Below are 72,089 nucleotides of genomic sequence, written 5' to 3'. Positions count from 1 at the left end.
TCTTTTTTTGGACCTCTCCTTTTGGTTCATTGGCCTTTTTAGGGCTACTATAGCTTTTAGGGCTTGCACCTCTGGCTCTTTAGCTACTTTCTTTGAAGTCAAATCCAAGGCTTTCTGCTTATTGGTAGCCTTGGATGTGCCATCCTCAGCTTAGAGCCTTGTGATTACATTAAGGGGGACTATGTGAATGAGCCCTCCTTATACACTTGTTATAGGTTAAGGCTCATCAAAGTAGATGCTTCTACCCCATAGGGGCAATTGTCACTCTATTGGGACAATCCTTGTAAGCATGATCAAAATTGCACCCATAGCATATGCTCTTATAAGGAATTATGTTGGTGTTAAGCATGGTATTTATTTTGTTTTATATTCATATATATACATGTATATGTTTATATATATATATATATATATATATATATATATATATATATATATATATATATATATATATATATATATATATATATCACACACACACATATACACTTACATACATACATATATATATATATTTGTTTATTTTTTGTTTTGTTTTGGATAGATACATACATGCATATGCACATATATGTGCATATGTTCTTTTTTTTAAAATAAATATATAATAGGGAGAGAGAATCTCAAACATCACACCTTGAAGAATGTCCACATATCCCCGACATGAGATCAACCTAGGAAACGCAAGAATATAACAGAGGTCCGATGACCAAGCACCCTCTGAGAGACCTCCTCGAATGGGAGAACCAACAGTTATGAATACCCCTCACTAGGGAAACCCAGTTGTGGAGTATCTGAAAAACATGAGATACGATCACCCAAAAAGAACGGACATCGAAGTCCAGGTTCCGATACCCTACACCCGCAAAAGCCTAAACACAAAAAAGGGTGATCTAGCTCAGGAAATTGCATCAATGCCTAGAGACATTGCATGTCTTTCTCTCTTTTACACTAATCAAGGACTCTAATTAACCATTAATCCCTAATTAATTCATATAATTGAGCACATCATTGGATAAAGCAAGGGAATGCTAATCTTTGTGCATCAACAATTGTGTAAATTAATCTAAAATATGGGATTAAGTAGACTCTTAATTATGGTCTCCTCTTTTAAGGTAAATTTAAGCAAAGAGAGTCAAATCTCTCCAATTGATGAAAAAATTGATGTGATTAGGTGTTTTGATGCATCTAGATGCTCTCACAAAATACTCAAAAACACCAATTTTGACTACTCATATGATCCATCTAGACCCCAATTAACACATTTTCTAAATTTTTAGCTTTTTAAACAAGATTAATCACCCTTAATGATAAAAACCAATACATTAAGAGAAATTAATCAAATTCAAGGGTTTTTTTTATAGTTTTCAAAATTTTTTTGAAAGATTAAGCTACTCCTAATGCTTGCTAACACTCTAATCCAAAAAAATTCAACAAAAAACACACAATTAAACTAGAATTAATGATCTTAGTTCTATGTTTAACACTAAAGAGAGCTAACATTCACTAAAAATTGCATTGTTCCAGACCCTTCAGCTAGAGATATAGCATTATTCTTAATAATAACATTGATGGATTCCTATAACGGCTACCATGAACTATATTGGTCCTTTTTGATGGTCATTTATGGGGATGTCCCACTATGTAAAATCCATGAACAGTCAAAACAACTGGAGCCTGAGCAGATGAGCATACCTCTCCTATGGTGACCCAAAGTTCTAGATCAGTTTGGGCATTGTGGCAGACTCCTTTCCCTTCCATGAAGTCTTCATAGTGCCATTCTTCTCATTAGCCTGCTTTTTTCTACAATCTTTATTACGACATGAACCTTCTTGTCACAATAGTAGCACATACCAAAAAACTTTATCTTCTTGGGCTTCTTCTTCTTGTCTTCACAAGTAGCCCCACCTTTGCCTTTTGCATCGGCCGTAAATGCGGAGTCACCACCATCACGGGTCTTAAGCTGCATCTCCTCCTGAAATAGCATAGCACTAAATTATTCAAAAAAGAAAGAGGTGGTACTCTAACCTGGGTGTTTAGTTCCATAACCAAGCCATCGTACTTCTGCATAGTAGAATTTGGACGTATCTCTGAGCCATGTTCCCATGGGATTGTACATAGTCTTCTCAGGGGTATCATAAATTAATAACGTATTTGTGGGATTATATGGTTGTTGGATATCCACATAGCGCTTCATAAGTAAGGGTACCCCAAGTTTGTTGTTGGGATGTAAACACGTGGGTCAATGTAACAGTGCCTTTGGTCATATACGAAATACAATTCTGTTTTCTCAATCTTGGATTCTCTCAACACAAGCGTGACAAGAGGCCTTAAATTATGCGTCATCATTGAGGACCATATGGCCAATCTAAAGTGCTTAGTTACAAAGTTGATAAATTGATACAGTTTGGGACTTCCATGTCCTGGATGTCCCTAGCTTTGCTAGGTTGATGCCTCAGTGGTAGAAATGTGAGCTATAGCCCTTCTTCTACTCTACATTTTGGTAACTGCTTTAAGAGGCACCGTATGGATGAAGCCATCTTGTACACTTAGAAAGTTAATGCTCGTGCTAGGATAAGCCTCATATTCCTTACCCATTGTGCTTGTTCTTAGTGATAGTGCTTGTAAATATGGTCTATTCCACACTCTGCGCATAAGGGAGTTAAGGTGGAGGTACTCACAGGAGTACTTGCCATCCCTTTTTTTAACCAGACACTTAGCTATTCGATGAGGTCCTGCACAATGATAGCATTGCATAGGTGGTCTTTTGGCCATGTTATGCAAGTCTTGTCCCTACAGGGTTGGGGTTGCTTAGGTACACTAGGTACATCTGTTCTCCCCCCATCACATAGTGACTTAGGATCTGGGAGGGTAGACTGTTTGACTTGAAGGGCTCAAAGGTGGTACTGTTAGTGGTTTCCCCCTCATCACCTTCTTTGAAGATCTTTGTCAAGGTTACCTAGTGAATAGGGGATATTCAAGGTAATGGCGGCTATGGTGGTAGTACCGGGGTGGTAAGGGCACTTTAGGTACCCTGCAAATTCCTCTCGAACCCGCTTCATGGACTGGTTAAGGTGCATTGTGTAGTGCTAGTGCTAGCAAGTCCAATGGTTATCTAGGGTTTGGTGGCAAGGCTTGGGATAGGGCTCATGCTTGCGTGGCTCTTTGGTGGTAACAATTGGTGGTCTCATGACTGCCCCACCTTTTAGTAGTAAGCGCAATAAAGAGTGGGTCGGGGTCTTAAATGTGGACACTCCGTGCTGGTATGGTTAGCTTAACAAATTAGGCACCACACTAATTCCCTCTTTGGGTAAAGATGAGGTTGCCTACCTTGATCCCAACCTTGGCCTGTTCTCTAGTGCTAGGTCATTTGCTGTTAAGGCTACTACCAGCTGTTCCACCTGTTATCCCTGAAGAGGAGTCTTTCCCTTTCCCTTTAGATCTTGTGCTAGTAGTTTTGAAGGATGCCTTAGATGTGCCCTCATGTAGTTCTCGGGAACAATTTCCCTTGAAATTATCCTCAAAGTCCATTGCACTCCTACAACATTGCTCAAAGGAGGTGTGGGCTAGAGTGTATAGGGAGTTGTGCAAGGGTACATCTTCAAGGCCCTCTAGGAACCTCAAAGTCCATGTCACTCCTCCTACAACATTGCTCAAAGCAGGTGTGGGCTAGAGTGTATAGGGAGTTGTGCAAGGGTACATCTTCAAGACCCTCTAGGAATCCCCCAATCAACCTTTCGTCCGAGAACTTGTCTCTCTCATCACAGAGAATGGAGATACCTCACCCGGTTGATATAGTCCCGAATGGATTCTCCATCCTTCTGTCTTACATTGTGTAACTGTTCAATTGGGCTCCATCGAGTTCCTTGTCGTCGTGAGTATCCCACTTTGAAAGCCTCTTTCAAGGCTTCAAAGGTGGCTTTTGTCTTCTACCTTCAGTTATCAAAACCACTATCCCGCTTTTCCATCTAGGTGAGGCTAAAGGCACTCATCACCTTAACTTCAGTGATTGAAACCACTGTCGCGCTTTTCATCTACCAAAGGCACTCACCTTAACTTGGTCGTCTACATGGCCAAATGCCTCACAAATCTGATTGAATATTTCTAGATGCAGTATGGGATCTCCAGTTCCATCAAAGTTGGTGATAAGTTTAGAGATGTGGGCAGGTTTATTTCTCTCTTGTCTCTAGGCCCCTGCGTTGGCTGAACCGGTGCTGGTGGTGTTATTCCTGCAGCTACCCCCTCCCTGTTTCCATGGTTATCCTCAACATTTCCAGAGTCAATCCTACCATGGTTGGGGTTGGTGTAGGTTGGGGTATGATAGGTGGGGGATCTTGGTTGGGCGCATAGTATACCATCGGTGGTCCTTACCTTAATGGTGGACCAGTTTATACTTCATAAGGTCCCATGTTGTATCCGCCGAGATACATTCTGCGAGGCGGGTATTGCTAGTACATAGGTGTTGCATGTTGATAGAATTGTTCAGGGTGACCTCTCTCTCTTTAATAGGAGGTTTTTGGACCCTGCGCCAAGTGGGTTCATGTCCTAGGTTTGGTGTAGACCTATGGTCTTGGTATGAGTCAGCCATTCCAGTGGGTTGGAATGGTCCCCAAATTGTTGGATTAGTCTAGATCAAGTTACTCTCACTGTGTCCTATCTCAAGTCTATGGTCTAGTGGTGGTGTGGCCTCTCTCTCTAGCTGACGTTCCATGCCCCTATCCCTCTGGGATGTGGATCCTCTGATTGTGCATTTCCCAAGATAAAGTTTATGAGTCTTACAACAGCAAGACTTCTTTGTGAATGCGTAGGGTATTCAAAGTCTTGCTTGAGGGTCGGTGGTTTTTCCATGCACTGGGCTGCCAACCCTCTTGCCTCTAGGTCAAGGGTAGTGTGTCATGTGCTAGGATGTTCTTCTCTTTTACTGGTGCTGTCAAAGGACTAACACCGTTTGACTCCATGCTGTGTTGACCAAAGGGTTTGATCTCATGAGAGATTGAGCATAGGAAGGTTTTGCATCATCAAACAAAGGGTTGTTTCACACCAATTTCCTTGAACGTAGGTGCATGAATGTGGAGAGTGATAGTGCTGGATCTCCCTCTGAACTTTTTTTTTTTAAGGTACGACCATACGCAAGATAAGGTGGCCATTCTCTTAGAGAAGGTACTGGCATTCTCTTAGAGATGGTATGGGCGTATGCAGCTCAAGGAGTAGGCATATGCTTAGGAAGGAATGAACGTGCACTTATTAGGGTACGAGCATTCACTTAGGAAGGTACAGGCATACGCTTGAGAAGGACTGGGCATGACTTAGTAAATGGTATGGGCGTACTCTCAAGAAGAAATGGGCATACACTTTGCTCTGAGGCTGGCAGATCTCCTAAATCCGTAGGAACGACATGTCTCCTAACAACCGCCCTCTAATATTCTCTTGACTGTATAGCTATACCCTGTTTGTACCCCTCTTAAATGCTCTTTATGCTCCTTTTAATGCACTTTGCTCTGAGGCTGGCAGATCTCCTAAATGCGTAGGAACGACATGTCTCCTAACAACCGCCCTCTAATATTCTCTTGACTGTATAGCTATATCCTGTTTGTACCCCTCTTAAATGCTCTTTATGCTCCTTTTAATGCACTTTTTTTCCCTTTTAATGCTCACTTATCTCATTCATGAGGCACATTTGGAAAGATTTGGCCAAGAGGATTGAATAGTTGTGGCTAAGAGGCGTACAACTATGGGTTTAATAAGTGAACGACCATTCACTTCTTAGAGAGGCTGGCAGCTCCCTCTTAGATCTCTGTGATTTTAGGCTTTTCTTATGTTTTTTTATGGTTTTCTTTTTGTGAATGGCTTGAGATAAATCCTAAGCTATCCAACGATGCCTAGAATGCTTGACTAAACCTACTATCCTAAGATTAATTACAAGATTAAGCTACTTCCATAGTTTTTAGCTAATTTTGAAGGAAACAAAATTACCGAACTTCAAGAGCAAGATTAGGCACTTACTTGTAGCTCTCGCTTTTAATGAAGACTCCCAAGCTCCTTATTCTCCATTGAACTCCATTTGTTGAAGGAAAATAAGATCAAATCAAACAAAAAAGCATAATAAAATACACTCCTACCGATGGATTTGCATTCCAAATGGGCAAATTGTCATGAGAATATATTTTAAGTCCTCTAGAAAAATATTATTTATCCCCTCTTGAGTAATTTGGGGACGCCTAGATTACTCTTGCGTCATGCCGGCTAGGTTAATATCGTGGGTGATACCACTATAAATATTAATACGTGCGGTATATGACGTATGTTTGAGGCCACCTATGATTATTTCAGTTAGGTTTGTATGGCAGGGTGATTCCTGGGGTAATTACGCCTGGTAGTCATGAGTTGGTGATGATTTGTGCCTGTTTAATATTTATGGGATTAATTTAATAATTAATTGGGCTTATATTTTCAAGTGATGAAGACTATGGGAATTGAAGAGTTTACTTTGAAAGAAATGTCTTGGATCATCACATTTCATTTTTGGCAAGCATAGTAGCTTGTAACCTTATCAAATGATTTTTCCATTTTGAACTTTAGGAAAGATACATTTATTTTTGTGGAATTTATTAAAGCCTATGGCTTTACCCTAGTCCCAATTTGACACTCTATTTTTGTTAAAGAAGAGTGCCGTGCTCTCTAAAAAGCACATCTTGTATTTTGGGGGCTATGGCCTAATTTTGGTAAAAAGGAAAGCTAATAAAGAAATACTCTTGTGTGGGGAGAGGCCACGCACAAGAGGGGGGAAGATTGCACCCAATATGGTCTTTTTGGAGCTAAGTATTTTTGTTTAAGTGTTTAATTTTTCAATTGATTTGATTTAGTTGAAGCTTACAAGCAATGGTTTTTATGATTGAATTAATTCTCTACTTTTCCACAATCAATTCCTAGAATAAGATTCCGGTTGCAGTGGTATCAGAGCTTGGGCTAGGAGATTTGAGAAGGTAGGAAAGGGCTTCAACTTCTCAAAAATCAAGAAAGTGCAGGAATTTATCCAGTGGACAGAAGGGTGTTTTGCAGGTCTTTACCCAAAGGTCAAAGATTCAAAACTAGATCTACTCTCAAACCCACTCACCACCCTGCAAAACCATCCCTCTCTATCAAAAAGTGGTTTTTTCAAATACTCAGTGAAATCAAAATCTGACCGTATGGATGAAATCCTCATAGCCAAAAACCTCACGGGTATCTCTCAGAAATCAAAAAGCTTCAAGTATGAGCAAACCTATAATGGATGGAGCAGATTAAGCATGTAAAAAGCTATTAAATAAATCTCCAAAAGAATTTCAAGAGGAAGGCGCACGGCGGCAGCCTGCCGGCGCAAAAACGCGTGGAGAGGAGAAATTTAAAAAAAAACAAGTAGCTCAAAGCTAATTACTCCATAAGCTAATCTCTCTCTTAATCCTAATTTCACTTTTCCCAATCCCTATGCAAGTCCCATCACTTTTTGAACCTCTACTTTTCCCTATTTTCAAATTTGAGAAGAAATTCAAAGGTTTCCAATTCTGAAAATTTCTGGGTGCAGAAAAGTGATTTACAGGTTTTAAAAAGCTTCAAAATTGCCTAGAAAAGGCCAAAAATTTCCGAAATCGCTTCTGAAAAATTTTGAAAATTTCAAAAAAAAATTTACAGAGATTGGGTAAGGTTTACAGGACTGTTTCAGCAGGTTTCAAAGTGCAGAAAAATTATTTCATCAACAATTCGACTAGCCCAAGACTCTTGAATCACGCGGAATCGTTCGAGATTTGTTTGAGGCGACGAGAATTCAATTCAGCCATTGAACAACGTCTTGTTCAGCTTCAACCAAGATCGAATTGCAGGAGAAAAACAAGATAAGTACTCATTTTTGCTTTATTTATTTACATCAAATAAAGTAAAATTTTATTTATCTACATCATTTGCACAAGCACTATGGCAGATTTGCCTATCTCGCCATCAATTCAAGAGCAACTCCTTTCTTTACAACATCAAATTGTAGAAGAAAGAGAGAAGCATATTGAATTGGAGAGACAGCTCTCGAATTGTAGACGCAAGCGTGACTCTTCGCTATCTTTTGATGACGAAGAAGACACTATTCAAAGGGCTGTAAATGCTACATTGCAAGCACAAAGGTCACAAAAAGAATCCAAGATTAGTCGGAAAGCTTTCACATTTCAAAATTATGATGGAAAGAAGGATGCTAGGGTCATTTTAGCTTGGCTTAGTCAACTAGATGACTATTTTTCTGGAGAAAATTTTTCAGAGAATGATAAGATTAAATGTGCAGTCAATCATTTGGTAGACAGTGCAGCTTTATGGTGGAGTGTAATAAAGCAAGGTCGTGACAAGCCAGATTCTTGGAAAAGATTTCAACGGCTGGTTAAAAAGCACTTTTTATCCTCACAATTCAAGTCCAAAGTTAGGCACCAATGGGATACTTTGCATCAATTGGAAAAGGAAACTATGTCACAGTATGTAGAAAAGTTCTGGAATACTTTATTATAGGTGCAGGTTGTGGATAGAGTTAGTGAGAAGGATCAAAAAAGGAAGTTCATATATCGGGCCTTAGATCTACCATTAGGGCCGATGTGAATATGTTTCGACCTCATTCACTATCTTCTGCAATATCTTTGGCAACTAATTCAGAACGTAAAAATGGTTTTCCTAAAGAGATTAAAGCACATGAGGGTACTTTTTTTAAACCATTTACTAAATCTTTTTATGCTTCAAAGAAGATGTATAAACCAGGTTATGACAAAGGCAAGGACGAGGCTAAAGGCAACATGAGTATCAATAAGAAAGTCAATGGTGGCAAACCGAAGACATCTCCTATCAAATGTTTCAAGTGCCACAAAGAAGGTCACATAGCACCGAATTGTCCGGAGCGTACCAAGAATTCAACACCAGCAGCAGCAGCTCGAGTCAACATGATTGAAGAAGACGACAATGAAGAAGAATCATTCAAGCAAGAGGGTAATTCCGATCCAGATTACTCAGAACAAGAAGGTAAACCTCATGTTCATTCTTTGCTTAAAATAAAAGGAACGATAAATGGACATGAAGTTCTTATTTTGCATGATGATGGTAGTACACATGATTTCATTTCTGAAAAGGTACTTAAAGCATTAAATCTTCATTCTTTACCTACGCACTATAAAGTCAAAGCAGCATTTACTGGAACAAAGTATAATTGCATGCAAGAGGTGAAAGATTTGGATTTATGCATCAAACCTTTAACAAAAAAGAGGGATTTCTTAGTTGCACCTTTACAAGGGGTAGATATAATTTTGGGTATGCCTTGGAGACACAAATACAATCCTATTATAGACTATGACACTCATAGCATTTCTCTAAGGAAGGACAATGAAAATATTATCCTCCAGTGTCAAGTCAAAGGAGAAATGAGTCCTTTGTTGAGTCACACTCAAGCAAAGAGAGCTCTAAGAAAAAGAGACAAGACTTATATGGTATGGGTTAACCAGCTTGATGCTGAGTTGGACACATCCAAAAGACCAAAGTTTGATCTTTTTATCTCCAAATTTAGTGACTGTTTCATGGAAGATCTGCCTCCAGGATTACCTAAGTCTAGGCCTGAGGATCATAGTATTGACTTATTGCATGGAAATTCCCCACCTTGTAAAGCTCCCTATAGAGTCAACAATTTAGAGCAAAGAGAAATCCAAAGCCAAATAGAAGACTTGCTAGAGAGAGGCCTTATTCGACCTAGTAGTTCACCTTTTGGAGCTCTAGTACGTCTTGTTAAGAAGAAGAACGGAACTTACCGAATGTGTGTAGACTATCGTGCATTGAATAAGATTACTGTCAAGAACAGATATCCTATTCCTAGGGTAGATGATCTTCTTGATAAGCTTAGAGGATCAAAGGTCTTTAGCAAGATTGACCTAAAGTCTGGGTATCATCAAGTTCGTATGACTCAATCTGACATTTTCAAGACAGTTTTTAGAACCCAAATTGGTCATTATGAGTTTTTGGTTATGCCATTTGGTTTGACCAATGCTCCAGCTACTTTCAGCCGTATGATGAATCGTATATTCCTTAAGTTTCAAAGTTTTGTTATAGTGTTCTTTGATGACATTCTTGTTTTTAGCAAGGATCGACAAGAGCATGAACAACACTTGGAACAAGTGTTCAATCTTTTGAGAGAAAATGAATTGTATGTCAATCCTGAAAAGAGTTCTTTCTTTCAAGAAGAGATTGAATACTTAGGTCATATAGTGTCGGCTGAAGGAATTCGTGTAGATCCTAAGAAAATTGAGCGTATTGCTTCTTGGCCTACGCCTAGAAACATACATGATCTTAGATCTTTTCTTGGCTTATGTAGTTATTATAGGAAGTTTGTCAAGAATTTTGCTTGTATTGCTCATCCTTTGACTGAACTCCTTAAGAAAGCTACAAATTTCAATTGGACTGAAAAGCAAGATAAATCTTTTGCAACACTCAAGAATGCTTTAACACAAGCACCAGTTCTTACACTACCTGATTTTCAAAGACCATTCTTTATAGTAGTGATTGATGCTAGTGGCAAAGGATTTGGAGCTGTTCTTATGCAAGACAACCATCCTATTGCATATCAAAGTAGAAAGCTTAAGCCTGCAGAGCAAAATTATAGCACTTATGACAAGGAATTAGCAGCAGTAGTCCATGCTTTGAAAATCTGGAAGCATTACCTAATGGGCTCTGAATTTCTTATCAAGACAGACCAACAAAGCATTAGGCATTTGCTTACGCAACCTCTTATTTCAGATAGGCATATCAAATGGGTAGCATTCATTCAAAGTTTCCAACCTATGATTCAATATCAACCTGGAAAAGAAAATGTTGTGGCCGATGCTTTGAGTCGAAGACCAAATATCAACAACATTTCTATAATTGAAAGTGAACCATTTATCCTCATGAAAGAAACTTGCAAAGTTGATCCAGATTTTTCTCAAATATGGATCAAATTGCGTGAAAACAATTGGACACCTCAAGGAAGTTATTCTCATAATGATGGCTATCTTTTCTTTGAGAAAAGATTGTGTGTTACTCAACCTTACAGACAACTTGTCTTGGAAGAGATGCACCAACCACCATTTGTGGGACATAGAGGAGTATCCGCAACACTTCAAGTAGTTTCTCGAGAATTCTATTGGCCCCATTTGAAGAATGATGTAGCTAAGTTTGTAGCTGAATGTAACATTTGTCAAACAATTAAAAGCTATAAAGGCAAAGCTTTAGGAAGCTTATGCCTCTACCTATTCCTGATAGACCATGGGAACAAGTGTCTATGGACTTCATTACTGGCTTCCCTACTACTTCCAGTCACCATGACATGATTTGGACAATAGTGGACAGATTTAGTAAGCAAGCCTATTTCGTTCCATGTAAAAAGACACTAACTTCTCAGCAAGCCGCGAACATATTTGTTAAGCAAATTTTCGTTCATCATGGTCTACCCAAAGTGATAGTTTCTGATAGAGATTCTAAATTTTGTAGTCACTTTTGGGTTGCTCTTTTCTCAAACTTGGGCACTAAGTTAGATTTTTCCACGGTCCGGAATCGAATGGACAAACCGAAGTTACAAATAGCACTATCTTAGATATGCTTAGAGCCTATGTTTCCTAGCAACCTAGTGCATGGGATAAGTACATACACCTACTCCAATTTGCTTATAATAATACTCCTCATACTGCTACTGGTGGTCGAGCACCATTTGAGATTATCTATGGAAGAGCATTGCCTATTCCGGCTACTAGACTCTCTCATAAGATTGAAGCAACCGACCAATATGTTAGAGACTTTGATCGCATTCTATCTGAAGTGCGTGATTGTATTGCAAAAGCTCAAGAGAAGTATACATCTCAAGCAAATAGGAAGCGCAAAGATTTTTCATTTCAAGAAGGTGATTATGTACTCTTGAGAATTGAAAAGCGTCGATTAAAGAGTGTGGAAAAATTCCCTACAGTGAAGCTAGCGCCTAGATATTATGGGCCATTTAAAATCCTCAAAAAGATTAATGATGTGGCCTATAGACTAGAGCTTCCATCTAATTGGAATATCCACAATTCTTTTCATATCCATCTCTTGAAACCTTTTCGAGGAACACTTCCTACTCACCCAACATATGAGGAACCACCTCTTATTGAAGGAGAGGAAGAAGTACTAGTTCCTGATGCTATCATTGACCAAGAGATAACAACAACAAGGACAGGTAATCAATACTTCAAGTATCTTTTGACTTTTAAGAATCATCCACAAGAAGATGCTAAATGGATGCCTGAGAAATTTTTCCGAGTTTACCCTGAAATTCTTCATTCTTTTCAAACCCAGCAAATCCACAATTGAGGACAATTGCAAACTCAAGCAAGAGGGATGTCATGAGAATATATTTTAAGTCCTCTAGAAAAATATTATTTATCCCCTCTTGAGTAATTTGGGGACGCCTAGATTACTCTTGCGTCATGCCGGCTAGGTTAATATCGTGGGTGATACCACTATAAATATTAATACGTGCGGTATATGACGTATGTTTGAGGCCACCTATGATTATTTCAGTTAGGTTTGTATGGCAGGGTGATTCCTGGGGTACTTACGCCTGGTAGTCATGAGTTGGTGATGATTTGTGTCTGTTTAATATTTGTGGGATTAATTTAATAATTAATTGGGCTTATATTTTCAGGTGATGAAGACTATGGGAATTGAAGAGTTTACTTTGAAAGAAATGTCTTGGATCATCACATTTCATTTTTGGCAAGCATAGTAGCTTGTAACCTTATCAAATGATTTTTCCATTTTGAACTTTAGGAAAGATACATTTATTTTTGTGGAATTTATTAAAGCCTATGGCTTTACCCTAGTCCCAATTTGACACTCTATTTTTGTTAAAGAAGAGTGCCGTGCTCTCTAAAAAGCACATCTTGTATTTTGGGGGCTATGGCCTAATTTTGGTAAAAAGGAAAGCTAATAAAGAAATACTCTTGTGTGGGGAGAGGCCACGCACAAGAGGGGGGAAGATTGCACCCAATATGGTCTTTTTGGAGCTAAGTATTTTTGTTTAAGTGTTTAATTTTTCAATTGATTTGATTTAGTTGGAGCTTACAAGCAATGGTTTTTATGATTGAATTAATTCTCTACTTTTCCACAATCAATTCCTAGAATAAGATTCCAGATGTCATGAGAATATATTTTAAGTCCTTTAGAAAAATATTATTTATCCCCTCTTGAGTAATTTGGGGATACCTAGATTACTCTTACGTCATGCCGGCTAGGTTAATATCATGGGTGATACCACTATAAATATTAATACGTGCGGTATATGACGTATGTTTGAGGCCACCTATGATTATTTCAGTTAGGTTTGTATGGCAAGGTGATTCATGGGGTACTTACGCCTGGTAGTCATGAGTTGGTGATAATTTGTGCCTGTTTAATATTTGTGGGATTAATTTAATAATTAATTGGGCTTATATTTTCAGGTGATGAAGACTATGGGAATTGAAGAGTTTACTTTGGAAGAAATGTCTTGGATCATCACATTTCATTTTTGGCAAGCATAGTAGCTTGTAACCTTATCAAATGATTTTTCCATTTTGAACTTTAGGAAAGATACATTTATTTTTGTGGAATTTATTAAAGCCTATGGCTTTACCCTAGTCCCAATTTGACACTCTATTTTTGTTAAAGAAGAGTGCCGTGCTCTCTAAAAAGCACATCTTGTATTTTGGGGGCTATGGCCTAATTTTGGTAAAAAGGAAAGCTAATAAAGAAATACTCTTGTGTGGGGAGAGGCCACGCACAAGAGGGGGGAAGATTGCACCCAATATGGTCTTTTTGGAGCTAAGTATTTTTGTTTAAGTGTTTAATTTTTCAATTGATTTGATTTAGTTGAAGCTTACAAGCAATGGTTTTTATGATTGAATTAATTCTCTACTTTTCCACAATCAATTCCTAGAATAAGATTCCGGTTGCACAAATCAAGACTCTGGTAAGTTATAGAATGTGGACAATCCTAAACTAAATGCATTCCCCGGTAGCAGTGCAAAAGATGTTCACCAAATTGAACATGCTACCTTGCATAAAGAGAGGGAGAGAAGAAGAGAAAGAAGACATGAAAGGGTCAATTCAGGGATTAGCACTTAGCCAACCCTAGTGAGGGTTAACTCCCCTATCTAAGGCTACTAGGGGCTCACTCCGCCACACCACTTGTGTCACTCAAGTGGAGCTTCCACAAGCTAGGTAGTGAGCAAAGAGAAAGGGAGCTATGGAGAGCTCAACCTCTACTCTGTGCATTCATGTGTGCAATAGTGATATGAGGCAGAAGACAAGAAGAGGGAGAAGAAGAAGCAAGACAAGAAGCCATCATCACCTACATGTACACACCAACAATCAAGTAAGCAAGCATAAACCACAAGGAGAGAGAGAGAGAGAGAGAGAGAGAGAGAGAGAGACAGACAGACAGACATAAGGAAAACTCAAATGTGATAATGGAATTGTCCCTTTTCATATTTCATAAGTCACTTATATACATGAGCTCTCTTTTTACAATGGTTGGTCGGCATTTAAAAATTGGGGGCCAAAACTGATTTCCTAGCTCTACGTACACCTAGGCTTATTCTTATGGCTAGCATTACATGAGTCGTAAGCTCAGTCATCCCATACATCTTTTACATGAAGCGCTTAATGTGGCTACATCAAAATGAGTTAGAGGAAGTGTGACCACGCTTAGAATAATGTTAAATAGTGTGGTTAACAATTATGCTAGTGACTCATGAAATTCCATCTTTAAGCCATAAATTCTATTTTCAAATGGAAATTTTCTTGATTTTTGGCCTTAGAGCCAAATATTAATTCCATGCTCATTTTTTCATGGTTTTTGAATTGATGTGATGAATAAGGTTAGTGCCCAAATGCAATCCAATTATTGGCAGTGCATGTTCATCTTTTTTAGCCCAATCCTTAGTTAGATTAGCAAGTGCATTTTCCTTAATTAATTTCCATGGCTTCTTGTGCATGAGAAGATACGTCATTTGTGTGACGACCCAGGCATGAAATCCTTCCCCAATAAACTTCTCAACTGATGAAATTTTTACGGATGCCATTTGCAAAGGCCTTACTAAATTGAGCTTTTAAGCTTCAATATTGCAGTGTCTAGTTGCATAAATTTTGGCCAAAAGTAGTGAAATGTGATCAACTACTTCCGGCCTATAATCTAATAGATTTTGATGCTCATGCAAGGTTAATATGTCCCAAAGAATTCAATGTTAGCCTTAAATTTTTGCTAATGATCCCTTAATGATGGTGTTTAAGGCTAAAAACAATGATTAAAAATCGCAAAGCTTGGCGGATTAAATTGAGCATGTGTGACTAGGCATCGAAGCACAAGATTATTGCCCTTAATGAGGATCAATATCCCAAGTAGAAGAATCAACTTGAAACCACAAAAAATTGATAGATTTGTGCCATTTTGCAGCATCTGCACTTCCATGTCTCCCAGCTCATGTGGTGCACCAAATACCTTGAGGCTTGGGTTGCGTAGTCCTTGTATTAGTTGCTAACGAGCCCTAGAAGGGCTTGAGCCAATGTGGACTACACGCAGCGAATGGAATGAAAATACAACTGTCGATAGAAAATTACAAAATTCAAGCAACTTGTATGAAATTAAACAAAACCCTTGGAGTTATAGATTAGCAATGAAGTTAGCAAGATGTCTTTAGGGATTTGTCAATGGTGAAGAGGGTGTGGAGAATCAAGTAAGGAAAATTTTGGCCACAAGTGGGAGCTATGGGGATAAGATCCTAAAATTTGATATTAGGGTCAATAAACATGAGATTAGTGGTGAGAAAGGATTAATGTGAGCTAAGGCTAAGCTAATGGAGAAGCTCATGAGGAGAGGGGTGGCTCTGATACCATGTCAAAATATTGAACATGAATCCTCAAGCATGCATAGCTATGGTGTGCTTAACCCTAATTATTATAATTAAAGAACACTAATCCTATGGTGGGTGTAGCCTAATTAACCAATATAATGATGATCCTAATGGCTTAATCAAGCTTGACTCAAGCAGCACAATTAGGTTACAAGATAGAAACTTGACTCATAGAGAGAGGCTTGAGAGCTGCTTATTTTCATTGCTCGAAAATTCCCCCTTTTTATATGATGAGGGTACACCTCTTACAAATGTGCTCATGTGGGATATTGTCCAAGTGTGATGTGGCTACATGCTCCTAGTCTACTCATACCTTGCCCTCAATGGCATCACAAATTTCAACAGTAATAAGGCCCAATGTCGTGCTTTTCAAGTGGCTCAACCACATCACTTGTTCATCCTCAATTAGGTTCCAAAGCCTCTTGTGCATGGGTAAGTACATGGTGTTACTTTGCCATGTAAAAAACCTATCACCATCAAACCTTGTGATAACTTCTATATGTTCCATGTCTTACCTCGAGCCTTGATTTTAGTGCTCTTTTACAATTTTCTTGTATCTAATGCAAAGGAAAACTAGATAGGCAATGCAAATGATGAGCTTGAGCTTGAAAGAACTTCAAAATACTGATAAAAAAATAGAGATTAGATCTCAATTTAAGGTGGTAATTAAGCCAAGCCTAATGATATGTAGAAAATGCAAATGTGCACAATGAGAGAGACTTAGTGAGAGTTTAAGTGTAAATGAGGATGTCTAAAAGCAAAAAAATACCCAAAGATTCCAATTTTGAAGCTCAATTACTTCAATTTTCACTAATTATATCTTGATGATAGTGATAATAGGCTAAAACAAAGCTTAGTGAAACAAAAAAGTGAAGACCAAAATTGAGCTTACTAAGATGAATTTTGATTGTCCAACTTTTCCTTCATAGGGTTGAGTTCCTCAAGCTCAAAAATCTAGCTCCATATCAACAAAAAATGTGAATTTTTGTAGAAAAATGACTAGTGTTTTGCTCTTCCAACATCAATTTTGAGCCAAATGCTTCCAAATTTGAAGTGTGGGTATCTCTCACAATATGTCCAAGGCACACCTAAGAGGGATTCTCCCAATAATGAGGAGAGAAGGAGAATGCACTGATTTAACAACATTAGGGAGGCAAGGCAAAATCTATGATGATTTTGGAATAATTAGTGGTGCTCTTTTTACTGCTCGAGGTTTGCCTAGGATAGGAGAGGATGTGGTTAAGAGGGCTTTGCAATTTATGGATTGGATTGGCAATGCCAAGCTCCACAAACTTGGGAGTGGAGAAGGTTCAATAATGAGGTGATTATTAGAAGCTAATGAATTAGGATTAGTGAGATAAAAGATGAGGGATTGATGCTAAGCTAAGCATAACCCTAGCTCTAATATTATGTCAAAGTGCTAGCTTATGCACATAGCTATAGTGGGTGTGTGTGAGTAGCATCACATGAAGAAAATGGTAATTAGCTTGACTCAAGTTAATTAGGTTGCAAGATAAATTAGCTTGCACTCATAGAGAAACTTGAGAAATGTACTTGATTCATTTACTTGAAATGGTATCTTTATATAGGACTTGGGCACAACTTTTGGGCTCTTGCTTTACATGTATATGGGATAATTCTAGGCTTTGCCACATGGCTTGATGCTAGGCTTGCTCTAACCTCTCAACTTGTGCACTATGGCACCACATTACAGAGAGAGAGAGAGAGAGAGAGAGAGAGAGAGAGAGAGAGAGAGAGAGAGAGAGAGAGAGAGTGAAGGAGAAAAGGTTTTTTTTTTAATAAAAAAGCCAAGCTCCTACATCCCAAGTGGTGAGCTCGTCACCACTTGGGATGGGGGAGCTTGGGTTTTTTGCATTTTTTAGATTTTTCTTTTCCTTTGATTTTTTTTCTAATAGGAGAGAGAGAGAGAGAGAGAGAGAGAGAGAGAGAGAGAGAAGAGAGAGAGAGAGAGAGAGAGAGAGAGAGAGAGAGAGAGAGAGAGAGAGAGAGAGAGAGAGAGAAAGGAGTTTTTTTAATGAATAAAAAAGCCAAGCACCCACATCCCAACCAAGTGGCAGGCTTGCCACTTGGGGGATGAAGGAGCTTGGGGTTTTTTTCCTTTTTTTTTTAACAACAATGAGTGTGTGTGTGTGTGTGTGTGTGTGTGTGTGTGTGTGTGAGAGAGAGAGAGAGAGAGAGAGAGAGAGAGAGAGAGAGAGAGAGAGAGAGAGAAAACAAAGAGAGAGAGACTAGTTGTGTTCTTGTATGAATTCTATGGGTACTACTACCTCCATACCATAGACCATGCTAAAAGGTGTGAGGCCAATTGTGTTCTATAGGCTATCTAGAAGGCCCACAATGCAAAGAGCAATTCCTTGTCCCAGTCAATCTGGTTCTCATTTTTTATCTTGTTCAAAATTCCTTTCAGGATCCTATTGGTTGACTTGGCCTAGCCACCATCCATTTGCCTAAGGATAGTATACTGTGGACTTTTTGTGCATGACCATATGTTGCTCGATCAATTTCTTGATCACGTCATTGAGGAAATGGGCACCTTGATAACTTACCATCTCAATTGGAAATCTAAACCTTTTCATGAAACGACCCCACATAGGAACTTAGCAACTGAATCTGCCTTGCAATCCCTTCATGGCCTTTGGCTCCAAACCATTTGTTGCAATAATCCGTTGCTACCAAGATGTATTTGTTCATGTTTTTTAGGTTATAGGTTTGAATGGTCCTACAAAGTCTAAGCCCCATGTTTGGATGGTTCTAGAGGTAATATGGGTTGATGAGGCATCTTGTCTACTACATTGGGTTATCCCACTCTTTAGCATGTCATATATCTTTGCAAATCTATGGGCATCCTTAAGGATAGTGGGCCACCACAATCTCAGCTTGGAACACCTTCATTTTTGTTGTCTCTGAAGGAGCGACCACTTATACTTGATGTACGTCTGCCAAGATTGCTTGTTCATATACCCATTTTGTGCAGCCACCCTGCTATGCTCATGAATGACTTGCTCGTTAAGACTAGCTTTTTCTTGTGATCTCTATCCCATGTTTGCTTATGATGAATGACTTGCTTGTTGTTCATATGCCCATTTCATACAATTGCCCTATTATGCTCATGAATGACTTGGTTCTTAAGAATAGCTTTTCCTTGTAATCTCTATCCATGTTTTCTGAAAAGAGAGATTTGTCAAGAATTGCAACATCTCTTGTCCTGATCTACCAAGAATAGATGTGCATCTAGAAAATCATCTTCTACTCCCATAGGGGGCTTCTCTAGATTTCAATATGGATATAAGGTTTACCATTGCATGATCCTTTCCTGGTGGTTGCTTACCAACCTTTTTGTGCTTCATGCATTAATGCACTCCCAATGGCCACATCTGATGCATCTATAAATACATGAAAGATTAGCTCGTAGTTGGGTTACTATGTGCAAGATAGTCAAGTTGCTGTAGGAACGGTGTAGATGTCAGCATCTTCCTAAAATCATCAACGACCACCCTCATGAATGTGGTGAGGTATTCATTAAATATTTCATGCATCATCCATTGGAAAGTTGCTTGTGCATTCCTGACATCAAAAGTCATCACATTTGATGCAAATGACCCCCATTCTATGATGAATGTAGTTTTCTCCTAATCCTCCAAAGCCATCCAAAGCCATCCAAACTTGATCATACCCACTAAATCCATCCAAGAAGGAGTACATGTCTTGCTATATACTGAATCTAGGAGTGAATCTGTAAATGGCAACAAAAAGAGATCTGCATTTGTAGTTGCATTTAGTTTTTTGTAATCAATATAGACTCTCAGCTTCCCATTCTTCTTTGGTACTATTGCAATGGGTGATAGCTATTTTCCTTTGTCAATGGGATAAATGAACCCTACCTTTAGCAACTTGTCCATTTCTTCCTTCACTTGTTGTCTTACATAATTTGGGTATTCATTTATTTTGCTTGATGCACTATATCTTCCTTGAGGTTAATCTTGTGCCGATATAATCTTGGATCAATGCCCTTCATATATGTGTTGTCCCATGAAAACAAATCCTTGTATGTTGTAAGTAGTTGTGTCAGTTCATCTTTCAATTTCTATCCTAGCTTGGATCAATGCCCTTTGTATCTGTGTAGGCCAAGGCAAACACATCCTTATCTGTTGTAAGTAGTTGTGTAAGTTCATCGTTCAGTTCTTGCCCTAGCTCTGCACTCTAACAATCTTAAGCCTATTCGCATCACCTAGATTGATTTCAATGAGCTCATCTTCCTGAACTGTCAATTAATGTTTTTTGCCTTCCTTTTCTTCTTTTAGGATTTTCAGCTTGGCTTCTTCTTTCTCTCATTAATAGGTCCTCTCTTCTTGAACTTTTGTCCTCATTTTGCTTCCATCCTTTGTGCTACTGGCTAGAGTCTCAATACCTCACGTTTATTTTTTTGAATTATCCTATCCATGTCAACCTTAAATAGTGACGTGATAGATCTATAGTTTCCCTCAGGAGCGGCTCTTCTCTTCATCAACCTCCACACTTTCCAAGTAGTTTTAATCCTTTAGTATGGAGCGTTCTAGTTGTTGGGTTCAGTCTATCCTTGGCTTTGATAGATCCTCATCTTCTTTTTGCCTTTCTAGATGGTGATTCAGTATGTTCCTAGTTATGCTTAATCATTCCACTCCTTAGCCAAGGTCTTTCCAACAACATTAGGTAAGCTTTACATATTTCTTCCATTTTGAGCACCACAAACACCATAGGGACACATACTTGCTATTTCTATTTCTTCTCCTCTCATAATTCCCACTAGTTATACTCTCCTTTGATCTACCATCTTAACCTAGAATGGGGATAGCTGTATTATAATTATGCCCATTCTTTTGGCTAAGCTTTTTGACAGTATATTCACTCCAGATCCTCCATCCAGAATGACATGTGGTCTGGTTTTCCCTCTTAACTTCACCATAACTTTTGAAATTGATGTGTCACACTCTCCCACCCTTTCTACACTGGTGCACTCTATTATCGTGGCTTTTCTAACTCCATCATTGGTAACATTGCTAAATTGTCCTGATGCACTACAATTTTGTAGTAGCTTCTGCTTGTATTTTGGCACAAGTGACAAGAATTGGTCTAATGTAAGGTTTAACTTCATCTTGCTAAGGTCCTCCCATAGCTCATATCCTACAAGAATTTTCTCACTTCCTTCATGCTCTTGGCTAGACTTGTGGCCAGACTTGAATTCCATCTTGCTCCGTGATTGGTGTGATGCTTCACTTTCTTTCTGGATGGTTATGTCCCAATATGTGTGGTTTGATGGGTTCATTGCCCCTCTCTCTTTTAATAGCTTTGAGCTCTTTTTGGCACTCCGTAATCTTTGTTCTACCATAAGTTCTCTCTACCAGGTTTCTTATCGAGAATTGTTTCCTTCTTTATTTTATCCAAGAAATCTTCCTCCATATTATTTCCGATGAGCTCCAATTGGTATGGTCTTTCTTACACAATCTGGATCACTCCCTTAGATTCTTTTACCAGCTTGGTGACCTGGTTATAGACTCTATGCTGCCCTGCCCATTCTTTTGGCTTAACCTTCCTATTTTTTATTTGTCCCTTGGTGCTTCTGGCACCCGGCCGTGTGATCTAGTCATGGCCACATCAATTCCAAGGGTTACCCCTACAATTTCCCAGGTAAGGTCTCAATTCTTACCATGTTTATTTGCAGGCCCTTATTAGTTGCATCACCTATTCTTTTATGGCTTAAAGCTTGTGCTAGTGTCTTTGTCAAATCGGACAGTCATACCTTATGTGTTTGAGTGTATTACACTAATAGGAGGTTGATCCTACTCCTTTTGGTCTAAATTGACCATCTCCTCCTTGTCCACATTGCCTTGTATTCTAAGGTGCTGTTGCCACTTAATTCACATATAGTTGTGGGGCTTATCTCTGTACCTTTTAACTATCCTTGGACTCCTATTTTGTGTGTTGTAGTAGCATTTATTTGTGGTGTGATTTGTTATATCATAGATGGCACAGTGCTAAGGAAGGGGAATCTTGCATTCTTCCTTAGTGTGACCTTGGTTGTTACACTTTATGCACTCGTATAGACATCCACCCTTACTCCAGAACTACTGATTCTTATGCGTCCTCTGGTTATCTTGGCTAGAGTGGCTTTTAGTTCTTCATGAACATCCTACCTACTTCCTGCTTTTTTTCTTATGGGCCTTGTATTCTTTGTCGATTTTTGAATCCAAGCTGGTATCTCCACTTGAAGTGTCCTCTCCAGAATTATACTCTGAGGAAGATTCCTCCCTTCCTTTGAATTTTTGGACCCTCTTCTTCTTCTTCTTCTTCTTCTTCTTCTTCTTCCTCTTAGGCTCTTTCTTCAATACTTTCTCTACTCTAATAGTTGCTATCACCACTTGTTCAAATGTGTGTATTTCCAGATCCATGGATGCCACTACTTGTTGAAGTGTTGACCTTAGTCCTCTCACAAACCATTGGTTCTTCAGAGTAGATAGTTAGGCTCATCCAACCTCATCAGCATATGAATATAATCCTCTATTATTGCTAGCAACTTTTTTTGAGTTAGCCTTTGTAATTTTCCATCACTTGGGTGGTTTTCTTGTCCTTTTGGAATCTTTTCAGGAAAGCATGCTTTAGTATTTTAAAAGTTTGGAGGTAATCTAGACCATACTTACATTGTTTCTTCAACCATTAGATAGATGTGTGGCAAAAATGACATTACTTAGCTTCATATTCTTTTTCTTCTTTATAAATTTTCGTGCACACATTTTCATGCATGTTTTCATAGTAATATAACCTATGGAATAAATAGATCCTACCACATTACTTCCTAATCTATGGTCTCTATAAAGAAAGTGTACCATCTATCTATCTATCTCTTCTCTTCTCCTCTCTCTCTCTCTCTCTCTCTCTCTCTCTCTCTCTCTCTCTCTCTCTCTCTCTCTCTCTCTCTCTCTCTCTCTCTCTCTCTCTCTCTCTCTCTCAATATACATTAATACATCCTCTAAAATAAAGAGTCCTCGCATTACTTTTTAACGCATGGTCACTACAATGATATATCCTTTTAGAATAAAGAGCATTGAGCACCATCTGATACCCAGAGATACCATATACATTGTACATGGTTTTGTCTCATAGGCCAGTTCTCTTTGGCCTGAGAGAGACGTTAATACAATCTCTCTCTCTCTCTCTCTCTCTCTCTCTCTCTCTCTCTCTCTCTCTCTCTCTCTCATTATCGCATCTTATCCTTGCCACCATTAATGTCCCCCCAATATATTATTATACTCTTGTTCGTCTCTCTCTCAGACACACATTAGCTATTGTGCTCCTTGCTTCCTTTTATGTCCCCCCTCCATTGCACTCTCTCTCTCTCACTCTATCACTAATCTCAAACCCCTAAACATCACATGTCTAGCTCCAGCAAAATAGCGTTACAATAATCACACAAGCCATCTCTATAACCTTAGCTAAGATGAAGGTGTAAATTAAAGATAACAAAGAAGGTGATCATGAAATCTTAAATCAAATGAAGCACACTCTAGAAGCAAAGTCACTTGTGCGAGAAAATGAATGGAGAAGGGCCGTTTGAAGAAGGAGACATTTGTTAATGGAATTTAAAATTGAGTCCTACAGTAGCAAGGACTTAGCATCGTGTATATTGCTACATCATTGACAATGAAGAAACTATCCTTCGATAGGAGCTTGGAAAAACAAATTGGAAGAAAAAGAAGAGTAGAAGGAAGATGTCCAGATGTACTACTATACTATTGAAATTGAATTAAACAAGACACCTGAATCCCTTTATTTAAGTGTGTCACAATACAAAAGATAAATATTTATGTAATACCATTAATGTGTGTATCAAAGAGTGAGAAATAACTATTTTTCAGTAACATCAATGTGTGTGTGTGTGTGTGTGTGTGTGTGTGTGTGTGTGTGTGTGTGTGTGAGAGAGAGAGAGAGAGAGAGAGAGAGAGAGAGAGAGAGAGAGTGAGTGACAGTGACAGTGACAATGAGAGGGTGAGGGTGATAAAGAGGATATATATATATATATATATGTATGTATATATATATATATGTATATATATATATATATGTATATATATATATATGTATATATATATATATGTATATATATATATATGTATATATATATATATATATAGAGAGAGAGAGAGAGAGAGAGAGAGAGAGAGAGGCTGAGAGAGTGACAGACAAAGCAAAGTGGAGAGAGAGAGAGAGAGAGAGGGGGAGAGAGAAAGGAGAGGGAGAGGAGAGGGAGAGATTGATGAGTGGAGAGAGAGAGAGAGAGGATGTCGTAAAAAATTTGCTCCAAAAAGCTTGTTCCAAATGCATTCCCAAGGAAGAGCTCTCTTTGCTTGGATGGAGAAAAATAGAGATTTGCCTTTGTCATTGTTCTCTCTCACAAAAGGTGGATAAAGAAGAAGCTAATGGAAGGGAGTAACTTGCAAGCAATCCAATAGAACACAAGAAAGCAAGAGTAAAGAAGAAAAGATCTCTAAGTATTCTATTGTAACGGAATTAATGTCTATTGCTTAGTGGCAAAAATGACTTATATACACGTGACTAGTTTTCAACCAAACCAGTCAAACTTAAAAATGGTCCACTCATTATTATTAGTATTAACCAAGTATGTGTAGGAAGTCCTTAGAATTTTTCTATTTGTTAACATTAAGCTCAAGGTAAGGCTACAAGGTAAGGCTGCTTTATATGTTCCAGTGTTATCTTACAAAAGGTAAGTTCCCATTCAAGTGGGATAAGTGCCAAGAGAACACCAACAAGCAAGAGTAGAGAAGAAAACAGCTCTATTGCAAGGGAATGAATGTCTATTGCTTAGTGTCAAAAATGACTTATATACAAGTGACTAGTTTTCACATTAGGCTGACCAAACTTAAAAGTGGTCCATCCACTACTAATAAAATATGTACATAAAGTCCTTAGACTTTTTCTATTCATGGATACTAAGCTCAAGGTAAGGCCGCTTTATATGTTCCAGTGTCATCTTACAAAAGATAAGTGCCCGTTTGAGAGGGTAAGATGGCAAAGCACCTTACATAAGAGGTCAAGTGAGCGAAACCATGTAAACCTATGAAGTGATTAACATAACCCCCATTCCTAATGGTGATCACATCCTTATGTCACACCCATATCAGAGTGGTGAAGTTAGTTACTACCGAGGTGGAGAGGTCTCCATATATCATGAAGGTGGTGTCAAGGTAGATTTGGGACCAATCCATCCTCCTAAAATGTCAAGGTTAAGTGGTAGATTTGGGACCAATTCATCCTCCTAAAATGTAGGGTATATTGATGATTAGCTTTGGGTAGTTATAATGATATATGGAGAGGTCTCCATATATCATGAAGGTGGTGTCAAGGTTAAGTGGTAGATTTGGGACCAATCCATCCTCCTAAAATGTAGGGTATATTGATGATTAGCTTTGGGTAGTTATAATGGTAAGCAGCTTGTTTTGAGGTAGCATAAAAGGTGTGTGCGATGTCAAAGTTCTTCATGTGAGGCCTCCTTTTATTGTGGAAATGGCTCAAGCCCTTAGAATTCACGCAGTTGGGAGAAGAAACTTCGACCTTCTTGGTGTGATAGGATATTAATCCTAGATCTCCCAACATGATGCTTAGACATTAGGCTTCTTTGTGGCAAATATGTGGCCAAGGCAAGGTGTGTTAGTGTTGAATTAGACTCAAAGTAGAGGTTATATTCTTTGAAGTCCTGTAGAGGTACCTATAAAGTCAATGGTTGGTGATGGTACCCCCATCCAGAGATGTACCTAGAACATTAAGGAGGTTAGTCACAAGTGCATGTGTTCATGCATGTCGTGAGGTGAAAGATATGAAAAAAATTTGATGCTAGTAATGAAATATGCATATGACGTGCATGGAGAATAAGGGGAAGGTGTGCATCATGTGTGTATTCCTCAAATCTTAAAAAGTTATCCAACTCAATTGGATTATTTTCCTCTTTTTACTACTTTCCTCAACATTTACGAGGTCATGAGATGCTAATGTGTGGCAATGAACTTTTCCCATAGCATTGATGGAGCTAGGCAACCTCTATTACTTGGTTAATTTACCGTTATTTAGCTCATGGGATGGAGGCTATTTGAATTAATAATTCGTGTGGTATGTCTCCATCCAAAAATAGACTTGGATGGCTATCGATGTGATGAGGCTTGGAGTAGATACTTGAGATTGTTTTGCTAGATGTGTCTATTAATTGCAAAGCATGTGCGTATATTGCAAGTGTCATGTGCATGGACATAGTGCATGTAGAAGCCTTTTTCAATACGGAGATCCAAAAGCTTATTGGCTGGAGACAAGAGCACCCCCCAAACATCAAACCCTAGAACCCTTCATGGAGGTCACCAAGAAGGAGTGGATACCAAAGAGTATTCTGGCTAGACAAGGTAGGTATGATGCCAAAGTAAAGACTTAGCACCCACCATTTAGGCAAAATCTTACCATGTGTGGAGATCTAGAAAGAGAGAGCACTAAGCAATATAGCTCCATCGGACACCCATTAAAAAGTTGGAGGCTCGAGGCTGTGGAAGCCTTCCATTGAGGTCCCAAAAACCTCATGGTCCACACCCCAATATCCAAAGTTAAAGAGATTCAATCAATGGCCTTGAACCCCACCAACATATGACATTCCATTGGATCTTGAAAAAGCTATTGAGGCACAAGGATTCTACAAAGGAAATCCCTACATTTGGGTTTCAAAGTCAAGAAATCTACACCATAACCCGCTACAACTAGGCTAGTAAAGCCGCATGCCTAAGGTTGGCATTGTTTGGTCAACCCAAAATTAACTCACAAGCTACACAAGATCTATATAGTAATGATTCAATTCTTTCCATCACCATCACCATGCTTTAAGCAACAAGCGGGCTGACTAGCCACACTGAATTGCTGGATCCATCCAATCATGTTTGTCAATCCACTTATAGCTCATAGTTTGCTAACGTACATGGGTGTACTAAATTCTTCCATTCTCATGGAAAATCCAACCTCCTTCATAACCACCTTGTTAACCAGCCTCATTACACATCAACACTCAATTTTCTATTGCAAACAAGGGTGCTCTTGTCTCCAACCAGTAAGGTATTGGATATCCATATTAGTTTGAGGGGTTGGTTGTAGCGGTGAGGAGAGAGGAGTATTGGGTGCTAGGGTTGCTTGAGGTGGCGGCCTATTAGTGGAAGATAAGGCTAGGGATGCTGATAGAATAAGGGTGCCCTTATCCATGGTAAAGCTCAAGTGTTACAATTATTTTCCACCAAGGGCACGGTAAATCTCGAGTGTTGCAGTTATTTTTCACCAACTTATTACACAATCAATGGTTGTAATCCATCCCCTTACAGAATGATTGTCTCTTTCATTTTACATTGGGGCTCACATAATACTTGCAAGACAATAGTTCCAATATAGAGTTCAACTTTAAAACAATCAGTGATCATGGATTAAGAATTGTTTATCGTGGTGAGGGTAGCTATAGATGGTGGGAGGATTGGGTGGCATAATAAGGTCCACGTCTCCCAAGACAAAAAGTTGTGGCTAGCCCCACTATCAACCAAGGTTGACCATGTATCTAGGTAGTCTTTCTGGGAGAATTGATGGTAGCCCAATCTCAAATCAATCTTTGAAAAAAAGCATGCACCTTTTAGTTTATCAAGGAGATCAGCGATCCTTGGAATAGGGTAATGGTTCTTAACTTTACATCATCGTCTTTTGTCTTCACAAGTAGAACGGGTGTGAAGAAAATGGAGAATGGCTTGGCTTGACCCATGTGTCAAGAATCGACTAATACCATCCAATATTACTCAAATGACAGGTTCTTGGGTCTCTCATCTTTCTATCAATGATTTATCAACAGATGTGCATAAATTACAACCCCATGGCGAATAAGTTTTTTGGGATGCAAGCAAATAAGAATTTTGAAGAGCTCAAAAGAGTGCTTACTTCAACCCCTATTCTTGTATGCCTAGATTTTTCCAAGCCCTTTACCATAAGGGTAGATACATATGGAAGTGGGATTGGGACTGCTTTGTATTAAGATCATGGGGGTAATTACTTTTGAGAGCTGAAAGCTAAGTGACAAAGAGATGGAGATCCATGTGTATAATAAAAAAATGATAGCCATTTTACATGAAATCAAGAAATGGCACCATTATCTTTATGGGAGAAAAATCTATTCTCAAAGTGATCATCGAGTGCTCAAATATTTCTTGTTACAACCCCTACACTATCACTCAACCAAAGAAGATGGTTTGCTACTCTCCAAAAACTATGACTTAGCGATCATATATACAAAGGAAAGACAATGTGGTTGCCCCGATTCATTATCAAGAATGTGGGCATTATCATTGGTGGCCATATCGGAAGTGCACACATATTGGAATAAGGACAGATAAGAAGAGTACTTGTTGGACAATGAATCACCTCTTATGATGCAAAAATTACAGAATGTATTAGGGATATACAAGAAGAGTACTTGTTGGATGAGGAATTAACTATGATGATGCAAAAGTTATAGCATTGTACATGTGAAGAGTTGCCTCATTTTTGTATGAGAAGTGATCATCAAGTGATTATCATTATTTTTGAAAACTTTATTTTTGTATGAATTTTCCAAATTCTATGTTTTAAGTGATCATCATTATCTTTATGGGAGCATCATTACCTTTATGGGAGCAAATTCTATGTTTGAAGTGATCATTGTTATCATTATGGGAGAAAATTCTATGTTTGAAGTGATCATCTAGTGATCATCATTATGATTATGGGAGAAAATTCTATGTTTGAAGTGATTATCTAGTGATCATCATTATGATTATGGGAGAAAATTCTATGTTTGAAGTGATTATCTCGTGATCATCATTATCTTTATGGGGGAAACTATGACTTTGAGATCACATATACAAAGGGGAAAGACAATGTGGTTTTGCCAATTTATTAAGAATGTGGGCATTGATATCAAAAGTGCACAAAGATTGGATTGGGGACATACAAGAAGAGTACTTGTTGGATGAGGAATCAGATCTTATGATATAGAAATTATAGCACAGTATATGTGAAGAGTTACCTCATTTTTGTATGAGAAATGGTCTCATACATTTCAAAGATAAAGCCTATCTTGTTCCCACCTCGGCATTCAAGCAAAAGGTGATGGTAGATGAAATGCATTCTTCACACCCATCGCAGGCCATTTGGAACTCCATAAGACATATGATGCTATGAGAAAGAGTTCTATTGGAAAGGGCTATGTAAGTATGTGCATGCCTATATGTCTAAGTGTTTACCATGCAAACCCTATGCATAAAGAGGGTGGTTTTCTTCAACCCTTGCCTATTTTCCAGAGAGCAAATGGATGCATATTGTAATGGATTTCAATACCAATCTTCCTATCACTAAGAAAGGATGGGATAGTGTTTATGTGGTGATGGATAGGTTGACAAAGGTAGCCCAATTTATGCCACAAATGTGAGATATTTAGCATCATAAGTGGTGTATCAATTCATAGACAATGTCTTTATATTGTATGGGATGCCACAATAAAAGTGAGTGATGGAGATGTGAAGTTTATGAGTAGCTTTCGACACACTCTATTTGTGAGCATGGGAACAAAGTTGACACTGAGCATCGCCTATCATCTCGAGATGAATGGTCAAACCGAGAGGGTGAACAAACAGTTGGAGACTTATTTGAGGCAATATTGTTTTGATACATGCTTGGAATGAGTGGTTGCATATGGAAGAGTTTGCATATAATAGTACCTATCACACTAGCATTGTAACAATGGTGAGCCATTGTTGGAGACTTATTTGAGGTATTATTGTTTTGATACATGCTTGGGATGAGTGGTTGCATATGGCAAAGCTTGCATATAATACTATCATTATAACAATGGTGAGCCATGGGCATCATAAGTGGCCATGTACATACTAGCCTATGTGCTTATATAAGTTTAGGCATGGACATAGGTTAATACATGTGAAAAGAGGGCTAAGTATATAAGATAATTATTGGGTTTTATTTAAAACTAATCAATATACTAATCATTTCACTAATACACTTTCTTGGAGAGCTTATGTAAGCTTCCATGGTACTTTGGCTGTGTAGAAGCAAACTTTCTTCTATCTTGTGCCCATTTAAGCTCTAATGGTATCCCCTCTCTTGTAAGATATGGGTGCCCAACCTAGCCATGTAAAAGACCAGGGCATAGAAGTAACTTTGTAGCCTTGAGCAACAAAACACAAGCCCATGCACCCCTCTCTGCAAGAGATGGGTGCCCACAACAATGAGGGGTGAGTAGCCTAGTCTTACAATAGACTAGCGTAGAAGCACCTTTGTAGCCTTGAGCAACAAAACAAATCCATGGTTAGGGTTTTTTTTGCCTCACCTATCTATCAACACATCACAAGAAAAATAGCTATTAAGGCCACGAAGCACCTTCATAGCCTTGAGCAGCAAAACAAATCCATCGTTAGGGTTTTTTGCCTCATCTAGCTATCAACACATCACAAGAAAAATAGTGCATAGGCAGAAATGTAGAAGGTAGGGATAACCTACATAGAGGTTCTCGAGTACCAAGATGTCGGAGTAGCACACAAGCAGCCACCTTTGAATATTACTAGCAAGGTGTCGAATGTAGGTTTTAGATATGCCATATCCCAAGCTGGGCTTCCACATTTTAAAAGGCTAGCCTTTCCATCTTGTATACATACATGGTGGGCTCCCTAGTTGCTAAATCAAAACATCAAAAGCTATTTTAAGTGAGGGTAAAGTACACATTGGTAATATCCAAATTAAAGTAAACATTAGTAAAGTACGCATTGGTAAAGTCAACATGGTAGATGCGACAACAACACACGATGTAGATATATCCTACGCCAACCAACCTTGCCACAACACTCAATTAATCTTACCCATGTCCATATCCAAATAGCCTTAGGACATTAAAGAAATCAATGATGCTCTCTACCCCTCCTATCTCTCCTATCTCCAATACTCCTCCAAATGAGATCTTTGCCTTCTTGCAAACTAGTGGTCGTCGTGCCCTACTGAGCATCGCACACCACCTAGCATGGCACGAGGCTTCTTTGAGCACATAGCTAGTCGCTCTCCCTTTCTCAGCATAGCCAAATGCAACCATGCCCTCCCTCTCACCGATTGGGTACAACACACAAACTGCTGCTCTCCCTCCCTTAGCGCATCCAAAAGCACAACCTTGTTCTTCCTCGTGTAGCTATCTCTGGGGCTCATAGTGTTTAGCACCTCTCATGAGAGCTAGTAAAAAGAACCTTGCATCTTCTAGTGCTTTTTCAACAACATAAATTATTTGGTTAAATATATTTTTAATATAAAATTTTCAATGCAAAAATTGACACCACATAGAAAAATGTGTTTTTTGCTTTTTGAATCTATTTATGCTGCCCAATTAACTAATTTTCTTGGGTAGTAGTTTTCTATAACATAAAAATATGAAGCTAAGTAAACTATAATAGAAATGAAGCACACACATAAACAGTGCAAAAGAGCACTGCACTAGCATAGTAGGTTATCATAAACAATAGCACACAAAAAATGTATAGTCTTGTGGAAACCTTTGATAGACACTACCACTACTCATTTTATTTTGTGTGATTTAGTGATCCCAAGTTTCAAATTTAAAGACACTAAGGAAAAATGTTTTGTGATTCAGTGAAGGCAAATTGAGAGAGAGAGTAAAAACACTAAGTAAAAGTTGTGAGAGGGAATCTACCCGTGCGGTCTCTTGCAGTAAAAAGAAATCGAGGGCAGCTCTATAATTTCTGCTTACCGTCTAGCCTTGAGAGAGAGAGAGAGAGCGCATGGCCATTCCAGAGGATTACACGCTTGGTGGTGGCAAGACAGAAGCTAAGGATACTGTCGAGGTCAGGGCGGATAAGGCTGCCACGGACCACTGCTATTGCTCTCCCTCAGAAGCCCTCCTCCTCCATCTCCCACCAGCATTGGCGCTGGTGGCTGGCATCTGGATCCTCCCACGCCGTCGTGGCTACAATCTCATCGACCACCCCGCACAGACCCTTGGAATAGCAGGGGTGAGTGTCCATCTATGGAAGAGAGTCTAGCACTTAGATCTGCATGCACTGGCGATATCACAATTAGAAGGGTTTCTGAAGGTGATCCAAGGTCAGTCTCACTTCTGCACAAAGATGCAGAAACGAGGTGGTTGTGGATTAATTTGAACATTATCAAATGATTGTATGTTCTCATCCTGGTAAAGTGTTTCATCCTTAGCATGTATGAACGATGGAGTAGTTTTTAAGTCATCCGATGGGTTTGCAGTTGGTCATTGGAGAGTTAATAATCCCTTAATGTAGGGTTATTGATTGGCTAGAGGGTCCATATGAGTCCTTTTTGTGGTGAGAGGCCATCTATGTGTGTGGGATTGGATGTGGTCTAGTCAGTGGGGTGGACTGCAGGAAGCCGAACTGCAATGTGCCCAGTGGACATATCCTGTTGTCTATGGGAAAGTGGGTGGTTGGAGAGCATATACTGTTCGCAGGCCTCAGACGTAGGTGTCTCATTAGAATTGACTCTCTTATGCTTGGAAGTGGTCTGGAGACCTGTCAGGCCTATGGTTCCAACTTCCATTGGTACCGCCAGCTTCTCATGTCTATGGAATGAATTGGGTATGCTGTCATTTATCCTCATTTAGATGACGTTTGAACCAGGAATAAAGCCACCTTGATATATATTGATATATTTCATTGAACATCCAAGCTGTTATTTGAAGCAATGTTGTGTATATGTGGTGTATGGTTGCAAAAGCACATAATTTTACATTTTGTACCACTAAAAAAGATATGCTGCTCTTGCAAGGCCATGAATAAGCTTATTGTATGTTTCCATACTTTCACTTACAACACATTTGTTTTGTGGCCAGGTCTGGCAATTCATAATTTCTTTTGTGATATACACCTTTGTGTCAGTGAATCAAAAGAGGTGCTCATCGGTGAGCTGCACTACTACTCATACACTATGGAGCTTGCTTCTTTAAACAATGTGTCTGTGCATGGTATATGCAAAAGTTCAGTTTGTTGGAATTACTTTTGTCATGTTGTTTGACAGGTGTGGGAAGCTGCTCGGAGGAGTTTCATCATCCTTCCAACTGGTTATTTGCTATGGCTTCATGCTGTGCATAATACATACACATAATTGAGAACCTTCTGCATGATAGTCTTCGTAGAGATGCTATAGTTTACTCCTGGCTAGAAGTGTGCTTAAAAAAATCTGGATTTATGCTGCTGAAAGTTGCTAAAGTTTTACTGAAGGACTCATAAATCACCTTTGTGCATGCTTATTTGGAGAAAAAAGGTAACGTAGTTTTTTGATGGCACAATTTGTCTCAATTTAAAGTTTGGGCCTGTTTTCTTAGGGGCCACTCTGGCGGTCTTTGTAGCACTTATTTTCGGGGCACCTTTGGATTTTGAGTAAGTTTTTATGCTGCATGACTTACTCTCTGATGTCTTTTTTTAGTAGATACACTTGTTGATACATGACTGTAACATAAGATATTTAGTTTTTTGAGAATCGAGATCTTTTCAATCTCATTATCGTGTTTTCTTAGAAGGAAGTTGATTCTGTGCAAGAAGATGTCAAATAAATAATCAGTTCTTACATTTGTCAGTTATTGGTAGTGCTTGTTGAAGCCAAAGTATTTTCATTTTATTTTACAGACAAAGTAGAAAGACGGCATATTGGGCTCAACTTATATCTGCTCTCTCAGTAATACATTTGCTTTCTTTATTTCCACATTAGAATATAATTAATGTATATTTGTGCTGTTGAGTAATACATTATCTGGTAAGATACTCGATAAATCGTTTGTTATAAAACTCACGAATAGAAATGCTGTCATCTTAAAATTGCAACCATGACCATTGCATTAAGAATACTTCTGGAAATGTATCAAAAGGCCAAAAAGGAGGGCTAGGGACCTCAATCGATCTTTGCAGTAGTTATACCTTGGTTTTTGGCAATATTTTAGTGGAGGATGCTAGTAACTCGAGTCCCATCTTGCAGGCTGTACCAGCTGGTATTGTTTTGGGGGAGTCTTGGTTTGATTGGCAACGCCTTTTTGCCTTTTCAAGGTAAGCTGTACTATCTAAACATTTCAAGCGTGAAGTCCTATATAGGTTTCTATTACTGCAGAATTGGGCTAAAGAAGAAATGGCCCCACCAGGCAAAAATGTTTAGAGTGGATTCACCAAGGTTTATATGCATTGAAGTACGTATCTAAACATGGTTTTAAGCCAAACAAGGGCTACAAACCTGAAAATTCAGGCCAACCAATGTCCACACCTCCTATGAGGAAAAACGCTGAAGAGAAGGTACCTTCGGGTCCAGTAGAGGAAGCCCAGGTGAAGGTAGAGCTACCAGCAAGATCGGCTCAAAAAAATGCAGCAACCATGGTTGCAAATCTGAAAATGTAGAGGTATAAGGGGCTGTAGAATAGGCTGAATATGGAAACGCTGAAGCCTTAGATCAAGAACTGCTCCAGAGAACAATGGGGGGGGGGGGGGGGGGGGGGGGGGCGCGGTGGCACAGGATAACCAGAAGGGACAGGCAAAAGGGAGCCCAGAGAGCTCCAAGATCAGGGCTAGGGAAAGCAAGCCCAAACAGGCCAAAAACGCAGCCTGTTTGGGACAGCTATGTTGCTGCCCAGACCTAAAAAAAAACGCCTGAGAACCCTGGAAGGTGCCGCCAAGAAAGGGCCGGTATGCTGTCCAGAAAAACGCCCGTCAGGCTTCCTAGAAGCTGCAAACTGACGCCCTAATGAGGAGGAACTGAGCCCAATGAAAGAGGGATGAATCAGCCCTTGAAAAGCTTCAACGCAAGCTTCAAAGCAAAAAACGCAGATCTGTCCATAGGTAGAAAAACGCAGATCTGAAGAGGCAGAGGAGGGAGCATCCAACACTGACAATCACCGGCGCTCTGATACCATGATAGAATGTGCAGCGGAAGAAGGGAAAGTGGAAACACAGGAGAGAGAGTGAGAGAGAGATGGAGAGGAAACATAGGTGAAAACCTGCTCTCAATATCATCACCAAAAGGAATACATGTCCCGAGCAAGAGGGGAGAACCTCGTATGTGAGGGACTACAGCTAGACAAGCAATGAAATATGAGGGAGGCATGCCGGCTATATATACACCTACATGAAGGCAGCCGACTGGAGCAAAAGTACCTCCACGACGGGGAAAAATACCCAGGACCATAAATGGGGAATAAATATGGGTAAAATACATGTGAGGGGTGACCAGCCCCTTCTGACTAACATGGTCAGCCCTAGAGGCCAAAATAGGACAAAAAATAGGAAGCCAGCAAGTAGGGGATGATGTCTAACAAAGATGCAGGGGGGCAAGCCAGCTCTATGTAAGTGGCTGGACACAACAGTTACAGGGGTTGAAGCAGAGGGTACAGTGGGCTGAAGTGGTGCTGAAGACATCGGAATCACTTGGGATGAAGAAGCTTGCTGTGGTAGATGAGAAAACTCTCCAATATCAGCTGGAAATGGGTCCAAACTTTGCTCAAAAGAGGTCATAGAAGAAGAATCAAGTCCAAATAATGTCTCAACGAACCGAGCATGATAATATCCTCCACATCCAGATCCCAAAACCGGTATCCTTTGGATCTCGAGCTATAGCCTGTGAAAATCATCCTCTTGGACTTAGGAGCAATTGTAGTTTGCTTCTTATTAGGGACATGAACAAAAGCAACACAACCGAAGACACGAAGATGTGATACAGATGGCTTATGTCCTCCTTCGGTGTCAACCCGTCAACCGCCTTCATGAGTGAGTGGTTTACAAGATAAACAGAAGTAGCCATACCTTGTCCCCAAAACGCAAGGGGAAAGACCATAATGATGCAATAAAGATCTCGCCATCTCCTTCACGGTCCAATTTCTCCTCTCAACTACTCCATTCTGCTGAGGAGTATAAACTGTTGTTTGTTGTTGAATACGTTTCGATGCAAGAAACTCATCAAAGGGTACAAACTTACCATCATTGTCAGTCTGCAAGAATGATGAAACTGTAGAGTGAGATCAATTCTCAACCATGGCTATCAAAGTCCTAAAACTGGCAAAAGCATCAAACTTCCGAGCCAAGAAATATACCCATACTTTCTGAGTATAATCATCGACCAAAAGCATGAAGTACTTAGCCCTCCAAGGGACTCAACCTCCATAGTCCAGCCAAGGCTGCATGTATAAGCTCGAGCTTTCGTGTAGCCCAATGTGTAGCCTCTTTTGGAAAAGCATCTGTGTGATGTTTTCCCATCATGCAAGATGAGCATATATGTGGTAGTTGACGGAGCTTAGGTAAATCAAGAACCAAGTGTTGGGAAGAAAATTTCAGCAAAGCAGAAAGAGGTACATGACGAAAGCGTGAATGCCACAAAGAAGTCTTTTCAACGGAGACGGCATGAGAAGGAGAGAATAACTGATGGATATGAGAGTTAGAGGAGGGAATCTATGAGAACATGGTGATTTTGTAGAGGCCTCCATCATGAACTCCATTGGCCAGAACCGAGAGTGTCTTTTTGTCAATGACCTCAACCACCTCATCATCAAAATAAACTCCAAGTCCCTTCCGAGTAGCCATGTGAACTGAAAACAAGTTCTTTGAAAGCTAAGACACATGTAAAACTTCATGGAGAGTAGCAGAGGAACCAAGAAAAACATTACCAATACCAAGAATTGGTAAGGAAGAGTCATCTCCGATGCGAACTGAAGAAGAGAGCGGTTAGTAATCCTCTAAAATATGTGAATGTTTGGTCATATGGGTGGAAGCACCTCTGTCACTGACCACTCAACCTCTGTTGGTGTGTCACTAACCTTTGTGGAAGAAGTTATATTTGTGATCACGAGGAAAGTATCTTGTTTAGAGGTCAGGGGAGAATCTGTAACTGCCAATATATGCCACTTTGGCATTGCTCTCGTCCTTCACCTTTTCCTTGCCTTTGTTCTTATCAGAATCCTTGTCAGAATCCTAAGAGTTATCTTTGGCTTTGGCTGCCCGAGAACTGTCACGTCGAGCAAAGCACCATTCCTCCGTATGGCGTGATCTGCCACAAAAAGAACACTCCAAGTTTTTGTTACCTTTGGCCTCTGTAGCATCCTTCTTGCCCTTTCCTTGGGCAGCTTTGTTGTTGTTGTTGCCTCCTCATCCTCCTTTGTTCTTGCCCTTATCCTGGGCAACAAAAGTAGATTCTGACTTTTCTTTGTCTCTCATCAAACACTTGTCATGTAGATAACTCACAACTTCTTCAAAATATGGAAGAGGCTGGCGAAAGTAAATATGATCTTTGAAGGAATCAAAAGAGGGAGGCAATTTATCAAGCAGCTTGTGGAAAGGGTTGTTGATTGCACTCCCATATTCTTCAAGTTGCCACTCGATGCAAGTAAAGTCCCCAATCTTGTCAGTGACATTGTCAGATTCACTGATGGAAATCTTCTCAAGATCCGCCTCCAACTTGGCAATCTTCACGAAAGAAACATTACCAAACCTCCTCTGAATCTCAAGCCACATCTGTCGGGCATTACTCATCGCAGAAATAAAGTGTGCCTATGTGGCAGGAGTCATGTAAGGAATGATGATGAGGCGTGCGTGAGCATCCAAAACTCCCTGAAAAGCTGGATCCACCAAAGCAGGTGTCATAATTGATGTTCAAACACCATCACCTTCAAGAAGCAGCTGGGTATAAAAGGACGAGTATGATAATTGGTGGCTGTAAGCTTCATGGAATCAGTGATTTGGTGTCATGTGCATCTGTTATTGTCACATGCACTCTGCAGTCAGTGCATGGTGACAAACTGGCTCATCATCAGCAGTGCAACATTTGTACAATATTAGAACCCAGTAGGATGACCGTGACCCCATTGTACATCCTCAGTCCAGGATAAGTTAGGCACGAGCTACGTAGGTCATTCCTCAGCCTTAGCGGGTTAGTCAGTCAGTCAAGTCCCTTAACCCACTTGGAGAGAATCATTCATGCATGTAGAGTCCGTAGAAGCCTTAGGGTTTACCATTGGGCATGGTAAGAAGGATTGTCCAAAAAGGCAAGTGGAGCAAGCCTCCAAAGAGCCTTCTGCCACAGTTGCCGCAGTATCCCCAGTCTGCTACCACCAATGCGGTTCAGATCTTACCTTCTATGCATTCCATGCCATCCGTGGTACTTGATGCTAAGCAGGAGGGTGAGGCAACAACCACACAGAAAAACCTGATCTGAGCTTATGGTTCTGCCAAGGGCCAACAGTTCATAATCCTTTTTGAATGGTATTTCTGAGGACGCTCTCTCTCCCCAGTTGGCTACCAACATGAGCTGTACCTTAGTGTCCTATCATTTGGAGGTAGACGGGTTTACACCTAGTCTCTGCACCCACATATCTCAACAGGCACAGCAGTTTTCTTTTCAACTTTAAAAGGCCTCATTCCAACGAGATTTCATTGTCTCTCCTCTTTTGGGATGTGACATGATCTTAGGAATCCAGTGGTTTCGTCAGTATGAACCTATTCTCAATTGGGGGCATGACACCTTTATTATCTCTAAAGGTTTTCCTGAGCTTGTCATGATTCGGGGGGATAGGAGCATTCTTGGCGTTCCTATGATTTCTCATCTCCAAGCCCGACGAGCTATGTGCAAGGGAGCAGAAGGAGCATTGATTTATGCTCAGACAGCTTCTATCTCATCGATAACCGTTGTCTCATCATCTTCAGTCCCTCAGTTAGCCGATCTCCTTTCTCATTCAGACATTTTTAAGGATGATCTCCTACCCAGTATCCCACAGTTAGCAGAACCTCCTAGCAAGTTTCCCTCGTCTTTCCAAGACTTTCAAGGGCAAGCTAGAACAGCAGTCAGTTCTCAAACATTTGAAACATGTTCCTTATGGACATATTTTCACAGTCACCACAGACCACCAAGCACTTAAGTGGCTCCCGATGATGCCAAGTGCCCAGTGGAGTGCTTAGCACACTAGACAGGGTCAGCTCTTCCAATAAGTTGGAGGAATGATTAAGTATATTCCGGGTCAGCATAAACCCAGTAGCAGATGTTCTTAGTAGAAAGACCAGCATCCAGACCAGTCAGGAGTCTACCATTCTTAACATCTCTGGAAAAGACTTAGAAGATCAGTATGTCGATTCCACAGAGTTTGGTACTCAACCTAGTTTGGCCCTCAATTTTGATCCTGGCCATTATTCAGTTCACAGACAGGCATGTAAGTTTAGACGAGATATCCACTTCAAGGAAGGGGATTGGGTCTCTCGGTGCATCATGAAACAAAGATTGAAACAAGTGGGCAAACATTGTCCCAAGCTTTCATTCCATAGTTTTGGCCCTTTTCCAATAGTCAAAAAGTTAATTGATGTCTCCATGAAGTTAAAATTGCCTACTAGTTGGACAATGCATGATATTTTCCATGTTCCTTGGCTAAAACCATATGTTGGTCCAGAAGTGTTTGATGTTTCAGATGAACAGCAGCCAGACGTGGTAGACAAAGCAGAAGTTATTGAGCAATAATTCTTAGCCTTCTAATCATCATCCACATATGCCCCAACCATCTTGTGAAGGTAACACATCATTCATAAGCATTTACAGCATTCTAACATAGCTTAGAACAATCCACCGCCTTCTTTTATCAGCCTCAGGTGTGCAGCCCTTCCTCATGCCCTTGGGAAGAGTGCATAGGCTCGAGATCAGTTCATTGAGGTGTTTCTATAGCCGTGTACAGTTCAGCTAGACTTCCGATCCTCCGAGATCTTGCGTTTAGCTTATCTACAATCCACAGTCCACAGTCATTCTCTCTAAAGTAATAAAGCAAATACTATCTCATTATCGGGATAGGGGGCCCTTCAGTGGGTAATTTGGGACCCAATTTGGTGTACAGTTCTCATATCTCTCTCTCATATCCCTTTAAAGTTTGAAGTATTAAAGTGGATTGCGAAACTCACGAAACTCAGGATTTTTAATACAAAGACTTCTGCCACATATCACAATTATTCCTAATGCTCATAGACATGTATATTCTCATTAGCAAATATATGGGCAGATTTAGAGTGGATTTTGCAACCCTACAAGCTCTTGGAAGTGCCCAAGACATAGCCCAATGGTTGGGACACCTATTGGGCATAGTTTGGACACAAAATATGACTTTTTGGACAAATTGTTTTGGGAAAAATAGGCAAAACTAACTTGATTATGAATTCATATGTTTTTCCTATAAATAGGATCATTAGGCATTCATTAGAATCATCATTCAAAGATCAAGAGGATGCATTTGTTAGAGTCGGCAAGGCAACAAGGACACAGTGGTGGATCTACAGGAGCTTCTCTTGTCCAATTGCAAGTAGAGGGTTGCAGGGATCTTTGGTATGCATCATGAAGCTGTGAATCAACAAGATCATTGTATATATAGCATGTTTTGCCGATATACAGTAGATTAGGTCTCTCTCTCCTTCTCTTTTGTCTTTGCTAAATATAGGATTAGCATTAATCTTCTTTGCTTAGTGTTAATCATGAACACGCTTCCACAACGCATGTTACATTGGTATCAGAGCTTAGGTCATCCTAGGACAGCTCTTAGCTTATGTTTTTTGCATGTTGAATTAGGGTTTGCGTTTTTGCATTAGCTTTTTGCTCATTTTTAGCATAGTATAGTGTTAGAAAGTCTAGATTTCAGCCTAGCATGATCCTAGGGAGTTTAGAAAGCATGTAGAACTCTAGAGTTTGGGTTTTTGGAAAAAACAGCAAAACAATATCATTAGCTCAAAGGCAATGAACGATGACTTTCTCAAGACTTTGCAGAGTCATGGGGGACGAGAAGATGAAGAATGATACAAAAGGGAACAAGAATGCTATGCCCAGTATGAACAAATCATCGCCATGGCTAGGTTTAGGCAACAACTCCTGGACGAGTAAATATGGACACAACTCAAGGAGACATGGGCACAGTTCATGGCAGCATCAACAAAGGCCAAGAAGGAATCACCTAGGGTTGTGAAGTAGTCCATGACCAAGAGCGTTTACCCAACAAAAAGAGAGCTTCTAAGACGAGTTCTCGGGAGACGTGTGATCATAGAAAGAGGTGTTTTCGAGGAGCTGCCATTACCCGGGATGCACGTGCCAAAACCAAAACCAGAACCAGAGCCAAAGCTAGAGCTAGAAGCCTAACCAGAATTAGAACCACAAATCGAGCAGGTGGATCTTTCCAAATTCTATTTGGAGGAGGATGAGATTGTCTCAACAGTCTCATAGGAGTTTTCAGAAGATTTCAAAGACCGAGCCAGAGAACTTGAAGACCAAGTTAGAGAGCTTGGGGATTGAGCTGATCGATATGAAGTGCAATCTTCAGTTGGACCGGAACGGAATTGGAGCAAAGGTGTATGGATTACCCAAGTGCTCCAAGCTTAGCAGGAGGGGATGTCATGTGTATCCGTTATTCTGGATGCTCATAGACATGTATATTCTCATTAGCAAATATATGGGCAGATTTAGAGCGGATTTTGCAACCCTACAAGCTCTTGGAAGTGCCCAAGACATAGCCTAATGGTTGGGATACCTTTTGGGCATAGTTTGGACACAAAATATAACTTTTTGGACAATGTTTTGTGGGAAAAATAGGCAAAACCGACTTGATTACGAATTCATACCTTTTTCCTATAAATAGGATCATTAGGCATTCATTAGAATCATCATTCAAAGATCAAGAGGATCCATTTGTTGGAGTCTGCAAGGCAGCAAGGAGACAGTGGTGAATCAGCAGGAGCTTCTCTTGTCCGATTGCAAATAGAGGGTTGCAGGGATCTTTGGTATGCATCATGAAGTTGTGAATCAACAAGATCATTGCATATATAGCATGTTTTGGCAATATACGGTAGATTAGGTCTCTCTCTCCTTCTCTTTTGCGTCTTTGCTAAACATAGGATTAGTGTTAATCTTCTTTGCTTAGTGTTAATCATGAACATGCTTCTGCAATGCATGTTACGTTTGGGGAGAAGTGTAGGATGGAACATGAGAGAAAGAAGGAGAGAAGAAGTGTTTGAGGGATAGGGGGCCCTTTAGTGGGTAATTCGGGACCCCATACGATGCACAGTTCTCATCTCTCTCTCTCATATCTCTTTAAAGTTTGAAGTATTAAAGTGGATTGCTAAACTCACGAAACTCAGGATACAGAAGACGGTGTGAGCATTTGTGTGACAGGATCCTCCGATACGAATATTTCCGCTGCATGTTACAAATACAGATACTTCTAGTGACTAATATTGGGCTGCCAAGGCGCTTCTGGCTCGAGAGGACCAAGATGGTGTTCTTCTCTAGTATACATGAAGTTCCCTCCATGTGCTTCCAGCCAGAGGAGGCTTGTGGGGACAGGAGAGGGAGCTGGTAGTAGCTCCATTTTTTGGTGCGTCGGAGTTCCAAGCATTAAAAATTTGGCACGACTGGCACGACAAGGTCAACTTTGGTGTAGCAGAGACTATGGACAGGATCTATTCTGAGTTCATTGTTCGAGGTTTTGGGACGTGATGTGTTCGCAGTCCACTGTTGGGCACTTAACGGGCACAGCGTATCCGGCAGCTTATCATTCTATTCTTGGAGTTCACTGCACATTGGTGTGGGAATTCTGAGCCAAGCAAATTTCTTTGTTGTTCATGGTGGCATTGTGTTTCGAGGAAAGAGGTTGGCAAGTGCTCTCTCCGAGGTGATTCTGGTATCTGCAGTACTTGAGGGTCCATGGTTGCATCTTCATAAGCTTATTTTCTTCAGACTCTTGCACACACTGAGGTAGAGGGGGTGTTAGAATATTGTGCATCTTAGTGATTTGGGGCCATGCCTACTTATTGGGTTTTATCCATTTATTCTCCTTTTAGTAGGTTGTGAGGCTGTCGGCCAGCTCTACATGCAGTCGGCTAGCTTCCTTGCATCACTATATAAGGGGCATCCTCATATTCACTTCAATCATCCAATCCTAGTTGTGAGGATTATGTTGTTAATCCTTCATATTGTATACTAATTACTACTTAAATACTTAACTTAGAGAACAAGAACCTTCAGGAGAACACTTGAGAGATGATTGAATTGACTTGTTGTATTAAACTGAGTACAATAGGTCTCTTATATAGGAGATGAAGAGACACATTTGAAGAGGCATGTCCTTTGACGAAAGGACATGACCTTAGACGAAAGGATACAACTTTAGGCTAAGGGATGTGTCTATTCGATGTAGAGGCACAACCATTCATCAAGGGATACAACCATTCGTCGAAGGGATGTGGCTATTCGATGAAGAGGTACATCCTTTGGCGAAGAGTCGCAACCAGTCGAGGGTAGGGGTTCCCTTGGCTGGTTACTCTTTGCATCTGCAACAGGAATCTTCAAACATCAATGAAGAGAGGATCTGATACATACATACGTCACAATCGTAACATTCCCTCCCATTTAAAATAAAACCCATGTGTCAAATGATAGACATCCGTTTGTCAAAGAACTCCTAAAGAAGATTAGGGTACTGCTGCATTTCTTCATCTGTTTGCTAAGTGGAATCAGACTCGTCCAAGTCCATCCACTTCACAAGAAATTCTGTAGTCAACTTTCTTCTTGTTTCCTTTTGTCGTACGTCAAGAATTACTTCTGGAACAAGGATAATATGGTCATCTTCAATTTCTGGTACATATGAAGATAAGTGTGGAATAGGGGAATCTTTCCCCATGAAGGTGGAAGTTCCAACTTGTAACTGACAACTGAATTTTTCTTAAGAATCTTAGAAGGCCCATAGAAGCGAGGTCGCAACTTTGGAAAAACTGACTTCACTGTTTTGTAGCGGTGAGGTGCCACATATAACAAAACCAAATCTCCTCCTTGAAAATCTGCATGTCGACGATGCTTGTTGGCCTGTTTTTGATATTTTTGTTGCATATGGATCAATTTATCTCGAACTTGCACAAGCACATCTTGCATCTCCTGAACCAACTGATCTGCCAATGCCACTTTGTGTTGTAAAACAAAGTTTGTAGGCACAAGAGGAGTATGTCCATATGCTGCTTGAAATGGAGTTAATCCAATTGCTGAATGATGGGAATTATTATAAGCAAATTCCATGAGTGGTAAATAATCTTTTCATGATGCCAGACGGAATTGAATGTAATGTCGAATAATTTCTTTCAAAATTTGATTGACTCTTTCAGTCTATCCATCTGTTTGAGGATGATAGGCTGAACTGAACAACAAATTCGTGCCAAGAGATTTGAACAAAGACGTCCAAAAATGTCCAGTGAACTTTGGATCTCTGTCAGAGATGATGGTTTTCGGCAAACCATGCAATTTGAAGATATGTTGCAGGAACAATGATGCCACATATGGGGCTGAAGCAGCTTTCTTGCAAGGAATGAAATGCGCCATTTTGGAACGATCAACCACCACAAGAATCTGAGCATTGCCTTTGGACGAACCAGGCAAAGTGGTGATAAAATCCATACTGATACTTTCCCATCTCTCATTGGGAACTGGCAACGGTTGAAGTAACCCTTGAGGAACTTGTCGAGAGGCTTTCATTATCTGACATGAATGACAAGCTTTGACAAATTTGATAACATCTTGCTGCATCTGAGGCCAGAAGTATGTAGCAGACAAAAGTCGATATGTCTTGTTGATACCAGGGTGAGCAGCATAAGGAACTTCATGATGCTCTTGAATAAGAATCTTCCGCAATGAAGTATTGTGAGGCACACAAATGCGATCAGAAAAGAACAGCAACTCATCCATGATGGTGTAGGCTGCAAACATGTTCATTTCTCCAGGACTGGGATTAGAAGATTTGAGAGCACGGAACGCATCTCCAAAATCTCTATCAGTCAAATACTCATTTTTGAAACAAGCAGGGATTTCCTTTTTCATATCTGTGATGGCAAAATTAATGGCTCGAGGCATGCGGCTTAAAGCATCTGCAATCACATTCTGAAGACCAGGAACATACTGGATAATCATGTGGAAATTAGCCAAGAATTCAACCCATCGGCCTTGTCAAGAGTTCATAACAGGCTGAGTGAAAATGTACGTCAGAGATTGATGATCTGTACATACAATTGAATCTGCTCTAAGAAGAAAATGTCTCCAAGACCGATAAGCATGCACGATTGCCAAAAACTCCTTATCATACACAGGATACCTGCTTTGAATGGCTGAAAACTTCCTGCTGTCAAAAGCAATGACACGATCATTCTGCATCAAAACTCCACCAGAAGCACGATCTGAGGCATCTGTCATTACATCAAAGGGCTGGGTGGGATCTGCGATGGCCAAGACCGGGGTTGTCGTCAAGGCATGCTTGAGATCATTGAAGGATTGTTGAGCTTCAGAAGACCACTGAAGTGTTGGGGTAAAGGCATTATGCCCACCCTTATAGTGTGTACAAGCCCATAAGTTATAGTACATAGTACACTTAGTACTTTTAATGTACTAAGTGCACTATGTGTACTAGTGCAATATACATGTGTGATAGGGGAGTCACACACTCATCTTTGTGAGTTGACTTATCCCCACAACTCTCTCTCTCTCTCTCTCCCTGCTTCTCTGTATGTCTCCCACACATGAACTCTAACCCTAATTATCTCTCCCATTCAACTGGTATCAGAGCCTGAACTTCCAACAATGGTGGTGTCGAATTTGCTGTAGAGGAGAAGAAGGTGCAAGCGCTGATTTCTCTCCTGGCTGTGGTAGCAAAGTAAAGCGTGTAGAAGCGCTGTCTGTGTTGAACGTGGGGAAAGGCGTGTCAGCGCTGAGCAGCGAGGCGCCTACAGCAACCATCGCAGCGCACAGCAGGTGGGCGGACACGTAAGCCACTAGGCGGATAGGTGAAGGCGAGCTCGTAGCGAACAACAAGGCGCTAATCGTGTAACGCTACAAGGCGTAAGACACGTAGGCAGAGGGCGTTGACGGGCGACAGCCGATGGTGCGCTGAGCGTGGAGCGAACACAGGCGAAGGCACACAACGCGTGTAGCGCTACTAGGTGGAGGCGGCGAAGGCTTTGGTCGTCCCTGTTTGGCCTTATAGCCGAGGCGGCGAGCTTTGTCAGGGCGGGTGGGGCGAGTGATGCGAACAATACCAGGTAGCTACCTGTACTCCCAGCAGCGCACGCGCAGCAGGAAGCGCATCACATCCGACTGCTTCTTCCGCCATAGCTCCTCCAGGTACTTGTAAGCCCCCATGGACTCGCTGCTGCTCAGCTAGACCGCAGCCCTGCTACTCGCTCGCAAAAGAGTACTCCATCAGGGAGTAAGAGCTAGACGGCTGCAGGGTGGCCAGCCATCCGTACACGAACTGCAGCTACAGCAGCATCATCACGACCCCACTGCAATCAGAAATCGCTTGTCATTTTGTCTCCACGATTTCTGCAGCAGCACCAAATTCAGCAAACCCCCCCTTTCCTACAACAAAAAATCAGAAATTACAAGGTATTCTGCTTCAATTTTTTTTTGGGATTTGCAATTGAGCAGGTACAATCATCAATTGAGCAGGTCAGGTGCCGAATTGCTCAATTTTTGAGCAAAATCGGCAAAATTGGGTGAAATTGGTCACAATCAGGATCAATTTGCAGGAAATTGGATGTCGAAATTTGAGCTTTTGATGTATTTGTGCAATTAAGCATTCATACATGTTGTATGATGTGAGAAATCGCACATTCGGGCAAAATTGCAGCAAATTGCAGTGCAAATCAAGGGGCTTTTGTGCCGATTAAGTTGATTTGCATGCAGGCACTCGCAGTTGATGCTTTGGGCAATGTGTTGATGCCTGACAAGCACTCAATGTGCCTGTAAATCAAGGGGCTTTCATGTATTGGATGTATATGTGGCCAGGGGGAAGCACCGTGAAGTCTCTGGATGCCTTCATGTGCGTTAATGTACCATGTATGATCAGAAATTGATCTTAAATCAAGGGACTTTTCAAGATTTTACGCTTGTTGAGCTCGGCAAAGCAGCAGGCAAGACTTTTATGCCTTGAATCCTTAGAAATCAGCTTGCAGTCAAGGGGCTTTTGCCCAATTTCTGTTCGGGACTGTTGTATGCAGTGTTCGGGACTGTAAAAGTCTGATTTTCACTCATTTGGACAGCCAGGAGAGCATTTATTGCTAATGTACCTGCTGGTACAGATTTGGCACAGCTTTGTGCAAGTTTTGGCATGGCTGCACATTGATTTGAGTGAGCAAAAGGTTCAATTTCAGCTGTTGTACTTGTCGGTACAAGTTTGGTACATCACAGGTGAGCACTTGGTACTGCTGTACAGTACTTTGGAAGGGCAACAGAGCACATTTAAGGTGCTGTCCAAAATCTGCAGCAACCAGATTTTGGTGTTTTCATCACATAAAGTGGGAGAAAAGTTGCATTCGTGCTTCCGCAGTGGGAGATAAAGCTTGGGAGAACAATTGTGAGCACTTTGTGTGCTTTTGGTGCAGTGTTTGCACATTTTGCAGGGAGTCAGGCATTGACAGGTTGCATATTGCTATGGCAACCACAGGTGAGAGCTCTTCATTGCTTCACATCAAGAAGCTTGAAGGCTCACATAACTATGATATTTGGCAAACCCAGTTGTCAAATCCCCACGGATCTTCCCTCGCGATCGATCTTGGTTCGAAACTCGAATCCTGCAAACAAACGAACAACAAACAGCAAAGGGGGTGCAGGCTTGACTCACCTCCCAACCATGACAGTCGTGGGCGAGCCCACAGTCTTGGCTGTCCCCACCGAGCCACGAGCTGAGCTAACTAGGTTGACGTACCGACCAATCTCCTCCTCGTGACGTCCCATACCGCCACGAAGCTGCCCTCACGGGCCTCGAGATTGCTGCCGGCCTTGGCTGCATAAAGCAGGTGCACGTCTGCACTAGATCCAGGCTCCAAGACCATAGAGCTCTCACAAACTCGCGAGACTCTCTATATCCAATAACTAACCTTGGCCACCCTTTTATAGGCTCTTGGCCGGTCATCAGGCGTCCACACTTGGGTGCCCGCCCGTCCATACTTGGGTGCCCGCCCGTTAGTATTTCCCTAACTCAGCTCGTCAATCAGCTTGCCTAGTTCCAAGCTTCCCCAAGCCTCGAAACTAGTCTTGCATGCGTATAGCACACGGTAGATACCCACTGTGCACATGACATACTCCCCTTCCTCTAAGAGCTCACTCCTGAGCTCACTAAAAAGCCAGGGTAATCTCTCTGAAGAGAAGTCAATGTCTCCCATGTAGCGTCCTCCTCAACACGATCCTTCCACTTGATCTTGTATTCTGTGATAAGCGTATGACGCAATCTTCGTTCACGAAATCCAAGAATCTTTTCAGGTTCGTGCGGAACAAATGTCATGTCCTGGACATCTATAATTTCTTGAGGAGTAACTAACTGATCTGCTCCACCCAGTACTTCCTTAAGTCTACTGACATGAAATACAGGATGAACTTTCACATGAGAAGGCAAATCCAATTCATATGCAACTGAACCAATCCGTCGTGTAACACGAAATGGTCCACAGTATCTAGGGGATAATTTCGGAGATCTACCTGTCCGTAAAGTCTCGGAATCTTTCGGAACTCGCAAATACACCATCGTTCCTTCAGAGAACTCTCTAGGTGAACGATGTCTATTAGAATAAAACCTGTCTCGGTCTTGAGCACTTCTAATAGATTCCTTCGCAACTTGTAACATTTCCTGCATATCTTGCAAAAAAGTTACGTGCTGCATCATGCTGAAGTCTTGAGAATCCTACTGTAACAGGTGATCTTGGTTGAAAACCATACATAAGCATGAAAGGACTAAACCCTGTACTCGTATGCTTAGTACTGTTATATGCAAATTCTAACATAGGAAGATAATCCTCCCATGAACTTTGTCTTTTGGATACATATGCTCGAAGCATATCCTCCAAAATCTGATTCACTCTTTCAGTCTGGCCATCAGATTGAGGATGATCAGAGGAACTCAAATTCAAAGTTGTTTCCAACTTCTCGAAAACAAGTTTCCAAAAGTCACTCGTAAACTTAGAGTCCCTATCACTGACTATGTCCTGCGGTAACCCGTACAGTCTAAACAATTGCTCGATAAACTGCCGAGCTAATTGCGTAGCTGTAATAGTCTTCCGGGTCGGTAAAAATCTAGCCATCTTTGTCAAGCGATCTACCACAACCCAAATAGAGTCGTGGCCTTGATGTGTTCTTGGCAATCCGGTAATAAAATCCATGGAAATACTTTCCCATTTATTACCTGGGATTTGCAAAGGATGCAACAACCCAGCCTGTTTAAAGCGTTCAGCTTTATTTGCCTGACAAATCTGACACTTGAGAACATAATCTTCTACATACCCTTTCATCTTCGGCCAATAAAAAGTGTGTTTCACTAATGATAGTGTCCTATGTACCCCAGGGTGTCCAGCAGAAGGGGCGTCGTGACACTCGCTCAGAATCTTGGACCTAATGTCCGGGATCTGTGGTACACAAATTTTGTCATTACGGAATAGTAAACCATTCCGAATCATCCACTGACCTCCTGCAGCCTTAATGGTAGACTGCGCAGTCACCGAGTCTTGGTCAATCAATGAGCTCCCGTCCTGGATCTTCTGCCAAAATGGACCAAAATAACTATCAGTCCTGCAAAGCCCTCTCAATGACTGAAATAAGTCAGTAGAAATCTCGGTGAACCACAAAGTATTCATCTAGATCAGATGACCTAATTGACCGGTTAGCAGGAGTGAAATATTTCACGAAGATAGATTTACGTACTGGCTACCACCAGATACGTATTCATGAAAGGCATGTCGAAAGAACCGCCTTTCGGACTAGGTATGGCCATTACGAGTTTCTCGTATTACCTTTAACCAATGCTCCAGCCACTTTCCAGCAAATGATGAACGATCTTTTTCGTGAATTTGGGGAAATTTGTGGTGGTGTTCCTGGATGATATTTTGATATATAGTCGTACTCTTGAGGATCATGTCAGACACCTCACGATTGTCTTATCTATTTTAAGACAGAATCGACTATATGCTAAATTCAGTAAATGTGAGTTCTTCATGACCGACATCATTTACTTGGGACACAAGATCACTAGAGATGGATTGAGCATTGACTATGACCGAGTTCAGAGGGTTTTGGACTGGCCTATACCGCGAACAGTGAAACAACTTCGTTCTTTTCTCGGTTTTGTTGTCTTTCTTCGAAAATCTGTACGGGAGTACTCTCAGCTCACACTACCGATGACCGACTTATTGAAAGGTCGTGGACGTAAGTCCAATCAGCCTATCACTTGGAATAACGATTTGGATATGGCCTTCAGACTTTTGAAAGATAAAGTCAAGGAAGCACCTATCTTAGCATTGCCTGATCCTAGTCGGCCTTATGTTCTTGAAACTGATGCCAGTGACTATGCTATCGGGACTGCTTTATTTCAAGATGGTAGACCGGTTGCTTTTGAAAGTAAAAAGCTAGACGACACTCAATCTCGTTGGCCAACCCTTGAGAAGGAGCTTTATGCTGTGATTCATGCTCTCAAGGTTTGGAGACATTATTTATATGGCTCCAAGTTTGTGGTATTGACTGATCATCAGTCAATCAAGTATGTGTGTGATGCGGATGATTTGAGAGGCAGGAAAGCTCGTTGGGCAGAGTTAATGCAAGATTTTGATTTTGAGATCCGTTATCGGAAAGGATCCATGAATAATATTGCAGATGTGCTTAGTCGGATTAGAGAGGTGAATACTTTGTCGTTCACCGTTATTTCTACTGACTTAATTCAGTCATTGAGAGGGCTTCACTGTCAAATCCCCACGGATCCCCTCGTGATCAATCTTGGTTCGAAACTCGAATCCTGCAAACAAACGAACAACAAACAAGCAAGGGGGTGCAGGCCTGACTCACCTCCCAACCATGACAGCCAGCCAGGGTAATCTCTTTGAAGAGAAGTCAATGTCTCCCATGTAGCGTCCTCCTCAATACGATCCTTCCACTTGATCTTGTATTCCGTGATAAGCGTATGACGCAATCTTCGTTCACGAAATCCAAAAATCTTTTCAGGTTCGTGCGGAACAAATGTCATGGGAGACACTGACTTCTCTTCAGAGAGATTACCCTGGCTTTTTAGTGAGCTCAGGAGTGAGCTCTTAGAGGAAGGGGAGTATGTCATGTGCACAGTGCGTATCTACCGTGTGCTATACGCATGCAAGACTAGTTTCGAGGCTTGGGGAAGCTTGGAACTAGGCAGGCTGATTGACGAGCTGAGTTAGGGAAATACTAACGGGCGGGCGGACAAGTGTGGACGCCCGATGACCGGCCAAGAGCCTATAAAAGGGTGGCCAAGGTTAGTTATTGGATATAGAGAGTCTCGCGAGTTTGTGAGAGCTCTATGGTCTTGGAGCCTGGATCTAGTGCAGACGTGCACCTGCTTTATGCAGCCAAGGCTGGCAGCAATCTCGAGGCCCGCGAGGGCAGCTTCGTGGCGGTATGGGACGTCACGAGGAGGAGATTGGTCGGTACGTCAACCTAGTTAGCTCAGCTCGTGGCTCGGTGGGGACAGCCAAGACTGTGGGCTCGCCCACGGCTGTCAAGGTTGGGAGGTGAGTCAGGCCTGCACCCCCTTGCTTGTTTGTTGTTCGTTTGTTTGTAGGATTCGAGTTTCGAACCAAGATCGATCACGAGGGAAGATCCGTGGGGATTTGACAGTGGGACGTCGCGAGGAGGAGATTGGTCGGTACGTCAACCTAGTTAGCTCAGCTCATGGCTCGGTGGGGACAGCCAAGACAGTGGGCTCGCCCACGGCTGTCATGGTTGGGAGGTGAGTCAGGCCTGCACCCCCTTGCTTGTTGTTTGTTCGTTTGTTTGCAGGATTCGAGTTTCGAATCCTTCCACCAAAGCAAAGCTTTGCCGGACAGGAAACCTGCTGCTAACTGTATCTTCTTTCCATCATCATATGGATGAAACTGAAAGTGAACTTGCCACTTGTGTAGCCAGGTGTCCACGATCTCCTTGGTTCGCTGCTTTTGCTCGCCCCCGAACGGTTCCGGAGTAATATTGGGGCCTAAAGCTGAAGCCAAGGTATCCATTCCCGAGAAAGTAGAGAGGGTAGTGGTTAATAGAGCGATGGAGTTCTGCAAAGCCTGCATTTGGGCTGCGATTTGTGCCTGACGTTCCGCCGAAGAAGCTTCAAGAGTTACTTTGAACCCTTGGAAATCTGATTTTGACACAAACTCGTCAAAAAGATCGGCATCAGTGCCTTCCGTAGCCGGCAAGCCTTCACGTTCCACGAGGGGCTCCAACTCTTATTCTTGGGTCGACATCGTGAAGACGGTACATGGAGAGAAAATTCGATCTTTGCACAATAAAAGTGCGAACGAACTGGAGAGCTTGAGAGCTTGAAAACTTGAGAACTTGAGAACTCGAGAGATGTGTGGCAAGAAGCCCACGTGAGGGGGTTTATAAAGGTTTCCCAAAAGCCAAAAAATTGCAAAAGCTAGGCTTAGCTTTTGCTTTAGCTTTTGTGTTTTTTTTGGGGTGAATAAATATATATATATATATATATATATATATATATATATATATATATATATATATATATATATATATGGATATATATATTCTAAAGTCTTTAAAAAAATAAAACCTTGGAAACCTTTTGAACCTTGGAGGTGTCTTTTTAAAACTTTGAAATTTTAAACTAAAAAAAAAAAACGAAAGCTAAAAAAAAACGAGCTTTCCTTGTGTTTCTTTTTTTTCAACCTCCTGGATTAGCCGGCGCTTGCTGACTGCTGACGTCGCCTGCACGCCTGCCCGTCGCCTGCTTTCTTGCCGTCACCTGCACGACTGCCGTCGGATGCTGAAATCGACGCCTGCGATAGCCTATGCAAGGGCTATATGGCCACGTAGGCCTGGGCGCTGCCTGGCTGGGGCGCCTGCGTAGGCTTGGGCGCTGCCCGCTTGGCCTATGCGCCGCCTGGGCTGGTTGCCTTAGCGTGGCCATATGCCTAGCGTAGGCCTGGGCTGGCTGCGCAGAGCTGCCTTGGCCGCCTGGCTGCGCAGGCCTAAGGTGCCTGCAGCCGCCTATAGCCAACGCCAGAGACACCTGTCCAGCCTGCCAGCGTGCAAATCCGCTAACATGCCACCTTCTCAAACGCTGCTCTCCTTCGCTCACGTGCTCAAAAAAACAACGAAAATTATCATGCGTTTTTTTTTCTGTTTTCTCTCATGAATGTACATGCGACTGCACAACCAAAACTTCTCTTCTTTGCAAAAGCAATCAACCCTTACTCAAACTACCATCTCCCATCAACATGGGTGTCTTTGATGAAGAAAAACACATACAAAATCTGAAAACTGCAGTATGCACAGAAAAAACAGCAAGCTTTTTTAACACATACCGTTCTTCGACCTCTTCTTCTCTACCTACCGACTTGCTCGTTCACGAGGTATGCTCTGATACCACTGTCAAATCCCCACGGATCTTCCCTCGCGATCGATCTTGGTTCGAAACTCGAATCCTGCAAACAAACGAACAACAAACAGCAAAGGGGGTGCAGGCCTGACTCACCTCCCAACCATGACAGCCGTGGGCGAGCCCACAGTCTTGGCTGTCCCCACCGAGCCACGAGCTGAGCTAACTAGGTTGACGTACCGACCAATCTCCTCCTCGTGACGTCCCATACCGCCACGAAGCTGCCCTCGCGGGCCTCGAGATTGCTGCCGGCCTTGGCTGCATAAAGCAGGTGCATGTCTGCACTAGATCCAGGCTCCAAGACCATAGAGCTCTCACAAACTCGCGAGACTCTCTATATCCAATAACTAACCTTGGCCACCCTTTTATAGGCTCTTGGCCGGTCATCGAGCGTCCACACTTGGCCGCCCGCCCGTCCATACTTGGGTGCCCGCCCGTTAGTATTTCCCTAACTCAGCTCGTCAATCAGCCTGCCTAGTTCCAAGCTTCCCCAAGCCTCGAAACTAGTCTTGCATGCGTATAGCACACGGTAGATACCCACTGTGCACATGACACCAGTGCTATAATGTGTTGCTCCAGAAAAAGCAGCACAAGCCTATCAAAGAAAGGGGTGTAAAGCCCGCTTTTCTTACTGCTGAAGAGTGGGAAGATATGGATGAGCTGGCAAGATCTACTATCATGTTGTCTGTGTCAGACTCTTTACTTTTCAGCATTCGTGAAGAGAAGACAGCTTGGGGAATGTGGCAAAGATTGCAGGACTTGTATGCCCAGCAAAGTGCCTCAAGCAAAGTGTATTGGTTGAAGAAACTCATAGGTCTTCAGATGAAGGAAGGGGCGTCTATGACAGCCCATCTAAATGAGTTTAATGGTATTGTCAGCCAAGTTATAAATCAAAAGTTGGCAATGGACGATGAGTTCAAAGCCACTTTTCTGTTATGCACTTTGCCAGAGAGTTGGGACACATTCAGGACAGCCACTAGCAATTCAAATGCTATGCTGTCATATGTAGATGTTGAGGGTGCTCTTCTTCAAGAAGAGATGAACAGGAAGAACAATTCTGTTGGAAAGTCCAATGCAATGAATGCACGTGGGAGATCCCAGCAAAGGGGTAAAAGCCAAGAACGGGGAAGGAGCAAGTCTCGCTCCAAAAAGGACTTGGAATGCCATTATTGTGGCAAGAAGAGACACATCAAAAAGCAATGCTACAAATGGAAAAATGATCAAAAGGAAAAGGGAAAAGCCAAAGACAAAGACAAAGATGAAGCCAAAGGGCAAAAGTGGAGTCAAGATTGAAGAAATCAACGTGTCACATGCAGGTGACAGTGAGGATGAGGTCCTATTTACGTCTTCACTTGATGCCCATTCACTTCTTACAGGTGGTCATGGTATGCACTCATGGATCATTGATTCAGGTGCCTCCTTTCATGTCACAGGTTGCAGAGACTTGTTTGTCAGGTATACTGCTGGCAATGAAGGAGTGGTTTATTTGGGTGATAACCATGCATGCAAGATTCTTGGCAGAGGTGATGTGAGGCTTGTATTTTCAGATGGCTCAGAGCTTATGCTCCATGATGTCAGGCATGTGCTTGAGATCAAGAAGAACCTGCTTTCTACTGGACAGCTTGATGATGCTGATTATGTTACCACATTTGGTCGTGGAAAGTGGAAAATTAGTAAGGGCTCACTGGTTGTTGCCAGAGGCTCTAAGGTGGACACTCTTTACTTCATGCATGCAGGTGTTTGTCACCATGCTAATGTAAATGCAACCGAGCTGCCGGAAATCTCTATGTGGCATAGCCGGTTGGGACACATGAGTGTCAAAGGAATGGAGCAATTGTCTCGTTTGGGTTGAGGGGCAAAATACTTTGTGTCTTTTATTGATGATGCCACACGTAAGGTGTGGGTTTATTCTCTTCGTTTGAAGAGTGATACATTCTCAGTGTTTGAGAAGTTTGTTGCTCTTGTTGAGAACCAAACTGGCAAAACATTGAAGGCTTTGCGTTCCGACAATGGTGGAGAGTATATGTCCAAACAGTTTCAGGACTTTTGTGATGCTAAAGGCATCAAGAGGGAGCTCTCTACTCCTTATGATCCTCCACAAAACGGGACAGCAGAGAGGATGAACAGGACCATTCAGGAGAAGGTCCGTTCTATGTTGTCACATGCTGCGTTACCTCATGGTTTTTGGACTGAAGCTGTTATGACAGCCGTTCACCTTATAAACAGGTCACCTAACACGAGGCTTGGTGGGAAAGTGCCAGAGGAAGTATGGACAGGGAAGCCTCCGTCATACAAGCACTTGAGAGTGTTTGGTTGCGTTGCGTACGTACACATACGCAAGGAAATGCGCACCAAACTTGATCCTAAGTCGCACAAATGCATATTCCTAGGATATGGTGACAGAGGTGAAATGGGGTATAGACTTTGGGATCCCATGGATAGAAAGATTATACGCAGCAATGATGTCATTTTTGATGAAACATGCATGTATAAGGAGCCTGCAAGGCAACAGGAGCCTGGCAGAGTCATCTTTGATGATGATGGACATCATGGACAACAACAAAGGGCTGTAAATCAGCCATTACAGCAGGAAAACCAGCCCTTAAATGGTGCTGAAAATGGTCCAAATGGACAGCCAGAGATGGCAGAAGATATCCCTATGGATATACCACAGTTAGAGGAGATACCGGGCATGATTTTTCAGCCTTATGGCATGCAATAGGAGCCACCAATGGGTGATATGCAGACTGGACAGCAACCTGCAAATGATGGTCATTGGGTACGGAGGTCCACAAGACCCTCTAGAGCCCCTGACAGGTTTGTTCCAGGGGTTGACTACTTGATGCTCACTGACTGTGGGGAGCCCTCATGTTAAAAGGAGGCTTTACAGAGGGCAGACAAAGCTCTATGGGAGCGTGCCATGAAGTCAGAGATGGATTCTCTGCACAAAAATGGAACATGGAAGTTGGTGCATTTACCTGCAGGCAAGAAGGTTTTGCCATGCAAATGGGTTTACAGGCTCAAAGTTGCACCAGATGCAAAGCCAAGGTACAAAGCCAGGTTAGTGGCTAAGGGCTTCAAGCAGGAATATGGTGTGGACTTTGAGGAGATCTTCTCTCCAGTGGTCAAAATGACCACACTTAGAGCTGTGTTAGCTTTGGTTGCACATGATGATCTGGACTTGATTCAGATGGATGTGAAGACTGCTTTTCTTCACGGTGATCTCCAGGAGGAGATATATATGCAGCAGCCAGAGGGTTATGCAGTGAGTGGAAAGGAGAAGCTTGTATGCAAGCTGAAAAAGAGTCTTTATGGGCTCAAACAGGCACCAAGGGAATGGTATCATAAATTTGATACATTCATGAAATCCCAGAAATTCAGGAGAAGTGACATAGATCACTGATTGCCGGGAAATCTCGTAAGGAGATGGATACCTTGAAGCAGAGGCTGCATCAAACCTTTGATATGAAGGATTTGGGTAATGCAAATCACATTTTGGGTATGCGGATACTTCGGGACAGAAATCAGCATGTGTTGTATTTGTCTCAGAAGGAATATATTGGCAAAGTTTTGCAGAGGTTCAATATGGACGGGGGGAAGAAGACTAGTACTCCTTTGCCTCCATATGTGAAACTCAGTGCTATGGACAGCCCACAGTTGGATAGTGACAGGGCTGATATGGCCAAGATTCCGTATGCTTCAGCTTGTGGCAATCTCATGTATGCCATGGTTGCTACTAGGCCGCACATTGCATTTGCAGTGGGAGTGGTTTCTAGATACATGGCCAACCCTGGCAAGAAGCATTGGGAAGCAGTGAAAGGTGTCATGAGATACCTGAAGGGCACACAGGATATGTGCATTTGCTTTGGCAAACAGGATGCATTAGTGCATGGTTACATGGATTCGGATTATGCCGGTCATCCAGATAACCGGAAGTCTACTACCGGTTATGTGTTTACATTCACAGGAGGTGCTGTGTCATGGATATCCAGGATGCAGAAGTGCACAGCCTTATCTACTACAGAGGCCGAGTATATTGCAGCCACAGAGGCTTGCAAGGAGGCATCTCGGTTAGTGGTTGATTTGGGCTATACAGGGGATATTCCATTGTTGCATTGTGACAATCAGAGTGCCATCCAGTTGGCAAAGAACCCTGTCTTTCATGCAAAGACGAAGCATGTGGATGTGAAGTATCACTTCATCAGAGAGGTGATAGAGAACAAGCAAATTCAGCTTGTTAAGATTCATACGGATGACAACCCGGCTGATCTGTTGACAAAGAGTTTGCCTCCGGAGCGGTTTGCTCATTGCAGACACTTGATGGGCATTGGATGAGGCCAGTTTCAGCCTTGATATGGCCTTGTATATTATCATGTACATGCTGATTTTTTCTTTTCCTTCATTTAAGGGCACTTTGCCTTTAAGTGGGAGGTCGTTGGGGTAAAGGCATTATGCCCACCCTCATAGTGTGTACAAGCCCATAAGTTATAGTACATAGTACACTTAGTACTTTTAATGTACTAAGTGCACTATGTGTACTAGTGCAATATACGTGTGTGATAGGGGAGTCACACACTCATCTTTGTGAGTTGACTTATCCCCACAACTCTCTCTCTCTCTCTCTCCTTGCTTCTCTGTATATGTCTCCCACACATGAACTCTAACCCTAATTATCTCTCCCATTCATGAAGTTTGTTCAACTTTGTCAATTTTGTCAAAGGGGCAGCAATCTTTGAAAATCTATGCACCTTGCTGTGATAAAAGTTAGCAAGTCCCAAGAAAGATCGAACATCTGAAATGGTGAGAGACAAAGGCCAATCCACAATCGCCTGAATCTTCTGAGGATCTACTGCAATCCCATTAGCAGAAATGATGTGACCAAGATATTCCACATGATTCTTGAAAAATTCGCTCTTCTTTTTGTTGATGTACAGCACATTCGTGCGTAGTACTTCAAAGACAATCTGTAAATGCTCTTTGTGATCGACCATAGATCGGCTAAAAACCAGAATATCATCGAGATAAACGATCACAAACTTGTCCAAGTACGGCCCAAAAATTTCATTCATCAAGGTCATGAAAGTGGCCGGGGCATTGGTTAACCCAAAAGGTATGACCAAGAATTCATAATGGCCATATTTTGTCCGAAAGGCTGTCTTGTATTCATCACCAATAGAAATACGAATTTGATTATAGCCGGACTTCAAATCAATCTTGGAAAACACCTTAGCACCAAGCAGTTGGTTGAACAACTCATCGATGCGAGGCAAAGGGAATTTGTTCTTGATTGTCAGCTTGTTGAGAGCACGGTAATCAATGCAAACCGCATTGATCCATCCTTCTTTTTGACAAGCAAAACCGGGGCTCGGAAGGGACTTTTGCTGGGACGGATGTGACCTTGGAGCAAATTTTTTTCCTACCCGTGGGTTGTGAAGCCCTCACCCTCTCCGCGGCACTCCCTCATCCACCCCTCTTCTCGGTGTTGTATGGAAGAAGCGGAGCGATGGTGGACTTGGCGTAAATCCTTGCTCATAGTGATGTAAACAAAAACAAAAAGGTTTCACACCCATACACACGCATCGTGTGTATTGCAGAGAGGGAACTCTTGCTGCATACCTGGACTACCCTCCCTCCCTGCTGCCGGTGGTGTTACGCGTTCACAGCATGGCAGGAACTTCCCCTCTCGCTGCCGAACATGGAACACCCCCCCCCCCTCTCCTTGCTTCGTGTGCTGCCGGCTGTGAGCTCCTCGATGATTCATGCAGCTGCCGACCCTGAGTTCATCGCCGCCGACTAGCGACTGCCCGCCTCTTCGCTTTGCTGGTGGCGCCCCTTCGAAGCGGCGCACCTCTTTCCATCCAGTCGGCGACGCGATCCAGGCCTTCGAAGCGGCGCACCCTTTCCAGTCGGCGACGCGTCACCTTTGCACCATTAAAAAAAAAACACACAAAATTTTAATACGTACCATTGCCACGTGGGTCTCTCTTAAAAAAACAAAAAACAAAAAACCAACGGGCATGCGGTGGTGTGAACCGCCACCCCTTGGCGATTCGGCAACCACCACCCGCCCCCCCCCCCTCCCCGGCTGTCAGGATGCTGCCTTCTTTATGTTCGCCTCCTTCTTCCCAGCAATTCGGCGACCATCCTCCCGGCTGTTCGTGGGTTCTCCTGGCTTTGCCCACACCACATAATCTGTGCGCTCTCGCCCTCTACGTGCATGCTTCATGGACAACTTTCCGGAGGAACCCGACATGCACATCTCTTACCTGAGTTACATCGACGAGATTCCCGAGGCTTTTCTTCCCGAACACAGCCCTCCTCGTGTCCCCACTCCGGAACCAGTGTCACTTCCCGTCGATGCTGGGTGGATTCCAAGTCTCTGGGCCTCTCCTACCCCAGTAACCTCGGCCTCTCAGGTGTACCGCATACATGTCAGCAGCCCGCATGTAACCGAACCCGACACTTGGGCGATTTGGACTATTTTCCTCACCTACAAGCCACTGCATCTTACTCATTTCGAGTACTTTTTGTCACGGTACGCTCAGTTGGCACACTTTCTTCCAGAGTGCAGTGTGGATGGCATCCGCAATATCTCCTCCACGCACCCTCCTATGACATTCTACTGCGAGATCTTCGTCCCCGATTATACTCCATTATCTCCGGTGTCCAGTTCTTTGGCGGAACCAAACGAAGAAGTGGAAGCAGACGCAGTAACCTCTGAGGACGATCCCGAGGAAGTGGAAGACCCCCACTTCGAGTACGAGGATCCTGTTACTGCCTCTCCAGCAGCTGTTTCTTCCATCCTACATTTCGGGTGGACCTTTCCTGCTTCGCCTCAGTACTCTCTCTGAGTTCTCCAGATGTTGACTTCGCACGACAACGTGCCACCCGCCGATCCTCAGATGAAGGCCTTGCAGATGACCACTCTTCAACAACAGATGGAGGACTTGCACAAGGCCCTTTTCGACGGTATGGCATCAATGCGATCACAAATGGAAGACATGCAACAACGGCACCAACATCAGCGCGAGGGATCCAGGAAGTCAGAGCGAGCGCGTAGTCACGTTCTCCGACATCGTCATCGTCATCCTCGGTGGGCCAACAGGACGATCCCTTAACTCCTCCCGATCTGACTGCCGAGGTAGACAATGTTGAACTCAAACTTTTGTATAAATTAATGACCACAGCACAAACATGAAAGATGGATATCAAGTTACCTGAGCCCTACAATGGCCGCCGCGATAAGCGGTTAATCGATCACTGGCTCTACAAGATGGAGGTTTATTTCTCAAATACCGAATTGCCCGAAAATAAAAAGGTGGCATTGGCCAGTACCCTCTTGAAAGATACCGCCTTCCTTTGGTAGCGACGCAGGATTTCAGATGGCAAGTCTACTCCAACGTGGGATAAATTTCGGCGTGCTCTTCGCAAGGCTTTTGAGCCTGCAAATGCGAACTTTCATGCCAGGTCTTCTCTCCGCCGCCTGAGTCAAATTGGCTCCGTGGCCACGTACATCTCAGAGTTTCAAAAACTGGCTCTGGAGATAGAGACACTCAGTCCCCTTGACCAGCTTCACAGCTTCATCGACGGGCTTGAACCCACGATCCAAGACGAAGTCCATAAGTACAATCCTGCCACCTTGGATGAAGCAATCTCGTATGTCGAGCGCATTAGTGATTACCGGCGTCCTCCCAGGAACTTTTCCTTTGACGCCCGTTCCTACCAGCGGAATCGACCCAATGGGACTAGCCAACCCCAGCGTCCCAATTCTGGACAACCCAACTCTCGGCGACCATATTCTGGACAACAGTCCTTCCGGCCATGCTTCTCCGGGCAAGCTCCCGTGTCAAACGCAGGATCCTCTCAGACCGAATCCTCTGGCAGCAGAAACCGAGATTGGTCTCGATAGGACCGTCGCAGCAATGATCGGCGCAACTTCAAGCGAGAAACCTCTTCAGGACAGCAAACCTCTTCATCAACTGCCACTTCGTCCCAACCTAGTCGCCCAGGCCTCTGTACAATTTGTTCTGGCGATCACCGGTGGTATGAATGTCCTCAGTGCCCTAAACCCTCCAACACTCGGCGCAATTCTTAGGTGGATAGTTGCCACCAAACAAATAGCTTGTTCTGTTCGCGTTTCTGAGATTGTCAGTATCCTGATGCTTAATGGCCAGTATCCTGATGCTTAATGGCCAAAGTACCAACCGTGTTCCGGTGAATCTTTCCAAGCAGGTCCTTAGTCTTCTGGGCTTCATTGGCGACCATCCCATCAATGTGCTGGTGGACAGTGGCTGTTCCACTAATTTTGTGGGCACTTCTTTGGTTCACAAGCTTCGCCTACAGACCCGACATTTTGTGGATGCTTTTCAAGTAGAGCTTGCGGATGGTTCCTTCCTTCATTGTAACAAAAAGGTGCAACAACTTCAGTTCCAGATTCAAGATTACCAAGATCACCTTAATTTTTCAGTGATGCCGTTGTCACATTATGACATGATATTGGGACAATCTTGGCTGTATCAATATGATCCGGTGATCAGCTTTCGTTCTCATTCAATCCAGTTATACCATGATGGTTGAGAGTTGGAACTTCATGGCCTTTTCAGTGCCAAACCTATCACTGTTGTTTCTGCCCTGCAAGTCAAACGCCTCGTCCTCAAACGTGACCGTACAACATCCTTGGTCATGTTACGGGAGATTGAAGCAGAAACTAGTAAGCAATCTCAAGTCTCGTCATCAACAACTGCTTACTTGGAGCAACCCTTCTCCAGGCCTTTTCAGGATTTGTTTCCGAACGATCTTCCGACGACATTGCCTCCTCGTCGTCGTGTGAATCACCCGATTGATCTTATCCTAGGTCAACCTCCTCCAACCCGAGCTCCATACCGTGTTTCTTACTCTGAATCTCAGGAGATACAAAAGCAATTACACGAGTTGCTGGACAAAGGTCACATCCGTCCCAGCAAAAGTCCCTTCGGAGCCCCGGTTTTACTTGTCAAAAAGAAGGATGGATCAATGCGGCTTTGCATTGATTACCGTGCTCTCAACAAGCTGACAATCAAGAACAAATTCCCTTTGCCTCGCATCGATGAGTTGTTCGACCAACTGCTTGGTGCTAAGGTGTTTTCCAAGATTGATTTGAAGTCCGGCTATCATCAAATTCGTATCCGTAATGGTGATGAATACAAGACAGCCTTTCGGACAAAATATGGCCATTATGGATTCTTGGTCATACCTTTTGGGTTAACCAATGCCCCGGCCACTTTCATGACCTTGATGAATGAAATTTTTGGGCCGGACTTGGACAAGTTTGTGATCGTTTATCTCGATGATATTTTGGTTTTTAGCCGATCTATGGTTGATCACAAAGAGCATTTACAGATTGTCTTTGAAGTACTACGCACCAATGTGCTGTACATCAACCAAAAGAAGAGCGAATTTTTCAAGAATCATGTGGAATATCTTGGTCACATCATTTCTGCTAATGGGATTGCAGTAGATCCTAAGAAGATTCAGGCGATTGTGGATTGGCCTTTGCCTCTCACCATTTCAGATGTTCGATCTTTCTTGGGACTTGCTAACTTTTATCACAGCAAGGTGCATAGATTTTCAGAGATTGCTGCCCCTTTGACAGAATTGACAAAGTTGGACAAACTTCAGTGGTCTTCTGAAGCTGAACAATCCTTCAATGATCTCAAGGATGCCTTGACGACAACCCCGGTCTTGGCCATTGCAGATCCCACCCAGCCCTTTGATGGAATGATAGATGCCTCAGATCGTGCTTCTGGTGGAGTTTTGATGCAGAATGATCGTGTCATTGCTTTTGACAGCAGGAAGTTTCCAGCCATTCAAAGCAGGTATCGTGTGTATGATAAGGAGTTTTTGGCAATCGTGCATGCTTATCGGACTTGGAGACATTATCTTCTTGGAGCAGATTCAGTTGTACGTACAGATCATCAATCTCTGACGTACATTTTCACTCAGCCTGTTATGAACTCTCGACAAGGCCGATGGGTTGAATTCTTGGCTAATTTCCACATGATTATCCAGTATGTTCCTGGTCTTCAGAATGTGGTTGCAGATGCTTTAAGCCGCATGCCTCGAGCCATTAATTTTGCCATCACAGATATGTAAATGGAAATCCCTGCTTGTTTCAAAAATGAGTATTTGACTGATAGAGATTTTGGAGATGCGTTCCGTGCTCTCAAATCTTCTAATCCCAGTCCTGCAGAAATGAACATGTTTGCAGCCTACACCATCATGGATGAGTTGCTGTTCTTTTCTGATCGCATTTATGTGCCTCACAATACTTCATTGCGGAAGATTCTTATTCAAGAGCATCATGAAGTTCCTTATGCTGCTCACCCTGGTATCAACAAGACATCGACTTTTGTCTGCTACATACTTCTGGCCTCAGATGTAGCAAGATGTTATCAAATTTGTCAAAGCTTGTCATTCATGTCAGATAATGAAAGCCTCTCGACAACTTCCTCAAGGGTTACTTCAACCGTTGCCAGTTCCCAATGAGAGATGGGAAAGTATCAGTATGGATTTTATCACCACTTTGCCTCGTTTGTCCAAAGGCAATGCTCAGATTCTTGTGGTGGTTGATCGATTTTCCAAAATGCCGCATTTCATTCCTTGCAAGCTCTCGACCATCATGGTATAACCGGATTGAATGAGAACAAAAAATGATCACCGGATCATATCGATACAGCCAAGATTGTCCCAATATCATGTCATAATGTGACAACGGCATCACTGAAAAATTAAGGTGATCTTGGTAATCTTGAATCTGGAACTGAAGCTGTTGCACCTTTTTGTTACAATTAAGGAAGGAACCATCAGCAAGCTCTACTTGAAAAGCATCCACAAAATGTTGGGTCTGTAGGCGAAGCTTGTGAACCAAAGAAGTGCCCACAAAATTAGTGGAACAGCCACTGTCCACCAGCACATTGATGGGATGGTCGCCAATGAAGCCTAGAAGACTAAGGACCTGCTTGGAAAAATTCACCGGAACAGGGTCGGTACTTTGGCCATTAAGCATCAGGGTACTGACAATCTCAGAAACGCGAACAGAACAAGCTATTTGTTTATTTTTGTCTTTCACAGGAGGCGGGTCATGATCAGCATGGTGGCAACTACCCACTTGAGAATTGCGCCGAGTGTTGGAGGGTTTAGGGCGCTGAGGACATTCATACCACCGGTGATCGCCAGAACAAATTGTACAGAGGCCTGGGCGACTAGGTTGGGACGAAGTGGCAGTTGATGAAGAGGTTTGCTGTCCTGAAGAGGTTTCTCGCTTGAAGTTGCGCCGATCATTGCTGCGACGGTCCTGTCGAGACCGATCTCGGTTTCTGCTGCCAGAGGATTCGGTCTGAGAGGATCCTGCGTTTGACACGAGAGCTTGCCCGGAGAAGCGTGGCCGGAAGGACTGTTGTCCAGAATATGGTCGCCGAGAGTTGGGTTGTCCAGAATTGGGAAGCTGGGGTTGGCTAGTCCCATTGGGTCGATTCCGCTGGTAGGAACGGGCGCTGGGGGAAAAGTTCATGGGAGGACGCCGGTAATCACTAATGCGCTCGACATACGAGATTGCTTCATCTAGGGTGGCAAGATTGTACTTATGGACTTCGTCTTGGATCGTGGGTTCAAGCCCGTCAATGAAGTTGTGAAGCTGGTCAGAGGGGCTGAGTGTCTCTATCTCGAGAGCCAGTTTTTGAAACTCTGAGATGTACGCGGCCATGGAGCTAGTTTGACTCAGGCGGCGGAGAGAAGACCTGGCATGAAAGTTCGCATTTGCAGGCGCAAAAGCCTTGCGAAGAGTACGCCAAAATTTATCCCACGTTGGAGTAGACTTGCCATCTGAAATCCTGCGTCGCCACCAAAGGAAGGCGGTATCTTTCAAGAGGGTATTGGCGAATAGAGCCAGTGATCGATTAACCGCTTATCGCGGCGGCCATTGTAGAGCTCAGGTAACTTGATATCCATCTTTCGTGTTTGTGCTGTGGTCATTAATTTATACAAAAGTTAAGAGTTCAACATTGTCTACCTCGGTAGTTGGATCGGGAGAAGTTAAGGGATCGTCCTGCTGGCCCACCGAGGATGACGATGATGATGTTGGAGAACGCGAACGACGCGCTCGTTGTGACTTCCTGGATCCCTCGCGCTGATGTTGGTGCCGTTGTTGCATGTCTTCCATTTGTGATCGCATTGATGCCATACCGTCGAAAAGGGCCTTGTGCAAGTCCTCCATCTGTTGTTGAAGAGTGGTTATCTGCAAGGCCTTCATCTGAGGATCGGCGGGTGGCACGTTGTTGTGCGAAGTCGACATCTGGAGAACTCAGAGAGAGTATTGAGGTGAAGCAGGAAAGGTCCACCTGAAATGTAGGATGGAAGAAACAGCTGTCGGAGAGGCAGTAACAGGATCCTCGTAGTCGAAGTCGGGGTCTTCCACTTCGTCAGGATCGTCCTCGGAGGTTACTGCGTCTGCTTCCACTCCTTCGTTTGGTTCCGCCAAAGAAGTGGGCACCGGAGATAATGGAGTAAAATCGGGGACGAAGATCTCGCAGTAGAATGTCACAGGAGGGCGCGTGGAGGAGATATTGCGGAGGCCATCCACACTGCACTCTGGAAGAAAGTGTGCCAACTGAGGGTACCGTGACAAAAAGTACTCGAAATGAGTAAGATGCAGTGGCTCGCAGGTGAGGAAAATAGTCCAAATCGCCCAAGTGTCGGGTTCGGTTACATGCGGGCTGCTAACATGTATGTGATACACCTGAGAGGCCGAGGCTATTGGGGTAGGAGAGGCCCAGAGACTTGAATCTACCCAGCATCGGCGGGAAGTGGCACTCGTTTCGGAGTGGGGGCACGAGGAGGGCTGTGTTCGGGAAGAAAAGCCTCGGGAATCTCGTCGATGTAACTCAGGTAAGAGATGTGCATGTCGGGTTCCTCCGGAAAGTTGTCCATGAAGCATGCATGTAGAGGGCGAGAGCGCACAGATTATGTGGTGTGGGCAAAGCCAGGAGAACCCACGAACAGCCGGGAGGATGGTCGCCGAATTGCTGGGAAGAAGGGGGCGAACATGAAGAAGGCGGCATCTTGACAGCCCGGGGGGGGGCGGGTGGTGGTTGCCTAATCGCCAAGGGGTGGCGGTTCACACCAGCGCACGCCCATTGGTTTTTTGTTTTTTGTTTTTTTAAAGAGAGACCCACGTGGCAATAGTACGTATTAAAATTGTTTGTTTTTTTTAATAAATAATGGTGCAAAGGTGACGCGTCGCCGACTGGAAAGGGTGTGCCGCTTCGAAGGCTTGGATCGCGTCGCTGACTGGATGGAAAGAGGTGCGCCGCTTCGAAGGGGCGCCGCCAGCAAAGCGAAGAGTCGGGCAGTCGCTAGTCGGCGGCGATGAACTCAGGGTCGGCAGCTGCATGAATCATCGAGGGGCTCACAGCCTGCAGCACACGAAGCGAGGAGAGGGGGGGTGTTCCATGTTCGGCAGCGAGAGGGGAAGTTCCTGCCATGCTGCAAACGCCTAACACCACCGGCAGCAGGGAGGGAGGGTAGTCCAGGTATGCAGCAAGAGTTCCCTCTTTGCAATACACACGATGTGTGTGTATGGGTGTGAAACCTTTTTGTTTTTGTTTACATCACTATGAGCAAGGATTTACGCCAAGTCCACCATCGCTCCGCTTCTTCCATACAACACCGAGAAGAGGGGTGGATGAGGGAGTGCCGCGGAGAGGGTGAGGGCTTCACAACCCACGGGTAGGAAAAAAATTTGCTCTGATACCACTGTGAGGATTATGTTGTTAATCCTTCATATTGTATACTAATTACTACTTAAATACTTAACTTAGAGAACAAGAACCTTCAGGAGAACACTTGAGAGAAGATTGAATTGACTTGTTGTATTAAACTGAGTACAATAGGTCTCTTATATAGGAGATGAAGAGACACATTTGAAGAGGCATGTCCTTTGACGAAAGGACATGACCTTAGACGAAAGGATACAACTTTAGGCTAAGGGATGTGTCTATTCGATGTAGAGGCACAACCATTCATCAAGGGATACAACCATTCGTCGAAGGGATGTGGCTATTCGATGAAGAGGTACATCCTTTGGCAAAGAGTCGCAACCAGTCGAGGGTAGGGGTTCCCTTGGTTGGTTACTCTTTGCATCTGCAACAGGAATCATCAATGAAGAGAGGATCTGATACATACATACGTCACAATCGTGACACTAGTATAATTGCAACACTCTCTTGCTAGCTATTGCCATTGTAAAAGCTTCATGCTATAATAAAAGGTGACCTTGTCAACAAGCTCTCTCTCGTCTTTTCTCTCTCTCTTTCCTTGTCTATGCTTCCGCCTTGCATACTCCAACACAGGATTTCTTCTCTTGCAAGAGCAAAGATGCAAAGACACGATCTCATCAAAAGAAAAGGCATTTGCATTGCCTTGCATGAGCCACTAAAGTGTAGTAGCAAAAGCTTGATATGAGTCAGACAATGCATCAAGGATGGTAGTGACAAGTGAACTATCCGGAATAAGTTCATCAATGTTGGTTAGCTGTTCTCGAAGGTCTTTTGCCTTCGTGAGATACTCATCTATAGAGTCACCCTCATCCAAAGGCAACATGTCCCATTGCCTTTTTCAAGTAGGCCACACGAGCCTTGTTGTGTTGGTTCAGCTTTGTTTTGGGACAAGCTGAAAATTTGCAGAGGTGTTTTGGAGGCCAAACGAACTCCAATTTCGACGATTTTTGGGCTGGGAGACTCGAGAAGAGGAGGAACCCAGTGGTGAAAAAAATATATAAATGGGAGCTGCAAGGGTGGTGCGACCGGCTGAGTTGGGCGGCAGTGGGCGGTAATGGGGTGAACCACCACAAAGTGGGCGGCACTGGGCAGAAATACCCAAATTGAAAAATTGAAAACGTGGATGGTAATTGGATTGTCAATGACGAGTTTGCGTGTATACGTGGCTTCTTGAAGTGGGCTATGGAAGATGGCCGGGCTGACCTGTAGAGTGGCTGCTATTTTTCTGCTTGTCCTAGCTCCAATGGAGATTTGCCTCCTTCGATTCTCAAATAGTCCATGGTTTGCAACTGCATGATGTCCCATAGTATATCTATGATTAAGGTCACTATGCGAACACATCTCCGAACACATACTGAGAAAACAGTTCAAAAGCTGTCCATGGTCCCAAATCATTGAAAAGCCAGAAAATCACCCGAAAGCAGCCATTTCAAAGCCAAACAGCCAAGTGTCAAATTCTAAACACTGGTACGGGTATGTTTGTACATATCAAATCTGTACATGTCTGTGCAGTTCGTCCGCACAGGTTGTACCTGTCTGCACAAGTCCGTGTGCGTTAGTACAACAGTACGACAGGGTGCAAGAGGGCGCTGAAGATGGCAAGAGTGAAGTCGATGATGAAGATATCTGATGTTCATGCCCTTGTGCACAAGAAGGCTCACACACACATATATGTGTGTGTGCGTGCGTGTGCATGTGTGTGTGTGTGTACATGCTTTGCTTTTTGGGTAAAAACAAAGCAAGCTTTTGTTTTATTAAAGCCTGTTTATCTTTTATAATGTTCAAAATAATGATTTATAACTAAGGGTTCTTACACTTGTAAAAAGTCCAGCCTTTGTTAATAAACCAATCCACGCATCGTGAACATGCACAAATAACCTGTTTTGTCTATGCTTTCCACAGAATGGGTGTTGCTATCAAATCCACGACCTTTCAGGCACACGTCCCATGTAATGGATCACGTGTGTCATTTTCTCTGGTGCTCACCGAGATGTCCAGGGTGCTTGAAACCTAGACCTAGATAACCTGCAAGCCTGGAAGTACAAAAGTCCTGTAAGTATGATAGAATACAGATAAATTCCTGTAAATCCCGCAAATCTTGGAAATGGTGACATCACCCCTCTGCTAAAATACTTAATCCTCAATTAAAACTGTATCGCAGAGCTGGAGCTCCCCCGTCGCTGCTTGTCCTCCACCCCCCTTTTCCTCTTCTTGCACAGTGCATCTCAGCGCTCCTCTCTGCCTTTGCCATCTTCCAGCCTTCCGCCCATCCCTTGCCTCTCCACCCCCCTGCCGTCTGTTGACCATCTCCTTCCCACTTCCGGACAGCTCTCTTGTCCTCGGTCTCCGCCTTTGCCCTCCTCCTTCCGCTGTCCTGCCTGCTCCTCCTGCCCTCCTTCCTTCTGATGTTCTTTTTCCTCTCAACCACCTCGCTGGCCTGGCCCTTTTCTGTTTTCTTCCCTTTTTTCTTGTTCCGCCGCCTGGCCTCCGTCTCCCGCTCCTTTTTGCTTTTGCCCCTCCTTTCCGTACCCTTCCTCCCCCTTTCCGTTTCCGTCAGGTTGCAGCTATTTTGGAGAGTGTCGGCTCCCTTTGGTCTTCACCCCTTCAGGAGAACTCCATGGCAGCAGGTCCGTCATACCTGGACAAGGCTGCTGGTACTTGCTTATTTTCTGAAGTGGACCTCGAGCTGTTGGCATTGAGAGTTTCCTCCCTCGTGGCCTTTTCATTAGTCTGCAAAATCATGGGGAGCCACCCAACACGATTGATTTTCTCTAGGCAGCCCTCATTGGTGAGCCTGGCAAAATCATCGGTATTGAGCCTTTCAATCTCGGGCAGCCATCATATCAAGGAAGGAGGGTGTTTTCCCCATGGGAAACCCTAAATTCAGGTCCATTTCGTGTTGAGGCAGATTCAACCCATCATTGCACTCCTTCAATTTGCAGCAATACAAGCAAATTCACCTGCGATTGAGCTTGTTGGCTCTTGGTGGGGGAGAAAGTGGCCGAAGCACATATGCCATGTGAGAGGCAGAGTACCAACATGCAGAAGGCATTGCTTGGTGGATAGTGTAATGGGTGAGGATTACTCAAGCTTGTTGGCTTTTGGTGGGAATTTGAAGCAGTTCAAAGGCAAGTCCAACCTGTGTGGTCTGTGAAATCCTCCAGGTTAGTCTTTTTTTCCCTCTTTAGTGCAACTCAGCCTGCTAGACAGAGTACCAACATGCACAGGTCTTGTGATTAATTTCTTGATGTTGGATTTTTAATCTTCAGAATAATTATGACTTGAAATAAGCGAGTGTAATGCAGGGTAAAGAAATGAAATACACACTCCAATGGGTCACCTCTCATAGTCATGTTATGTACTGTATTTTTTGTTGATACAAACATGAAAGACCAAAAGGAGCGTTGGAGTACTCGATTTGTATACCTGCCCATGGAGCAGTCATAGGAGCATGGTTTGGTGCATGGCCAATGCCTCTGGATTGGGAAAGACCATGGCAAGTAAGGCATTTGTTCATCCATCACTTCAACATGAAATTAAACATGCAATGTCACAAAGCTTTGATTTTTCTTTGCAATGCAGGAGTGGCCAGTGTGTGTCACATACGGGATGGCAGGAGGTTTTATAATGGGAGAAATTGTATCGCTTGTTCTTGTGCTTTTAAATTCAAGGCAGATTAGGGATAAACAGGATTGATACTGGAAGGATGGTCATTTGCATGGCATCTACACTAATTACAGCTGCTTTTTGTGTGGTGTGTGTGTGTGCGCTATTTAAACAAAATCTTCTTTCCTTTGTCATTTAACATTGTAGCCTTCTCCTAGTCCAGTCTTACCACAATTTGAAATGTAAATAATATTTTTGAAGGAAACATAAAAGTAGTACAACACGTGGGAAAGAAACTGCATGAATGTTGGTATGTTTTTCGGTTGAAAAAAGAGTAAGTGGTTTTTGACCCAAAGCTTCCTAACAGTAGTGGCATGATCAAGTTATGGCTCTGCAGGGACACGATTACTCAAGGTACATCTCACCCGAGTGGATTTGGCATTCATTTTCATAATGCTTACTGTTATGATGCTACTTTAATAAGAAGAAAATTGCTTACAGTTTCATGTATTGATTACAAATTATAGGAGACAACCAAGGGCAGCGGCAATTAACTACGTTTATACTAATGTTTTCTTTCAAATTTGCGGGAAGAGAAATGCAAGATTGGGTCTAGTGCAAATATAGCCACCTTCCTTGGATAAGGATGCTGTCCTAAGTTTGGGATTGGAATGGAGAGTGGCAAACAAAGTAGGTTGGTGCTAATGTTCTCTTTCAAATTAGTAGAAAAAGAAATGTATGATTGGGTCTAGTGCAAATATAGCCACCTTCGTTGGATAAGGATGGTGTCCTAAGTTTGGGATTGGAACAGAAAGTGGCAAACAAAGCCACTCAAGCACACATTGATTGTAATGTTCTGTCAAATGGGCGGAAAGAGTGATGCAAGATTGGGTCTAGTGCAAATATATCCACCTTCCTTGGATAATGGTGGTGTCCTAAATTTGGGATTGGAATGGAAAGTGGCAAACAAAGTCTCAAAGCTTAAAGTTTGCCATTCTAGATGGATTACCGTATGAAACCTCAATTGAGGACATGTTTTACCCAAGAAGATGCTTATGATTCTCAAGGAATTTCATGATGCCTTAGGTTGAGGTTATAAGAGGAGGATATTGAGAGTTAGTATTATTGGTTGAATGTTGTCATGGCTTGAGATATGATTGGATATTTGATGTACCAAGAAAG

General features: G+C 42.5%; 1 protein-coding gene across 8 annotated transcripts; it reads left to right on the top strand.

Annotated features, from left to right (window-relative positions):
- Positions 1–31,688: 31,688 nt before the first annotated feature.
- LOC147627194 (phosphatidylinositol-glycan biosynthesis class F-like protein) lies at positions 31,689–71,124 on the top strand. Of its 8 annotated transcripts, none has more exons than XR_015268459.1 (10): positions 31,689–32,071; positions 32,920–32,988; positions 33,105–33,147; positions 33,412–33,466; positions 33,713–33,761; positions 34,059–34,126; positions 69,204–69,353; positions 69,463–70,465; positions 70,607–70,797; positions 70,884–70,927. XR_015268459.1 is itself a non-coding variant. In XM_086815819.1 (8 exons), the coding sequence occupies exons 1-8, from the start codon at positions 31,841–31,843 to the stop codon at positions 70,927–70,929; spliced, it is 666 nt and encodes a 221-aa protein (XP_086671945.1). In that variant the 5' UTR covers positions 31,695–31,840; the 3' UTR covers positions 70,930–71,124. The 8 variants fall into 8 exon arrangements, 4 of the variants coding, with proteins under 4 accessions (XP_086671945.1, XP_086671944.1, XP_086671946.1 ...); XR_015268458.1 differs by having other exon boundaries at positions 70,607–70,801; positions 70,884–70,923; XR_015268457.1 differs by having other exon boundaries at positions 69,204–70,465; positions 70,693–70,801; positions 70,884–71,124.
- Positions 71,125–72,089: the final 965 nt, after the last annotated feature.

The sequence above is a fragment of the Cibotium barometz genome, chromosome 21 (assembly GCF_041138505.1).
Source record: "Cibotium barometz isolate CiBa-2024 chromosome 21, ASM4113850v1, whole genome shotgun sequence".
NCBI lineage: Eukaryota > Viridiplantae > Streptophyta > Polypodiopsida > Cyatheales > Cibotiaceae > Cibotium > Cibotium barometz.
This window is presented reverse-complemented; position numbering and strand designations above follow the sequence as displayed.

Bases quoted from the DNA above. Each gene is read 5' to 3' on its own strand.
- LOC147627194 (XM_086815818.1), top strand. From the start codon at position 31,841: ATGGCCATTCCAGAGGATTACACGCTTGGTGGTGGCAAGACAGAAGCT. The intron at 33,148-33,411 runs GTTATTTGCTAT...CTGTTTTCTTAG, and splicing joins TTTCATCATCCTTCCAACTG to GGGCCACTCTGGCGGTCTTT. The intron at 70,802-70,883 runs GTAAGGCATTTG...TTTGCAATGCAG, and splicing joins ATTGGGAAAGACCATGGCAA to GAGTGGCCAGTGTGTGTCAC.